The 72,089-nt window shown below is 46.7% G+C and overlaps 1 long non-coding RNA gene across 2 annotated transcripts; it reads left to right on the top strand.

The window, feature by feature from the left end:
• The first annotated feature begins 32,090 nt into the window (after positions 1–32,090).
• LOC132209854 (uncharacterized) lies at positions 32,091–42,027 on the top strand. 2 transcript variants are annotated; one of them, XR_009445997.1, is made up of 4 exons: positions 32,091–32,181; positions 32,274–32,406; positions 40,095–40,146; positions 41,659–42,027. It is a non-coding gene; the product is annotated as an uncharacterized LOC132209854 (long non-coding RNA). The 2 variants fall into 2 exon arrangements; XR_009445996.1 differs by having other exon boundaries at positions 32,171–32,406.
• The last annotated feature ends 30,062 nt before the right edge of the window (positions 42,028–72,089 follow it).

The raw sequence follows: 72,089 nt of genomic DNA, 5'->3' as shown, positions 1-72,089 counted from the left end.
ACAAAGTCCACCCAACCAGAAGATGTTGACTCGACACCCATGTCCCTTCCCGATGAGGGAGCGTCAGCTGGTGACTCAGAATGACTTCCAGCAGGGGACACACTATCCTGGGAAAAATCCAGGCTAGGGAAGAGGTTGGTTTTTACAGGCGCTAGTTCATTGCAGAGAAGCTGCATCAGTCACAGTCCAGTCGGAAAACACATTCCCCAAAAGGGTTGTGATTTTCTAACTCTGGTACTTAGGGAGTGCAGCACAAAGTCCATAGAAACCCCCGCAGTGTGGAAACAGGCCCCTCGGCCCAACGAGTCCACACTGGCCCTCAGAGCATCCCACCCAGACCCATTCCCCCATAACCCAGCTAATCTACACAGCCCTGAACTCCACATGCAATTCAGCACGGTCAATCCACCTAACCTGCACACTTTGGACTGTGGGAGGAAACCCACGCAGACATGGGGAGAAAGTGTAAATTCCACACAGTGAGGTGCCGAGGGGGGATTTGAACCCGGGTCCCCGGTGCTGTGAGGCTGCAGTGCTAAGCACTGAGCCACCTTGCACTGGCAGAGATGCCATCTTTTGGATGAGATATTAAACCGATGCCCTCAATGTAGGGGCTGATATGGTCCTAGCAGTATCATCGCTAAACTATTAATCCATACAAAAATAGAAGTTGCTGGAAAAGCTCAGTGGTTCTGGCAGCGTCTGTGGAGAGAAATCAGAGTAGATGTTTTTGGGTGAATTTTTGATAGTACCTTAGGGCTTAGTTGGCCGGAAGCCTGGCTCAATGCAGGATGAGACCTGGTTCCCGTTCTGGCTAGGTTCAATGTGAAGGCTCGGCCTTCTCAACCTCATCCCTCACCTGAGCTTTGGGGACCCTTGGCCAGCAGTCCCTTAAAGAACTGAACCAAGATAAGGAGGAATTTCTCCAGCCAGAGGCTGGTGTATCTGTGGACCCTATCGCTGCAGAAGGCTGTGGGGACCAAGCCATTCAACATAAGAACATAAGAACTAGGAGCAGGAGGAGGCCATTTGGCCCCTCGAGCCTGCTCCATCATTCAATAAGATCATGGCTGATCTTTTTGAGACTCAGCTCCACTTACCCGCCCACTCACCATAACCCTTAATTCCTGTACTGTTCAAAAATTCATCTAGCTTTGCATTAAAAACATTCAGCAAGGTAGTTTCAACCGCTTCACTGGTTAGGGAATTCGACAGACTCACAACCCTTTGGGTGAAGAAGTTCCTCCTGACCTCACTCCTACATCTGCTTCCCTTTATTTTGAGGCTCTGCCCCCTAGCCCTAGTTTCACCTGCTGGTGGAAACAACCTCCCTGCCTCCACCTTATCTATTCCCTTCATAATCTTGTATGTTTCTATAAGATCTCCCCTCATTCTTCTGAATTCCAGTGAGTATAATCCCAGTCTACTCAGTCTCTCCTCATAGTCCAGCCCTCTCAACTCTGGAATCAACCAACTGAATTTCCTCTGCACCCCCTCCAGTGCTGTATTGTATTTAAAAATGTTTGATGCATTTAAAATGGAGGCTTTTGATTGGTTAAGGGTAACAGGGGAAAAGGCAGGAGAATGATGTTGAGAAACAGGTCAGCTGTGATTTTTAAGAGACATCTGGATGAGTACATGAATAAGAAGGGTTTAGAGAGATATGGACCAAATGCTGGCAAATGGGACCAGGTCAGATTAGGATGCCTGGTTGGCACAGAGGAATTGGACTGAAGGTTCTGAGAGGTGGCACGGTGGCTGAAGCACTGCTGCCTCACAGCGCCAGGGACCTGGGTTTAATCCCATCCTTGGGTGACTACCTGTATGAAGTTTGCATATTCTCCCCGTGCCTGTATGGGTTTCCTCTGGGTATTCCGGCCTCCTCCCACAGTTCACAGATGTGTAGGTTAGGTGGATTGGCCACGCTAAATTATCCATAGTGTCCAGGGATGTGCAGGCCAGATATGTTAGCCATGGAGGGTTACAGGAATCAGGTAGGGGTGGGTCAGGGTAGCATGCTCTTCAGAGACTCGATAGGCTGAACGGCCTGCTTCCGCACTGTAGGGATTCTACATGATCGAATGATGGAGCAGACTCGAACGGCAGAATGACCTAACTCTGCTCCTGTGTCTTTTGGTCTTTGTTGCTGTGTCTTTCTCTCTCTTGTCTGTCAGCAGCTTGTGGTTCTCTGGGATTATGGTAACTTTCACTTTGAAGCATTCAGTAGGCTCGGTGGATGTTCACAGCGAGATCTGGAAATAGAGGAAGGAGTAATGAGGAGGGGGAGGAGATGAAGGAGGGAGAGGGATCTCGATTGGAAGTTGCCTTTAATTGCAGGGATGGCCTAGCGCCGGGCAAGGTTTCAATCTCCGAAAACCTACTCTCAGCAACGGGGCCATGGCAAAACGTGATTTATGTCTCGATATTTCATTCGGCCGCCAACACCACCACCGAATTCTCTGGAGCTGCTTTTCCTCATTACCCTGGGATGGGTTAACAGATTTCAGTGATGAGATGGAGATGTTATTGGCTTCCCCCAGGGGTATGACCCCGCGGAACAGGGAGATCAGACTGATTTCTACACACGACACCAACCAACCACCTCCCCCACCACCACACCCACCCCAGTTTTATTTACACAGCCAGATGCCACTAATCCAAGTGACCTCATAAACCCAGACATGAATGTGCCGACAGCAGTAAAAGATAAACATATATTGTACATTTCAGAGATAAAGTAGGCCCGAAAATCCGCCTCAGCAACAGAAATGAGGCACTTGGGGTTAGCTTCGAGCTTTTCCACACTGACTGCATGTCACTGCCTGTGCATCTGGTCAATTGCTAAAACCCTTTGCATCTTCTTTCTATACAAAGCATGCCTGCCATCGAGCCCACCCATAGCCTCCCCTTGCCACGTGATTAACATCTTGCCGTCTTTTTAGCTATTTGTTCCTGGCATAGTTGAGCACCACAGGCAAGACCAGCATATATTGCCATCCCTGACTGCCCTGTAGAAGGCAGTGGTGAGCTACTGAGACTTGCCTTTACTCACAGACGGCTGTAAACTCTGAAATCGCTTCTCTGCTTTTAAGATGCGTTTGACAATCTAACGCCTAAACCGAACTTTTGGGCACTTGCCCTAATACCCTTGTCTGTGACCCAGATTTTGTTTGAACATCACTAGGAGTTGAGGCACCGTGTTGAGGTTATACAGGACATTTGTGAGGTCTCTTCTGGAGTAACCACGTGCAGTTCTATTAAAGCAAGGATATCATTAAGCTGGAGAGGATTACCAGGACGTTGCTGGGAATGGAGGATTTGAGTTATAAAGTGAGGCTGGGACATTTTTCACTGGAGCGTAGGAGGTTGATGGATGACCTTATAGAGGTTTATAAAATCATGAGAGGCATAGATAAGGCGAATAGCCAAGGACCTTTCTCCTCGGATTCAAAACTAGAGGGCATATTTTTAAGGTGAAAGGAGAAAGATTTAAAAAGGACATGAGGGGGAATTTTTTTTGCACAGAGGGTGGTTCGCGTGTGGAATGACTGCCAGAGGAAGTGGTGGATGCTGGTACTGTTTAACATTTAAAAAGCATTTGGATAAGTAAATGAATAGGAAAGGTTTGAAGGGATATGGGCCAAATGCAAGCAGGTGGGGACTGGATTAGTCTGGGAACCTGGGAGACACGGTCTAGCTGGACAGATGAGCCTGCTTCCATGCTGAATAACTATCATTCTATGGCTTGAAACCTTTGCCATGCTAACGGTGCTTTTTAAATGCAGATAGTTATTACTGTTGCCATCTGCAGACCGGTTAAGGGTACAGCATTAAAACATCTGATTTAGCCCTCTCCATGGAATCTGGCTGGGCTGAGTTTAGCTAAAACCTCTTGTTGCATTGACACAGCAACTAAACTTCGAAAGCACGGACTTGGCTGTAAAATGCTTTGGAAAGCCCTGAGCCGGAGGCAGTGACAAATTTTACATTAAAGTGTTGTATAAATGCAGCTGTTGTTGCATTTGGACCTGAAGTTGGTACATAATGGGTAACACTAAGGGAGTGCTGCACTGTCAGAAGCGCTGACCTTCAGGTGATAGGATGAACCCTGGTTACTCTGGAACATTGCTGTATGCGTGACTGACCTGCATAACAAGATTTTTTTTAACCAAAAATAAACAGGTGTTTTGCCCATCCATTTCTCTATGTGGGATCTTGCTGTGCACACACTGGCTGTCATGTTTCCTGCACGACATTAGTGACTACACATGGATACATCAGCCACAAAGCACTTTGGTCTGTTCAGAGGTTGGGAAGGATGTTTAATATAATTACAATGTTCTCCTTTCCACGTCTTAGTCGATTGCATTTTACAAAATATATTTGCAGATTTCCAAGAGGGATTGGTAACACGGATAGCTGCTGGAATAATAGTCCTTTCCCCTTTGTACAGAGGCTCTGCACCAGAATAGTTCTGGTAAAATGGACCCATTCAGGTTTGTTGGTGGAGGCACTGCTAATGAGAGCACTCAGAAAGCTTGTTTGTTAAATTAGACTTATTTTTACTTTGTGGTGTCGTTAGTGGATAGAGTGAGACATGACAGATCCCAGGTGCCTCCCGGACTCTCTCTGAGGTATCACAAGCTGACAGATGCAATGGACCTGGGATGATCAGTCCAGCCCCAGTCCTCAATGAATCCATTGTGCCAATCTGACAGTCAGTAAAGGTGCAGTCATAGAGACAGGCTGACACAGTGTGTCAAAGCGACCCTGAATGTAATGCTGTCTTCCAGCAACTAAAATAAAATAAATTTTCTTTCTTTTATTCAAATTTGCCTTTCTTTGCAAATCACGCAAGTAGTTCCAGGGATGAGGAATTTCAGTAATGAAGATCGATTGGAGGGAGTTGGGAATATTGTTCTTGGGGAGGAGAATGCTAAGAGGAGACTTGAAGGAAATTTACAACGTTATGAGTGGTTTGAACAAAACAGACAAGGAGAAACTGTTTCCACTCATAAAGGGATTGCAAACAAGAGTAAAAACCAAAAGAACTGAGGATACTGCAAGTCAGAAACAAAAACAAAAATCACTGGAAAAGTTCAACAGGTCTGGTAGCAACTATTCTGTGGAATGGTTGCTGGACCCAAAACGCTAACTCTGATTCCTCTCCACAGATGCCACGAGACCTGCTGAGCTTTTCCAGCAATTCCTGCTGTTGTTACATGTTTGGAGTAATTTGCTGAGGAGATGAAGTGATGTGAGTAACAATGTTTTCTCTTAGTGAGTAGGTAAGGCATGGAATGTGCTGCCTGGAAACTGGAAAGAGGCAGATTCAATTGAGGCAATGAAAAGGGGCATTTGGATGGCTATCTGAATGGAAGTGGTGAACAGGGACATGGGAAAAAGGTAGGGAATTAGTGCTAGATAATGATGTTCACTTGGACAGTGTGCACACAGGGTGAGCCGAATGGCCTGCTTGAGGACTGTAACAATTCAGTGATTCTGCCTTGCAATCAGATAGCACAGCAGAAGGCCATTCAGCCCTACATATCTGTGCTACTCTGGAAGAGCTGACAAGTCACTCCCCTGTTTTTTGCCCACGGTCTTGCAAATGCTTCTTTTAGGACAATTTATCCAGTTCACTTTTAGAGTTTAAGATCCGACCTGCTGCCACCTCAGATCACTGCATTTTACAAAGATCTGTCACTCCCTCTCATGTTCTGTCCATTATCCTACATCATGTCCTCTGGCTACCCAGCACTTCTGTCGATGAGAGATAGTAGGAACTGCAGATGCTGGAGAATCTGAGATAACAAGGTGTGGAGCTGGATGAACACAGCAGGCCAAGCAGCATCAGAGGAGCAGGAAGGCCGACATTTCGGGCCTGGACACGTCTGTCACTGGTACTACTTTCCCCTAATAGTCCTTTGAAATCTCCTCCTTGGTTTTGAGCACCTATAATCAATTGCTCCTTTCCATCTTTTCTGTTCTAAGGATTCCCACTTCTACAGGCTCTCTGCTTTCTATTCATTAAAAATTAGCGTTTGGAACACAGCAGTCACTGCAAAGCTAGTACCCCGGATTCACTGCTCATCCCTAGTTAATGGGGATATATTCAAAAAGATCATTTATCCCAAAAAATGAAATAGGGCTGAGTTTCAGGTGGGATATTAACATTCAGAGCCTCAAATCTGACTAGAATCCAACTTCAAACGATACCCAATAAAAACCGAAAGAACTGCAGATGCTGTAAATCAGGAACAAAAGCAGAAGTTGCTGGAAAAGCTCAGCAGGTCTGGACCCAAAACGTTAACTCTGACTTTTTTTCCTTCACAGATGCTGCCAGACCTGCTGAGCTTTTCCCGCAACTTCTGTTTTTGTTCAAATGATTCTCCTCTGGTTTCAACAGAGGAGCAAGGGGATTGGAGGGTGCGAGGGCACATTGGATATTTAGCAACATAATTATTCTGAAAGCCAAAGAGCTGCAGGAGCAAAACCAAAAATCGCTGGAAAAACTCAGCAGGTCTGGTAGTATCTGCAGAGAGAGAAACAGAGCTACCATATCAGGCCCAGTGATTGGAACACATCAGAAAGGTAACAGGACCTGAAATGTTAACTCTGCTTTCTCTCTCTAGATTAGTTGGGGAAATGATGGCTTAGTAGCATTGCTGTTAGTCTATTTAATGTAAAGACACAGGTAATGGTCAGGGGACACAGGTTCAAATCCTGTCACGGCAGATGGTGGAATTTGAATTCAATTTAGGGGTGGAGGTTTGACAGACCTTAGGTTTAGGGTTAAAGTTCAGCATAACATCATGGGCCAAAGGGCCTGTACTGTTCGACGCTCTATGCTGCCAGATCTGTTGAGCTTTTCCAGCAGTTTTGGCTTTGTTTCTGATTCCCAGCATTTGCAGTTCTGTTGGCTTTTATATTGATGCTACGTTGTTTGTGACGCAGCCAGACTACAGCTGGAGTGTACTGTGTGCAGTTCTGGGCAGAACAGTATAGGAAATGTGATTGCACTGGAGGGGGTGCAGAGGAGATTCACCAGGATGTTGCATGGGCTGGAGCATTTCAGCTGTGAAGAGAGATTGGCCAGGCTTTTCTTTGGAGTAGAGGAAGCTGAAGGTGGCCCTGATTGATGTCTCCGAAGCTCTGAGGAGCATAGATAGGAATAAACATTTGCCTTTGTCCCCTTTGGGTGGCTCAGTGTTTATCTCTGCTGCCTCATTGTGCCAGAGACTCGGGTTCAGTTCCAGCTTTGGGTGACTGACTGTGTGGAGTTTGCACATTCTTACTGTGTCTGTGTGGGTTTCCTTCCAAAAGTTCAGAGATGTGCTGGTTAGGTGGATTGGCTGTGGGAAATGTGGGGTTACGGGGCTAGTGTTGGGGGCTGGGTCTCAGTGGGATGCTCTTCAGAAGGCGGTTGCAGACATAATAGGCTGAATGGCCTCTTTCTGCACTGTGGAGATTCATAGTAGTGGAGGCACACCTTTCAGGTAAGGAGCAGGGGTATTTGAGGAAACGAGATAACAAAGTGTAGAGCTGGATGAACAAAGCATGCCAAGCAGCATCTTAGGAGCACAAAAGCTGACGTTTTGGGCCTCTAGCCTTCATCAGAAAAGGGGGAGGGGGAGAGGGTTCTGAAATAAATAGGGAGAGAGGGGGAGGCGGACCAAAGATGGATAGAGGAGAAGATAGGAGAGGAGACAGACGAGCTAAAGCAGCCGGGATGGAGCCAGTAAAGGTGATTGTAGGTGGGGAGGTAAGGAGGGGATAGGTCAGTCCAGGGAGGATGGACAGGTCAAGGGGGCGGGATGAGGTTAGGAGGTAGGAAATGGAGGTGCGGCTTGAGGTGGGAGGAGGGGATTGGTGGGAGGAAGAACAGGTTAGGGAGGCGGGGATGAGCTGGGCTGGTTTTGGGATGCACTGGGGAGAGGGGAGATTTTGAAGCTTGTGAAATCCACATTGATACCATTGGGCTGCAGGGTTCCCAAGCGGAATATGAGTTGCTGTTCCTGCAACCTTTGGGTGGCATCGTTGTGGCACTGCAGGAGGCCCATGATGGACATGTCGTCTAAGGAATGGGAGGGGGAGTTGAAATGGTTCGCGACTGGGAGGTGCAGTTGTTTGTTGCAAACCGAGCGGAGGTGTTCTGCAAAGCGGTCCCCAAGCTTCCACTTGGTTTCCCCAATGTAGAGGAAGCCACACTGGGTACAGCAGATGCAGTATACCACATTGGCAGATGTGCGGGTGAACATCTGCTTGATGATGAAAGTCATCTTGGGGCCTGGGATGGGGGTGAGGGAGGAGGTGTGGGGGCAAGTGTAGTACTTCCTTCAGTTGCAGGGGAAAGTGCCGGGTGTGGTGGGATTGGAGGGGAGTGTGGAGCGGATAAGGGAGCCATGGAGAGAGTGGTCCCTCTGGAAAGCTGACAAGGGTGGGGGGGGAAAACGTCTTTGGTGGTGGGGTCGGATTGTAGATGGCGGAAGTGTCAGAGGATGATGTGTTTGAGGAAAGGTTTTTTTTCCACGCTGTTCTGGCTATCTGGAACTCACTGCCGAAAAAGAGGGTAGAGGCAGAAGCCTTCAAGATATATAAGAACTAATTTCATGTACACTGAAATGCTATAGCACACAAGGCTATGAGAGAGTGCAAGAAAATGGGAATAGTATAGAGGAATGCTTGATGACCAGAGCAGACCACAATGGGCTGAAAGCCCTCGCTCCTTGCTGTAAAACTGTATGACTTCTTTTTAAGTTAATGCGTTTCTTTTGCATTTATTTTGCTGCAGCTCTGTGTAACACCATTAAACCACTCACACACCACAAAACTGGACATTTATTTTTCATCTTCACTTCAATTTGCTGTTAAATATTCTTTAATAAACAGAGCTGCCTCTTTGACAGCTCAGTCCACCTGTACTCCAGCAATAAAAAGACCCCAAAGGTGTAAAGTGAACACAATGAATCAATTAGTTAATTGATTAAATGAACGAATAGCTGTACAGTTTGATGGATGGGCTAGTTCCTGGGTGACTGGAGTTAGGTTGTTGCATTTGAAATGTTACACAGAAGAAATTTTCATCAATTTGTTCAGATTTGCATCTCAAAAGATCCGAACAAAGAGAACATCTGTACCGACATGGCTAGGCCCCTTCAACCCAGGCCTTCACCTCCCCCCCCCACCACCTCCCCACACTTCCTCAACCCCTAACGTCTCCCCCTTTCTGAGTTCTCTCACGGTTCACATCTGCAGGTCTTTCGGGAAACATTTCTCACTGCCCCTGTTTGATACTCTTGTCTCATCCGAGGTATGAAAATGCAGGATAAAGAAAAAGACAGGAATTCTCAGCCTCACTCCCAAACTGGCTTACAATCCGACAGCTGAGGATGAGGCTATTCAGTCCACTGTGCCTGTGTTGGATCTTTGAAAGAGCTCTCCAATTCATGGCAGTTACCCTGCTTTTTTCACTCTCATTTCTTTTGCATTAATAAAATAGATTTTCATTAAAATTTCTCAGTCTACGGGTATAGCTGGCAAGGCAAACCTACAGAATGAGTTGCTGAGACATTTTCTTAAACTGCCGCAGTCCTTGGAGTGTAGGAGTGGTGTTCGGGATGGGGTCCTTCGATTTCGACCCAGTGGCAATGAGGGGATGGTGGCATTTCCAAGTCAGGAAGGTGTGTGGCCTAGAGGGTAGTGGTGTTTTTTTTACTTATTCACTCATGAGCCATGGGCATGGCTGTCTGGGCCAGCATTTATAACTTGTCCTTGCTGATCTTGAGAAAGTGGTGGTGAGCTGCCTTCTTGAACCATTGCAGTCGATGTGCTGTAGGTAGACCCTGACGTTGCAGGATTTTGACCCAGTGACACTGAAGGAATGGTGATACATTTCGAAATCAGGTTGGTGAGTGGTTTGAAGAGGAATTTGCAGTGTGTGGTGTTCCCATGTATCTGCTGCCCTTGTCCTTCTAGATGGAAGTGGTTGCAGGTTTGGAAGGTGCTGTCTGAGGATCTTTGGTGAATTTCTGCAGTGCATCTTGTAGATAGTACACACTGCTGTTACTGAGTGTCGGTGGTGGAGGGAGTGGGGTGTTTGTGGATGTGGTGCCAATCAAGCGGCTGCTTTGTCCTGGATGGTGTAGAACTTCTTAAATGTTGTTTGTGCTGCACTCACCCAGGCAAATGGGGAGTATTCCATCACATTAGATTCGCCAACTTTAGGTACATTTAAGTCGTCATTGGACAAGCATATGGACGTACATGGAATAGTGTAGGTTAGATGGGCTTGAGATCAGTATGACCGGTCGGCACAACATTGAGGGCCGAAGGGCCTGTACTGTGCTGTAATGTTCTATGTTCTATGTTCTATGTTCTATTCCTGACTTGTGATAATGGGAACTGCAGATGTTGGAGAATCCAAGATAACAAAGTGTGAAGCTGGATGAACACAGCAGGCCAAGCAGCATCTCAGGAGCACAAAAGCTGATGTTTCGGGCCTAGACCCTTCATCAGAGAGGGGGATGGGGTGAGGGTTCTGGAATAAATAGGGAGAGAGGGGGAGGCGGACCGAAGATGGAGAGAAAAGGAGATAGGTGGGGAGGTAGGGAGGGGATAGGTCAGCCCAGGGAAGACGGACAGGTCAAGGAGGCGGGATGAGGTTAGTAGGTAGGAAATGGAGGTGTGGCTTGGGGTGGGAGGAAGGGATGGGTGAGAGGAAGAACAGGTTAGGGAGGCAGAGACAGGCTGGGCTGGTTTTGGGATGCAGTGGGGGGAGGGGAAGAGCTGGGCTGGTTGTGTGGTGCACTGGACTGACCTATCCCCTCCCTACCTCCTCACCTATACTCTCCTCTCCACCTATCTTGTTTTCTCTCCATCTTCGGTCAATAGTAACCCTCAGGATAGTCGGGTATTCAGTGATGGTAGCACCATTGAATGTCAAGTGGCAGAGGTCTCTTATTGGTGATGGAATTGCCTGGAGATTGTGTGGCACAAATGTTACTTGCCACTTGTTAACCTAAGCCTGGATATTGTCCAGGTCTTGCTGCATCTGAACATGGACTGCATCAGTATCTGAGGAGTTGCGAATGGTGCTAAGCATTGTGCAATCATCAGCGAACATCCCCACTTCTGACCTCATGATGGTGGGAAGGTCATTGATGAAGCAGCTGAAGATGTTTGGGCCTACAACTCTACACTGAGGAAATTCTGCAGCAATGTCCTGGAACTGAGATGATTGACCTCCAACAGCCACGACCATCTTCCTATGTGCCAGGTATGACTCTGACCACCAGAGATGCCCATTGATTCCAGTTTTGCTAGGGCTCCTTGATGCCACACTTGGTCGAATGCAGCCTAGATATCAAGGGCCGTCACTCTCACCTCACCTCTGGAATTTGGCTCTTCTGTCCATGTTTGAGCAAAGGCTGTAATGAGGCCAGGAGCTGTGTGGCCCTGGCGGAACCCAAACTGGGCGTCACTGAGCAGGTTACTGCTGAGCAGGTGCTGCTTGACGGCACTGTTAGTGACACCATCCATCACTTTACTGATGATCGAGAGCAGACTGATGGTGCGGGAATTGGCCGGGTTGGGTTTCTCCTGTTTTTTGCGTGCAATTCATACCAGTTCAATGTTCTACATTGTCGGGTAGATACTAGTGTTGTAACAGTATTGGTACAGCTTGACCAGGGGAGTGGAAAGTCCTGGAGCACAAGTCTTCAGCATTTCAGTACATCTCTTCCTGGCATGCCCACTTTGAAGAAGTTCTGTCTTCTCTCCAACAGGGTTTCTGTTCCAATCTTTTCTTGTTATCTTGCTCACTCTCAGTAATTTTGCTGTCGCTCCTGATGTTTGAGAAAGTATTTGCCAATACCTGTTTCCACAGCCACATTTCTCAGTGACTGCCTCCAGCTCAGACTCACCCCATGTGGATTTCAACTCAAATTTCATCCTCTGCGCTTTGATTCCACCCAGAACTATAGGAATCACAGTGATGTTCGATGTTCCACAGACAGATGTTCTCGCTGCTTCCTGACATCCGCACTCATGCATCATCATATGCACACTCACAATCTCTCTCTCCAACAGCACCAATTCATGCTGGCTCAGATCTGCACAGTTCCCCAATTCCACTTCATCCTCCAACTCATTCTGACATAGATAGGATCTTGATTATCAAGGGGATCAAGGGTTACGGGGAGCAAGTGGGAGAATGGGGTTGAGGAACTTATCAGCCATGATTGAATGGCAGAGCAGACTCAATGGGCTGAACGGCCTGGTTCTGCTCCTATATCTTACAGTCTTATGGTCTCAATCAGTTTTCAGAGAGAGTTACTGGACCTGAAACATTAGCTCTGATTTCCCTCCACAGACCTTTTCCAGCAATTTCTGTTTTTGTCTGAAGTACTGTTATCAGAATGTTATCAAGCCCCATAGTTTTTGCGTCATTCAGCGGTTCCTACCATTTCTCAACATCACTCGGAGTGAATCAAATTGGCTGAAGACTGGTGTCTGTGATGCTGGGGAGGACTGGATCATCCACTCGGCCCTTCAGGCTGAAGTTCGAGGTAAATACTTTAACCCTTGTTATTTGCACTGATGTGCTTGGGCCTTCCATCAGTGAGGATGGGGATAACTGTGGAGCCTCCTTCCCCAGTGAGTTGTTCAATTATCCACCACCATAGCCTCCTGGTGTGGCGTAGTAGCCCCTGGTGTGGTGAGGTAGCCTCTTGGTGTGGTGTAGTAGCTCCCTGGTGTGGTGAGGTAGCCCTCTGGTGTGGTGTAGTGGCCCCCCCCCCGGTGTGGTGAGGTAGCCTCTTGGTGTGGTGTAGTAGCCCCCCGGTGTGGTGAGGAAGCCCCCTGGTGTGGTGTAGTGGCCCCCCGGTGTGGTGAGGTAGCCTCACAACCTAGTTTAGTAGCCCCCCTCCAGTGTGGTGAGGTAGCCTCTTGGTGTGGCGTAGTGGCCCCTGGTGTGGTGAGGTAGACTCTTGGTGTGGCGTAGTAGCTCCCTGGTGTGGTGAGGTAGCCCTCTGGTGTGGTGTAGTGGCCCCCCCCGGTGTGGTGAGGTAGCCTCTTGGTGTGGTGTAGTGGCCCCCCGGGTGTGGTGAGGTAGCCTCCTGGTGTGGTGTAGTGGCCCCCCGGTGTGGTGAGGTAGCCTCTCAACCTAGTTTAGTAGCCCCCCTCCGGTGTGGTGAGGTAGCCTCTTGGTGTGGCGTAGTAGCCCCTGGTGTGGTGAGGTAGCCTCTTGGTGTGGTGTAGTAGCTCCCTGGTGTGGTGAGGTAGCCTCTTTGTGTGGCGTAGTAGCCCCTGGTGTGGTGAGGTAGCCTCTTGGTGTGGTGTAGTAGCTCCCTGGTGTGGTGAGGTAGCCCCCTGGTGTGGTGTAGTGGCCCCGCAGTGTGGTGAGGTAGCCTCTCAACCTAGTTTAGTAGCCCCCCCCCCCCAACCCGGTGTGGTGAGGTAGCCTCCTGGCCTAGTGTAGTAGCCCCCCCCGGTGTGGTGAGGTAGCCACTTGTACTAGTGTAGTAGCCCCCTGGTGGGGTGAGGTAGCCTCTTGGCCTAGTGTAGTAGCCCCCCCCACCCTGGTGTGGTGAGGTAGCCTCCTGGCCTAGTGTAGTAGCCCCCTGGTGTGGTGAAGTAGCCTCCTGGACTAGTGTAGTAGTCCCCCGGTGTGGTGAGGTAGCCTCCTGGCCAGGTGTAGTAGCCCCCTGGTGTGGTGAAGTAGCCTCCTGGACTAGTGTAGTAGTCCCCCGGTGTGGTGAGGTAGCCTCCTGGCCTGGTGTAGTAGCCCCCACCGGTGTGGTGAGGTAGCCTCCTGGCCTAGTGTAGTAGCCCCCATACCCCGGTGTGGTGAAGTAGCCTCCTGGCCTAGTGTAGTAGCCCCCCGGTGTGGTGAGGTAGCCTCCTGGCCTAGTGTAGTAGCCCCCCCCCCCCCCGGTGTGGTGAGGTAGCCTCCTGGCCTAGTGTAGTAGCCCCCCCCGGTGTGGTGAGGTAGCCTCCTGGCCTAGTGTAGTCGCACCCTGGTGTGGTGAGGTAGCCCCCTGGGCCTAGTGTAGTAGCCCCCCGGTGTGGTGAGGTAGCCTCCTGGCCTAGTGTAGTAGCCCCCCCAGTGTGGTGAGGTAGCCTCCCGGCCTAGTGTAGTAGCCCCCCGGTGTGGTGAGGTAGCCTCCTGGCCTAGTGTAGTAGCCCCCCCCGGTGTGGTGAGGTAGCCTCCTGGCCTAGTGTAGTCGCACCCTGGTGTGGTGAGGTAGCCCCCTGGGCCTAGTGTAGTAGCCTCCCGGTGTGGTGAGGTAGCCTCCTGGCCTAGTGTAGTAGCCCCCCCAGTGTGGTGAGGTAGCCTCCCGGCCTAGTGTAGTAGCACCCCGGTGTGGTGAGGTAGCCTCCTGGCCTAGTGTAGTAGCCCCCCCCCCCCCCCCCCCCGGTGTGGTGATGTAGCCTCCTGGCCTAGTGTAGTAGCACCCCGGTGTGGTGAGGTAGCCTCCTGGCCTAGTGTAGTAGCCCCCCCCCCCCGGTGTGGTGAGGTAGCCTCCCGGCCTAGTGTAGTAACCCCACCCCGGTGTGGTGAAGTAGCCTCCCGGCCTAGTGTAGTAGCCCCCCCCGGTGTGGTGAGGTAGCCTCCCGGCCTAGTGTAGTAGCCCCCACCCCGGTGTGGTGAAGTAGCCTCCTGGCCTAGTGTAGTAGCCCCCCCCGGTGTGGTGAGGTAGCCTCCTGGCCTAGTGTAGTAGCCCCCCCCCCGGTGTGGTGAGGTAGCCTCCCGGCCTAGTGTAGTACCCTCCCCCACCCCGGTGTGGTGAGGTAGCCTCCTGGCCTAATGTAGTAGCCCCCCCCCCCCTGGTGTGGTGAGGTAGCCTCCTGGCCTGGTGTAGTAGCCCCCCGGTGTGGTGAGGTAGCCTCCTGGCCAAGTGTAGTAGCCCCCCGGTGTGGTGAGGTAGCCTCCTGGCCAAGTGTAGTAGCCCCCCGGTGTGGTGAGGTAGACACTTGCTGTGGTGACCTAGTGGTATTATCGCTGGACTGTTAACCCAGAGACCTAGATAATGCCCTGGGGACCTGGGTTCGAATCCTGCCACAGCAAGTGGTGGAATTTGAACTCAGTAAAGTGTCTGTGATTACGAATCTAATGATAACCATGAATCCTTTGCTGATTGTCGAAAAAACCCATCTGGTTCACTAACGGCCTTTTGGGGAAGGAAATTACCCTCCATACCTGGTCTGGCCTATGTGTGACACCAGACCCGAGGCAACGTGGTTGACTCTTAACTGCCCTCTGGGTAATTGGGGATGGGCAATAAATGCTGCCTAGTCAGCGATGCCCTCATTCTGTTAATGAATAAAAAAAGCCTTTCTTACATCTACTCTGTCAATTCCCTTTAGCATCTTACAGGCCTCAATTTGATCTGTGTTCAAACTTCTAAACTCCATTCCATGTAGTCCCAAACTATTCAACCTCATTTGACACGACATGCCTTCCATCTCTGGAAAGATTATATTGTATTTCTTTTAATAAATATCTTTTTGGGGTTCTCTACAAGGTGGCATGAATCTGTTTAAAGTAGAATTTTTGTACTTTGTATAATTACCAACTTTAAGTAGCAAGTGATTTCTTGTCTTTCTGGATGGGTGTCCATGATTTAAACATCCACAAGGTTTTTCTGCTTGTTACTGATCTGGGTCATTTTTTAATGATAATGCAGAACCATGTTGGCTAGAGACCAGAGGTTCCTCTCCCTTCCCTTAACTCATAGAGTGAGAAAGTCTGTATTTGTGTGTGCACTTCTGTGTGTATAGGTGTGTGTGTGTGTGTGTGCGTGTGTGTGTGTACATATATGTGTGTGTGTGTATGTGTGTATGCGTGTATGTTTGTATGTGAGTGTGTATGTATGCGTGAGTGTGTGTGCGCATGTGTGTGTATGTGTGTGTGTATATATATGTGTATGTGTGTGTGTGTGTGTGTGTGTGTGTGTGCGCGTGCGAGAGTATGTGTGAGTGTATGTGAGTATGTGTGTTTATATGCGTGTATGGGGTGTGTGTGAGAGAGCATGTGTGAGTGTGCGTGCATGTGTTGAGTCTATGTTCATGTTCACATGAAGACTAATACAATGCAGCGGATAGTTTTAGTCACACAGGGATTGGAAGCAGGGGAGTGGGCTGCAAGGACAAGAGGAGTTATGACCATTTCCAGAAACAATTGCCTGTTTAATCTCAGCAAAAGTACATTGAGTTGTTCAACAGTGGCAGATGTTTGGCCCCAATCTTCCTCCCTCCATGAGCTTGAGCCTCAGATTCGAACTCAGCAATTTCATCCATGGCCTCACCTCTCCCAATCCCATAAACCTTCTCAAATTCAAGGCCACCCCAGCCACCAAGAGCCGTCTGCTACTCCATTCATGGCCTCTTTCACATCACTAATTTACATCACACATTCCATTGGCGGTCATGCCTTCAGGTCCCTGACTCTGAAATACCGTCCCTGACTTTCTCCAGCTCCTACTCTGAGATCCTCCTTAAATTCGATCTTTGTGGCCAAATGTTTGATTCCCTGTCCTAGTGCATGGCTTAGTACTGAATTTTGTTTGGTTATGTCTCTGTGAAGTACTTTGTGATACTTTACTACATTAAAGGCACAATATAAATGCACGTTGTTGTTAAGAGGGTGATTTACAAAGCAGGAACATTTGTGTAATTGTAGTAAGTCTGCTCTGAATTTCCTCTGTGGGCTACTTTGCCCCACAGATACCAAGACAGTCATCTGGTTGTTAATATATTTTACATTCTTAAATTGTAGCAGCAAGGGTCATCTCCATCCATTAACCAGGCAATAATTGTGATTGGGAAGATCCTTAAATATTTGTACGAGTTAATTTGCAGTGTAAATCATTTTGTCACTAATAGATTTACTGAATGAGAGGGTTTTATCTCCAGCAGGCTAATTACTCTCTGCATTGTGTGCATGTTGGAAAAGTACAGTTTGGACAGAGATTGTGTGTGTGTTTGTCTGTGTGTGAACGTGTGTGTGTGTGTGTGTGTGTGTGTGTGTGTGTGTGTGTGTGTGTGTGTGTGTGTATGTGTGAGAGTGTGTGCGTGTGTGGGAGAACCTGTCTATGTGTGAGAGTGTGTGTGGTTGTGTGTGTGAGTGTCTGTATGTGTGAACATGTGTATGTGTGTGAGACTGTGTGTGTGAGTGTGAAAGAGTCCATGTGTCTGTCTATATGTGAGTGCATGTGGGAGTGTGTGTGTCTGCATGTATATGTGTATGACAGTGTGTGTGTGAGAGAGTGTATGTGTATATGTATCTGTGTGTCTGTGTGTGAGAAAGTGTCGGAGTCTGGGAGCTTATGTGAGTCTGTCTATATTTGAGAAGTCTGTGTGCATGTGAAAGTGTGTTTGGCTGTCTGTATGAGTGTATGTATGTGTGTATGTGTGTGTGTGTGTGTGTGTGTGTGTGTCTGTGCGCATGCAAGTGTGTGTGTGTGTGTGTGTGTGTGTGTGTGTGTGTGTGTGTGTGTTTGTGTGTGTGCGCGCGCGCACAGACCGGTCTGTATGAGTGTGTGTATGAGAGAGTGTGTGAGGCATGTGGAATGCTTCCCTTTATTGGTCAAGGCATAGATTATAAGAGCAGGGAGGTTATGTTGCAGCTGTACAGAGCTTTTCTGCTCCTGAGATGCTGCTTGGCCTGCTGTGTTCATCCAGCTCCACACCTTGTTATTTCGGATTCTCCGGCATCTACAGATCCTATTATCTCTGATACAATTTATTATCCATCCCTATTTATCCTTATCCAGTGTGTCATTGAGGTTAGGTGAGGCAGTAATGAGGGTGTTAATAAACAACAAATTGCTGCTCGCAAGTGAGAATTTAATCTGGCCAACCAACACTTGATTGGAAAATGGTCATTTTCGACCCTAGCCTTGTGAAGGCCCATGTTGGACATTGCTTTTCCCAAATTTTGCCCGGTGGCCTACATCGTTCAGGGATTGGGAAGATTCTGACCTTACTTGTGGTTTTGATGTGCATCCTTTATTAGGGAACTGTAATATTTATAGTGTGGGAAGAAAGAAAAGGGGGCTCCTGATTAAAGGGGGTGTATTGTTAAGCAGTGTCAGGAAGAACATCACCACAGATTAAGAATTTAATTTTAAACCAAACAAAAGTAGATGAAAACATAGATTAAATTATATCGTCAGTCTGGTAAATCTTTGAGATGAGCTAGCAGGTAGAGTGTAGTTGGTAATATATGCGGGAATATAAATTTAAGCAGCTTGCAATTTAGCGAGTTTTGAGAAGATTTGTAGCTCAGGTTGAGGTTCTGGATGTGAGTTTGCTCGCTGAGCTGGAAGGTCAGTTTGCAGACGTTTCGTCACCATTTTAGGTAACATCATCAGCTTGCAATTTAGTTTCAATGCATTAAGAGATCTCTCCAGTGTGTTTTTTTTAAAACCAGCTTCTCTACCTGTTCCCTTCATAAACGCCAACTCCTACATCTTAACCCTCATTGCCCAGTCACCCATCATCGCTGGCCTTCTGACATTCCAGCAGATTGAATTTAAAATTCTCCTTGTCTACGGGTTCCTTCCCAGCACCGCTCTGCAACCTTCTCTTGAAATAACCACTAATTCTCAAGTTAACTCTCCTGTTAATACCTTGCATAGGTCAAATGCAGGCCAACCAAGACATCTTTTCCTGAGGACAACCTATTCTCTCTCACACATCCTTTCCACCTTCATAAACTTTCTTCAGATAATATCTATTTCATAGAATCCCTAAAGTGCAGAAAGAGGCCATTAGGTCTGTCGAGTCTACACCAGCACTCCAAAGAGCATTTCACTCTATCCCCAAAACCCCACATTTCCCATGTCTAATCCCCCTAGCCTGCACATCCCTGGATGCTGTGGGGTAATTTTATATGGCCAATCCAACTAACCTGCGCATCTTTGGATTGTGGGAGGAAACCAGAGCACCCGGAGGAAACCCACACAGACACGGGGAGAACATGTAAACTCCACACAGACAGTCATCCGAGGCTGGAATTAAACCCAGATCCCTGGGGCTATGAGGTAGCAGTGCTAACCACTGAGCAACCACACCACCCCATTTTCATACACTTAATAGTTGCCCCCTGCCCTCCTCTAACCCTTCCTCTTATACAAGCATCCTGCCTCTCTGCAGTGCCTTGGGCATTTGCTCTGAGTTAAAGAGGTAGGATAAATGCCAATTAACAAAGTGTAGAGCTGAATGAACACAGCAGGCCAAGCAGCATCTTAAGAGCAGATGCTCCTGTGTTCATCCAGCTCCACATTTTGTTATCTCGGATTCTCCAGCATCTGCAGTTCCTATTATCTGGTATAAATGCCAATTGTTGGTTTTGGGTTGAACCTTCAGATCCATTACTTCTTTTTTCTCCCAATTCACTATCAGGGTTTGCTGAAAGCACCTATATTTACTGACCATTCCTAATTGCCCTTTGAGAAGCTGGAGGTGAGCTGCCTTCATTAGCTGCAACAATCTATGTGTTGTAGGGGTACCGGCAATGCCACGAGGGAAGGAGTTCCAGGATTTTGACCCAGTGACATGCCAAGTCAGTGTGGTGAGTGGGCTGTAGCAAAAATGATGAGGTGTATCTGTTGACAGCAGAGCAGACAGCAGAGGTCTAGTGGTAACATCCCTATCTCTGGGCCAGGATGCTGGTTCCGGTGGTGTGTAACAACATCCCTGAACGGGTTGATTAGACATCATCAGGGCAGCAGAGGCCACGGACTTGGGTATCTCTGTTGAATGAGATGCCGTCGATCATCTTTTCGATAGTACACACTGCTGCCACTGAGTGTCAGTGGTGAATGGAGAGAATGTTTAAAGTGCTGGAGTGGGGGAAGGGAGCAGTGATAAACAATGCCCTCTGATATTCTGTCGATTCTTGGAAGATTTTATTCATTTGATTAACTCTGCATTAATTATAATAGTTTAAATGTTATTGGCATTTCTGACGACAGGTATGACAAATGTAGTTTAATGGAATCCATGTTTCTGATGATGGAGTCATTTATTATGAGGCATTAACGTTTGGATATTCTGAGCCGGAGGATCTTGCTTGTTGCTGTTATCATTTGGCATTTTATAATTCAGCTAATTGTAGCCCACAAGGTGTGGTGTACAGTGACAGTCAATATTGCAGCATTGCAAGCGTACTCTGTGTTATTAATTTAATGCGCGTGGGCCTCCAACCTCAGCTTCATTGCAGCCCATCAGAGTTCGGATGAATCTGGATTCTGTTGACCTTGTAAGTGATTGGAGGGCAGGTTTATTCACTGGAATCGGATAGTCATTGGAATTGTAGCACAGATAACGGCTGTCGGACTCCACTCTCTGCGTTGATGACAACTTCACACCAGAGCTGGCTATTCCCATTTGAATATGCCCTTCCATCTCTTTACTTCAAGTGTAATTGATTCAGCATCAATGACTTGTGTGATCCATTCCAGAATGCTAGTTTGGAAATAAATTGTTCTAACCACTACCAAGCTGTAGGCAGGAGCAGGCTAGGACTATACTCATTGGAATTTAATAGACTGGGGGCGGGGGAATCTTCATAGAATCCCCACAGTGAGGAAGCAGGCCATTCATCCCACTGAGTCCACACCAACCCTCCAAAGACCATCCCAGACCCACCCCCCTATCCTACCCCTGTAAAACCCACTCCCCATGGCTAACCCACCCATTCCTGGAAACTATGGGCAATTCAGCATGGCAAATTTACCCTAACTTGCACAACTTTGGACTGTGGGAGGAAACCGGAGCACCCAGAGGAATCACACACAGACACGGGGAGGGTGTGCAAACTCCACACAGACAGCCACGCAAAGGCAGAACCAAACCCGGGTCCCTAGCGCTGTGAGACAGCAGAGCCAACCACTGAGCCACAGTGCTGGCCTTACAGTAACATCTAAAATTATGAAGGGAATGGATAAGATAGAAGCTGGGAGGTTGTTCCCATTGGTGGGTGAAACTAGAATGAGGGGGGACAGCCTCAAAATAAGGGCGAGCAGATTTAGGCCTGAGTTCTTCACCCAAAGGGTTGTGAATCTGTGCAATTCCCTGCCCCAGTGAAGCGGTTGAGTTTGCCTCGTTGAATGTTTTTAAAGCAAAGGTAGATTTTTGAACAGCAAAGGAATTTAGGGTTACCATGAGGGGGTGGGTAAGTGGAGCTGAGCCCATGAAAAGAGACCAGCAAAATGGCAGCTAAGTAAGACACTCCAGCCAGAATTCCTCCATTGTGCCCGCTCTTTCATTTCCTGTCTTTTTTCTCTTTACCTGCAGTTTCTTTTTCAAACTTTTAACTTAAAACGTAGCTGAATGGGAAAGGAGGAAACGATTCCAGACTGAACACCATCCCAGGCGAGTCTTAGAGGTGAGTCCCACAACAGACCAGTGCGGGGGAACTGAGTCCCAGTGCGGGGAGAGTGAGTCCTGGTGCGGAGGGAGTGAGTTCGGGGGGAGTGAGACTCAGGGTGGGGGGAGTGAGTCCGGGGGAGGAGGCTGGTGAGGGCGGTATGAATCCTGGTGTGGGGGGGAGGGAGAGTGGTGAGTCCTGGGGTGGGGCTGGTGCAGGTGGAGTGGGTCCTGGGGTGGTGGGAGTGAGTCCTGGGGCAGGGGATGTAAGTCCCAGGGTGGGGGCAAGAGCGGATGGGGTGAGTCCCGGGGTGGGGGCCCGTGAGGGTGGATTGAGTCCTGGGGTGGGGGCTGGTGTGGGGGGGAGTGGGTCCTGGGGCAGGAGGAATGATTCCTTAGGCAGAGGCTACAGTTAGTACTGTTTCACTGCTGAGCGATTGGGGTGTGGTTGACTGGATAAAAAGTTGAAGAAATTAAACAGCGAGAGTTCTGGGTGTGAAAATCAAATGGCTTTAACTGCAATCTGTTCACTATCATATTCCTGTTTTTGAGAGGTTGCTGTCCTTTATTTGAGTGCCATATGAAAGGATAACTTAACCCATCATTCCCTCTTTATACTAGATAAGACCCAGGTTTATTTGTTTAAATGATTTTTCCTGCAAGTGGGGAGATGTACACATTAAAGATGGTGCACAACTGAGAGTTTACCATACAAACTATGGCTTGTATTATTTTGACTGATACCAAGGTTCCAATCAACCATTTCTACAGGTAAGGATTACACATGTACACACCCACATCTCTATCCAACAGTGTTCACATACTCAACATTGCAGGTTCATACATACACTTGTACAGCACAAAAATAGATCCTTCGGTCCAATCTGTCCATGCCAACTAGATATCCTAAATTAATCTAGTCCCATTTGGCAGCATTTGGCCCATATCCCTCTAAACCCTTCCTATTCATATACCCATCCAGATGTCTTTTAAATGTTGTAATTGTACCAGCCTCCACCACTTCCTCTGGCAGCTCGTTCCATACACACACCACACTCTGCGTGAAAAAGTTGCCCCCCAGGTCCCTTTTAAGTCTTACCCCTCTCACCTTAAACCTATGCCCCTCTAGTTTTGGTCTCCCCTGCCCTGGGGAAAAGACCTTAACTGTTCACTCTATCTATGCCCCCATGATTTCATAAACCTTTACATCTGATGCTTCAGGGAAAATAGCCCCTGTCTCTTCAACCTCTCCCTGTAGCTCAAACTCTCTAACCCTGGAAACATCCTTGTATTGGAAATCTTTTCAAGTTTAACAACATCTTTCCTGTAGCAGGGAGACCAGAATTGTAGGTAGTGTTCTAAAAGTTCTACAGCCTCAACATGACCTCCCAACTCCGATGCTTACAAATGACTTTATTGTCCAATCACTTTCAAACTAATACACATCACAATATTATCCAATCATATCATGACATATTCACATCTTCTAACTCTATGTACATCTAAATGTAGGTATGTACGTACAATTTGTCAGAACGTTTGTACTGTCCTTTCTTCCCATTTTACTGTGCTTCCCATGATGGTGTCGTGGTGCCGTTGCTGGGTTAGCAATACAGCAACCCAGGCTAATGTCTGGAGGAGACAACAAAGTGTGGAGCTGGATGAATACAGCAGGCCAAGCAGCATCTCAGGAGCAAAGTTGCTGCTTGGCCTGCTGTGTTCATTCAGCTCCACACTTTATTATCTCGGATTCTCCAGCATCTGCAGTTCCCATTATCTCTAATGCCTGGATGGTATGAGTTCAAATTCCACCGTTGAACGTGGCAAGGAATTTGAACTCAGTTTCCAGATTTGTTAATTGAGTTTGAAGAAAGCTGTGATAGGGAGAACGAAATAAAGTCATACAGCATGGAAACAGACCCTTAGGCCGAACCAGTCCATGTCGTATGTAATCCCAGACTAAACTAGTCCCATCTGCCTGTTCCTGGTCCACATCCCTCTAAATCTTTCACAATCATGTACTGATCCAAATGTCTTTTAAATGTTATAATTGTACTCACATCCACCACTTCCTCAGGAAGCTCATTCCACACGCGAACCACCCTCTGTGTAAAAACAATGCCCCTGATGTGTCTTTTAAATCTCTCTCCTCTCACCTTGAAAATGTAACCCCTGGCCTTGAACTCCTCCATTCTAGGGAAAAGATACCGATCATTATCCATATCGAACCCTACATGATTTTATAAACTTCTTTAAGGTCACCTCTCAACCTCTTATGCTCCAGTGGAAAAGGTCCCAGCCTATTCGGCCTCTCTTCATAACGCAAACTTTCCATACCTGGCAGCTTCCTGGCATATCTCTTCTGAACTCTTTCCTACTCAATAATATCCTTTCTATACCCGGGCATCCAGAACTGTACACAATATTCCAGAAGAGGCGTCACCAATGTCCTGTACAACCTCAACATGACTTCCCAACCCCTTTACTCAAAGGGCTGAGCAATGTTGGAGGGTACAGATGAAAGTCACCTCCAGCCTATATCAAATTCCCTGCGAGAGTTCAATACAAATGAATTTCTTTACATCAAAACATATCCCCACATTCCACTGGACTTTTGACAATCTTTGATTATCCATTTGGTTTACTAAAGTCCTCTAGGGAAGGAAACTGCCATCCTTACCTAGTCTGGCCTACATGTGACTCCAGACCCACAGCAATGTGGTTGACTCTTAACTGCTCTCTGGGCAATTAAGGATGGGCATTAAATGCAATGCTAGCACACATGAAAGAATTTTTAAAAAGAAGTATTGTAACAGAATCAAAAGCACTTCACTAGCTCCAAACCAGTCTGAGGTCACAAAGTTGCCAACTAGGTATGAGTTCTTTCTTTACGTAATTTGTGAGATCTACAACCTTCCCCATTGCTCTGTGTAAAGATTCTACACCAATCTCGTGTTCTCTCCTGTTCCTGCTCTCTTGTGATAGTTCAAAAGCTGGTTGCTAATCTAAAAGCTATAAACTTATCAACTCCTTTGTAAGACTTTCCGATAAGTTTATGGCACTAATTACCATAGAGAGGATATTTGTTTCAACTTATTGGGTTTTCCTTCTATAGTTAAAATGCTCAGGAATATAATCCATCTATCATCTTCATTATAGTCTAATCTTCATTACACGCTACGGTTGGAAAGGTAATGAACACCAGCAATTAAAAGCAAACAAGCTGATAAGGTCTTTAAATTACAGCATAAGCTTCCATAGAACTGTAATTACTTGACAATCTGGTGATACAGTAGGTTGTCAAAGCAAGTTGTATAAACATAGCAACCACAGGGCAAAGGTCCAGTTGAGTGTGGGGGTATGTTTCGACTGAAAGAAAAGACGCTATTCATTTTGATTGAATTTCTTATCAGTCCTGGCAGAGAGTTTGATGTAGGCTGGAGGTAGCTTTCATCTGCAGCCTCCAATATTTTGTTCTCTCCATCACAGTTTGCTTTGTCTTTCATACAGACTACAATTGTTCCCCTGAACTTTCCTCCACTTCTGTCTCAAACTCTCTTATTATTTGTTCATGGTATGTGGCCCTTGCCATCAAAGACCAGGATTTGTTGCCCATTGCTGGCAAACATGGCTAAGGAAAATCCCAAAGCCTTTTATTCATATATAAAGAGCAAGAGGATAACTAAAGAAAGGATTGGCCCACTTAAGGACAAAGAAGGAAAGCTATGCGCTGAGTCAGAGAAAATGGGTGACATTCTTAACGAGTACTTTGCATCGGTATTCACCAAGGAGAGGGACATGACGGATGTTGAGGTTAGGGATAGATGTTTGCTTAGTCTAGGTCAAGTTGACATAAGGAAGGAGGAAGTGTTAGGTATCCTAAAAGTCATTAAGGTGGACAAGTCCCCAGGTCTGGATGGGATCTATCCCATGTTACTGAGGAAAGCGAGAGAGGAAATAGCTGGAGCCCTAACAGATATCTTTGCAGTGTCCTTAGACACAGGTGAGGTCCCAGAGGACTGGAGACTTGCTAATGTTGTCCCCTTGTTTAAGAAGGAGAGCAATGATATTCCAGGTAATTATCGACCGGTGAGCCTGATGTCAGGGGTAGGGAAGCTACTGGAGAAGATACTGAGGGATAGGATCTATTCCCATTTGGAAGAAAATGGGCTTATCAGTGATAGACAACATGGTTTTGTACAGGGAAGGTCATGTCTTACCAACTTAATAGAATTCTTTGAGGACGTGACAAAGTTGACTGATGAGGGAAAGGCTGTAGATGTCATATAGATGGACTTCAGTGAGGCGTTTGATAAGGTTCCCCATGGCAGGCTGATGGAGAAAGTGAAGTCACATGGGGTCCAGGGTGTGCTAGCTAGATGGATAAAAAACTGGCTGGGCAACAGGAGATAGAGGGCAGTAGTAGAAGGGAGTTTCTCAAATTGGAGACCTGTGACCAGTGGTGTTCCACAGGGATCTGTGCTGGGACCACTGTTGTTTGTGATATATGTAAATGATCTGGAGGAAGGTGTAGGTGGTCTGATCAGCAAGTTTGCTGATGACACTAAGATTGGTGGAGTAGCTGAGAGTGAAGGGGACTGTCAGAAATTACAGCAGAATATAGATAGACTGGAGAGTTGGGCAGATAAATGGCAGATGGAGTTCAATCCGGGCAAATGCGAGGTGATGCATTTTGGAAGATCAAATTCAAGGGTGAACTATACAGTAAATGGAAAAGTCCTAGGGAAAATTGATAAACAGAGAGATTTGGGTGTTCAGGTCCATTGTTCCCTGAAGGTGACAACGCAGGTCAGTAGGGTGGTCAAGAAGGCATATGGCATGCTTTCCTTCATTGGGCGGGGTATTGAGTGCAAGAGTTGGCAGGTCATGTTGCAGTTGTATAGGACTTTGGTTCAGCCACATTTGATGTAGTGTGTACAGTTCTGGTTGCCACATTACCAAAACGATGTGGATGCTTTGGAGGGGGTGCAGAGGAGGTTCACCAGGGTGTTGCCTGGTATGGAGGGTGCTAGCTATGAAGAGAGGTTGAATAGATTAGGATTATTTTCATTAGAAAGACAGAGATTGAGTGAGAGACAGAGACTGACTGAGGTCTACAAAATCATGAGGGGTATAGAGAGGGTGGATAGCAAGAAGCTTTTTCCCAGAGTGGGGGACTCAATTACTAGGGGTCATGAGTTCAAAGTGAGAGGAGGAAAGTTTAAGGGAGATATGCGTGGAAAGTTCTTTACACAGAGGGTGGTGGGCACCTGGAACGCGTTGCCAGCGGAGGTGGTAGACACAGACACGTTAGCGTCTTTTAAGATATATTTGGACAGGTACATGGATGGGCAGGGAGCAAATGGACACAGACCGTTAGAAAATAGATGACAGGCTAGACAGAGGATTTTGATCGGCGCACGCTTGGAGGGCCGACGGGCCTGTTCCTGTGATGTAGGTTTCTTTGTTTCTTTGTTTGTTTTGTCCCTAATTGCCCTTTATCTAAGCCACTTTCTTGGCCATTTCCAAGAATGGTTCAGAGTCATCCCATTGTTGTGGGTCTGGATCTCAAGTAGACCTGACCAGGTAAGAATGGCACATTTCCTTGTTGGTTTTGATGACAATTGATTAAAGTTATTGATTAATCAGTCACCGGATGTGGGCATCACTGCCTAAACTGATATTTATTGCCCATTCTTAATTGCCCATGAGAAGGTGAGAGTGAGCTGCCTTCTTGAATCGCTGCTGTGCATGTGGTTTAGATACAGCCACAGTGGCATTAGGAAGGAGTCTCTAGGATTTTGACCCAGCAACACCGAAAAACCGGTGATATATTTCCAAGCCAGGACGATGTGGTGTTTGGAGGGGAGCTTGCCAGTTGTGGCATTCCTATGTATCTGCTGCCCTTGTCCTTGTAAATGGTAAACATTGTGGCATTGGAAGGTGCTGTCTAAGGAGACTCAGTAACACAATCTATCTTGTAGATAGCACACACTGTTGCTATTGTGTATAGATGGTGTACAGAATGAGTTTGGGTGTGAGATAGAAATCATTAGATTTCTTGCAGCTAAAGATATCAAGGTATGTGGGGAGAGAGCAGGAGTATGGCACTCTGATAGAGGATGAACCATGGTCATGTTGAATGGGTATAGTAGAGTGATTGGGCCAAATGGCCAACTGCTGCTCCTATTCTCTACAGTTTTAAGGGATGCCAAATTAGGCTGTGTCCTGGATGGTGTCGAGCTTCTTGAGTGTTGTTGGGCCTGCCCCCATCCTGGCAAGTGGGGAGTATTCCATCACACTCCTGACTTGTGCCTTGTAGATGGTCAATGGGCTTTGGGGAGTCAGGAGGTGACTCCCTTGCTACAGAATTCCCAGCCTCTGACCTGCTCTTTAGTCACTGTTTAAATAGCTGGTCCAGTTCAGTTGGTTGATGTTTCTGGTTGATGGTATCCCCTAAGATGTTGATAGTGGGGATTTCAGTGATAGTAATGCCATTAAATGTCAAGGGACATTGGTTAGATTGTCTCTTACTGGAGGTAATTATTGCCTGGCACTTTTGTGCACAAATGTTATTCGCTACCTGTCAGCCCAAGCTTACATATTATCCAGGTCTTGCTGCATTTGAACACGGACTGCTTCTGTATCTGTATCTGGGGAATTGCGAATGGTGCTGAACATTTTACAATCATCGGCAAACATCCCCACTTCTGACCTTATGATGGAGGGAATGTCATTCGTGAAGCTGCTGAAGACGGTTGGGCCTAAGACACTACCCTGAGGAACTCCTGCAGAGATGTCCTGGAGCTGAGATGACTGACCTCCAACAACCATAACCATCTCCCTATATGTTAGGTATGACTCCAATTAGTGGAGAGTTTTCTCCCTGATTCCCATTGACTCTTGTTTTGCTCGGGCCATCTACAAGGACAGTCACATGTATTAGTTCAGCTCTTTTCTCAGCTTCTGAACCAAGGCTGCAATGAGGTTTATAGCATCATTGCTGACTCGAGCTTTAAATTCCAGATAATTTTAATTAGCTGAATTGAAAATTCACCTCCTGCCCTGGTGGGATTTGAACTCATGTAGAATGTTGGATAACTAAACTAGTGACATTACTACCACACCTAAACATTATGTTTTCTTATCAACCTGTTCAGATGTATCATGACACACCTCTGGAGCAGAGGTGTTGAACCTGGGCCTCCTGGCCTAGAGGTAAGGACACTACGATTAAGCACAAGAGCCTTTCTGCCCAAAAAGTACCAATTCCCATAAAATTCTATCAATGTTGATTCCACCTTTTCCCGAAAGTTGTGCGTTCAAACAGAGCCATGGTAAATTGGAGGAGTAGGCCATTTAGCCCATCAAGCTAGCTCCACCATTCAGTATGACCGTGGTTCTGTCACACACTATGGGTATGTGGGCACACAATCCAAGCTGATGTTCCCGATGCAATACTGAGGGTGTGCTACACTGCTGGGGGTGTGGTGCTGCCTTCCTGTTAAACGAGAGGTGGACCTCTTTGGTGGAGAGAAACTATCCCATGGCAGTGTAACAAAGAGGGGGAGAATCCATCCAGTGATCTGGTCAATACTTACCCCTCAATTAATGTCAGTGAAACAGATAATTCTGTCAGCGTCACAGTACTGTTTATGGAGCTTGCTCTGCACAGTACTAGCTACCATGTCGCCTTCAGAACAACCTAGACACATGATAGTGGCAAACAGAACTGAACACAGGGAAGGAAGAGCTGATGAGAGATAGTAGGAACTGCAGATGCTGGAGAATCTGAGATAACAAGGTGTGGAGCTGGATGAACGCAGCAGGCCAAGCAGCATAAGAGGAGCAGGGAAGGCTGTCGTTTCGGGCCTAGGCCCTTCATCAGAAAAAGGGTCTGATGAAGGGTCTAGGCCCGAAATGTCAGCCTTCCCTGCTCCTCTTATGCTGCTTGGCAGGATGAGCGAATGATTTGTTGCAAAAAAGATAGGGTGAAACTAGATGCACTTAATGGCACAATTCTAAAGGGTGTGCAGAGAGAGAGAGAGAGAGAGAGGGAGAGAGAGAGAGAGCAACCTGAGAGGTGGTGGCATGTGGTACAGGATATATAAGGAGAGTAGTTAGTAAAGCATATAGGAACTTCGGCTTCATAAATAGAGGAATCTGGTACAGAAAGCAGGGAAGTTACGCTGAACCTTTATAGAACTCTGGTTAGGCCCCATCTGGATGTTTGCATTTAGTTTTGGTCCCCACACTTAAGGATAAATGAGAGGGTGCGGGAGGGATTGACCAGAATGTCAACCCTCTGTTTTGAGGAAGGGTCACCGGACCCGAAACGTTAAATCTGATTTTTAATTCACAGTTGCTACCAGACCTGCTGAGCTTTTCTAGCAACTTCTTGGGCCCTAGCTATGCCTGCCTCTTTGTAGGTTATGTGGAACAGTCCCTCTTCCGCACCTACACTAGCCCTAAATCCCACCTCTTCCTCCGTTACATTGATGACTGTATCGGCACCGCCTTGTGCTCTCAGGAGAAACTCGAACAGTTCATCCACTTCACCAACACCTTCCACCCCAACCTCAGGTTCACCTGGACCATCTCCAACATATCCCTCAGCTTGCTGGACCTCTCTGTTTCCATCTCAGGCAACCACCTAGAAACCGATGTCCATTTCCAGCCCAACTACACCCACAGCTACCTAGAATACACCTCCTCCCACCTGCCTTCCTGCAAAAATTCCAACCCCATTCCCAATTCCTTCACCTCTGCCGCATCTGCGCCCAGGATGAGGCATTCCATTCCCGCACATCCCAGATGTCCACGTTCTTCAAGGACCGCAACTTTCCCCCCGCAGTGGTCGAGAACGCCCTCAACTGCGTCTCCTGCATTTCCCACAACTCATCCCTCACACCCATCTCTGCAATAACCTCCCAAATGAAAATCCCCCTCGTCCTCACATACCACCCCACCAACCTCCGGATACAATGCATCATCCTCCGACATTTCCGCCATCTACAATCCAACCTCACCACTAAAGACATTTTTCCATCCGCACCCTTGTCTGCTTTCTGGAGAGACCGCTCTCTCCGTGACTCCCTTGTCTGCTCCACACTCCCCTCCAACCCCACCACACCCAGCACTTTCCCCTGCAATTGCAGGAACGGCTATACCTGCCCCCACACCTCCTCCCTCACCCCCATTCCAGGCCCCAAGATGACTTTCCACATTAAGCAGATGTTCACCTGCACATCCACCAATGTGGTATACTGCATCCGCTGTACCCGGTGTGGCTTCCTCTACATTGAGGAAACCAAGCGGAGACTTGGGGACTCTTTGCAGCACACCAAGCTTGGTTCGCAATAAACAACTGCACCTCCCAGTCGCGAACCATTTTAACTCCCCTTCCCATTCCTTAGACGACCTGTCCATCATGGGCCTCCTGCAGTGCCATACTGATGCCACCTGAAGGTTGCAGGAACAGCAATGTATATTCTGCTTGGGAACCCTGCAGCCCAATGGTATCAACGTGAATTTCACAAGCTTCAAAATCTCCCCTCCCCTCCCTCCTCCCTCACCTGTTCTTCCTCTCACCTATCCCCTCCTGCCACCTCAAGCTGCACCTCCATTTCCTACCTCCTAACTTCATCCCACCCCCTTGACCTGTCTGTCCTCCCTGGACTGACCTATCCCCTCCCTGCCTCCCCACCTATACTCACCTCTACTGGCTCCATCCCCGCTCCTTTAACTCGTCTGTCTCCTCTCCACCTGTCTTCTCCTCTATCCACCTCCCCGTCTCTCCCTATTTATTTCAGAACTGTTTCCCCATCCCCCTTTTCTGATGAAGGGTCTAGGCCTGAAACGTCAGCTTTCCTGCTCCTAAGATGCTGCTTGGCCTGCTGTGTTCATCCAGCTCCACACTTCGTTATCTCTGTTTTTGTTCCTGATTTACAGAATTGGCAGTTCTTTCGGTTTTTATTTGGCAGAAGCAGGCCACCTGGCCCTTTCATCCTGCTATGCCATTCAATAAGATCATGACTGATATTTTCATGGCCTCAGCTCCAATTATCTGCCCGCCCACCATAACCCTTCATTCCTTTACTGTTCAGAAATCTATCTGTCCTTGCCTTAAAAATGTTCAACGAGGTGGCCTCAACTGCTCCACTGGGCAGAGAATTAAGGGCAATGGGAAAGGGCAGGAAAGTGAAGTTCAGAATTATCGGATCAGCCAAGTTCTCAGATGGAGCAGACTTGATGGGCTGAATGGTCACCTTATGGTCCTACATCTTGTAGTGGGTCTCATGCCACATTCTGGCAAGTTCGAGGGCCATTCCTTCTAATCCTCCAGGCGATGTTACTGACCTCTGAGAGAGCCACCAGGGAGAATCACTTGGACCTAACATGCTCTTTCCTTGGCATGTGCAGCGCTGTCAGGCAGTGGTTTTCCACCTTATAAGTAAGTCGCTGGAGAGACAGCTATCTCTCACACCTCGGAAGAAGACGAGTTGCATTTTTATGATTTCGCTTGTGAGTCATGCAGTGAAGATAGAAATCAGTAAACAGCAAATAAACTTTATGAATTCCATATCGATTCTTAACTGAGCCACCAGCATAACACAGAAATTATATGTGTGCAAATGGTGCTGTAATCTGTGTCCACCCACACGGTAAATACTGGATGAGCCCAATATCTCATTCATTGTTGTAGATCTGAATATACCAGCACAGTTTATACTGATTGGTGCAGTGATCATCAAACGTGGCAGGAACTGGGTGGGAGGCCTTTCAAGGCAAAACGGCAGCAGAGTAAGAACCTCTGACTTCAGGTTGTCTGCTCCGACAGTTTTCACACTTTCTTTTTCTTTTTTACATCTTTTTCTCTCTCCTGAATCCCAAAGGCGAATCCTGGACCAACAAAAGGCACTGGACATGAGTCCTGGAGCAGCACAGGTAGTGAGTCCCGGATCAGTGCACGGGCAGTGAGTCCCGGAGCAGCGTGCGAGCAGTGAGTCCTGGAGCAGTGTGGGGACGGTGAGTCCTGGAGAAGTGTGGGGGCAGTGAGTCCTGGAGCAGTGTGGGGGCAGTGAGTCCTGGAGCAGTGTGTGCGCAGTGAATCGCGGAGCAGTGTGTGGGCAGTGAGTCCTGGACCAGTGTGTCGGCAGTGAATCGCAGAGCAGCGTGCGCGCAGTGAGTCCTGGAGCAGCACGGGTAGTGAGTCCTGGAGCAGCGCACGGGTAGTGAGTCCCAGAACAGTGCACAGGCAGTGAGTCCCGGAGCAGTGCACAGGCAGTGAGTCCTGGAGCAGCGCAGGTAGTGAGTCCTGGAGCAGCGCATGTGCAGTGAGTCCTGGAGTAGCGCACGGGTAGTGAGTCCCAGAGCAGCGCACGGGCAGTGAGTCCTGGAGCAGTATGGGGGGTAATGAGTCCCGAAGCATCATATGGGCAGTGAGTCCTGGAGCAATGCACAGGCAGTGAGTTTCGGAGCAGTGCACGGGCAGTGAGTCCCAGAGCAGTGCACGGGCAGTGAGTCCCAGAGCAGCGCACGGGCAGTGAGTCCCAGAGCAGTGCACAGGCAGTGAGTCCCAGAGCAACCTGCGGGCAGTGAGTCCCGGAGCAGTGTGTGGGCAGTGAGTCCCGGAGCAGCATGCAGGCCATGATTCCCAGAGCAGCGAGCAGGCAGTGAGTCCCAGAACAGCATGCGAGCAGTAAGTCCTGGAGCAGCGTGCCGGCAGTGAGTCCCGGAGCAGTGTGTGGGCAGTGAGTCCCAGAGCAGCATGCGGACAGGGAGTCCTAGAGCAGCATGCAGGCAGTGAGTCCCGGAGCAGTGTGTGGGCAGTGAGTCCTGGAGCAGCATGCAGGCCATGATTCCCAGAGCAGTGAGCAGGCAGTGAGTCCCAGAGCAGCATGCGAGCAGTAAGTCCTGGAGCAGCGTGTGGGCAGTGAATCCACGAGCAGCATGCGAGCAGTGAGTCCCGTAGCAGCATGTGGCCAGTGAGTCCCAGAGCAGCGTGTGGGCAGTGAATCCCAGAGCAGTGTGTGGGCAGTGAGTCCCGGAACAGCATGCGAGCAGTAAGTCCTGGAGCAGCATGTGGGTAATGAGTCCCGGAACAGCATGCGAGCAGTGAGTCCTGGAGCAGCGTGCGGGCAGTGAGTCCCGGAACAGCATACGAGCAGTGAGTCCCAGAACAGCATGCGAGCAGTGAGTCCCAGAGCAGCGTGTGGGCAATGAGTCCCGGAACAGCATGCGAGCAGTGAGTCCTGGAGCAGCATGTGGCCAGTGAGTCCCAGAGCAGTGTGTGGGCAGTGAGTCCTGGAACAGCATGCAAGCAGTGAGTCCCAGAGCAGCGTGTGGGCAATGAGTCCCGGAACAGCATGCGAGCAGTGAGTCCTGGAGCAGCGTGTGGGCAGTGAGTCCCAGAGCAGCATATGGGCAATGAGTCCCAGAGCAGCGAGCAGGCAGTGAGTCCTGGAGCAGCATGCAAGCTGTAAGTTCTGGAGCAACGTGTGGGGAGTGAATCCATGAGCAGCATGCGAGCAGTGAGCTCATGAGCAACGTGTGGGCAGTGAGTCCCAGAGCAGCGTGTGGGCAGTGAGTCTCAGAGCAGCGTTTGAGCAGTGAGTACTGGAGTAGCGTGCGGGCAATGAATCCTGGAGCAGTGTGTGAGCAGTAAGTACCAGAGCAGTGTGCGGACACTGAGTCCTGGAGCAACGTGCGGGCAGTGACTCCCAGAGCAGCGTAAGGGTAGTGAGTCCTGGAGCAGTGTGTGGGCAGTGAGACCATGAGCAGCATGTGGGCAGTGAGTACCAGAGCAGAATGCGGGGCACTGAGTCCTGGAGCAGCAAGCGGGCAGTGAATCCATGAACAGTGTGTGGGCAGTGAGACCATGAGCAGCGTGTGGGCAGTGAATCCTGGAGCAACATGCGGGCACTGAGTACTGAAGCAGCACATGAGCAGTGAGTCCCAGACCAGTGCACGGGCTGTGTCTTCTGAGCAGCGCGGGGGCTGTGAGTCCCAGAGTAGAACTCCAGATGTGAATCCCAGAGCAGTGCGAGCAGTAAATCACGGAACAGTGCGCAGGCCAAGAGTCCGGATGCCTGGAGCAACACTTAGGCAGAGTTTCCTGGAATAGCAGTGAGTCCCACATCAGTGAGTCCCAGAGCAGTGTGTGGACAGAGAGTCTCGCATCAGCCAGTGGGCAGTGAGTCCCAGATCAGCGTGTGGGCAGTGAGTCCCGGAGCAGTGTGTGGGCAGTGAGTCTCGAATCAGCCAGTAGGCAGTGAATCCCAGATCAGCGAGTGCACAGTGAGTCTCACATCAGGGTGTGGGCAGTGAGTCTCGGATCAGCGTGTGGGCAATGAGTAACATGTGGGCATTGAATCCTGGAGCAACATGCGGGTACTGAGTACTGGAGCAGTGTGCAGGCAGTGAGTCCATGTACAGCATGCAGGCAGTGAGACCATGAGCAGCATGTGGGCAGTGAATCCTGGAGCAACATGTGGGCATTGTATTCTGGAGCAACGTGCGGGTACTGAGTACTGGAGCAGCTTGCGGGCAGTGGCTCCCAGAGCAGTGTGCGGGCATTGAGTCCTGGAGCAGCATGTGGACAGTGAGTCTCGCATCAGCCAGTAGGCAGTGAGTCCCAGATCAGCGAGTGGACAGTGAGTCTCACATCAGCGAGTAGGCAGTGAGTCCCGTATCAGCGAGTGGACAGTGAATCCCAGATCAGCGTGTGGGCAGTGTGTCTCGAATCAGCGTGTGGGCAGTGAGTCTCACATCAGTGAGTGGGCAGTGAATCCCGCATCAGCGTGTGGGCAGTGAGTCCATGAGCAGTGTGGGCAGTGAGTCTCACATCAGCAAGTGGGCAGTGAGTCCCACATCAGCATGTGGGTGCTGAGTCCTGGAGCAGTGCGTGGTCAGTGAATCCGTGAGCAGTGTGGGCAGTGAATCCCGCATCAGCGTGTGAGCAGTGAATCCATGAGCAGTGTGGGCAGTGAATCCCGCATCAGCATGTGGGCAGTGAATCCCGCATCAGCGTGTGGGTGGTGACTCCATGAGCAGTGTGGGCAGTGAATCCCGCATCAGCGTGTGGGCAGTGAATCCCGCATCAGCGTGTGGGCGGTGACTCCATGAGCAGTGTGGGCAGTGAATCCCGCATCAGCGTGTGGGCAGTGAATCCCGCATCAGCGTGTGGGTGGTGACTCCATGAGCAGTGTGGGCAGTGAATCCCGCATCAGCGTGTGGGCAGTGAATCCCGCATCAGCGTGTGGGCAGTGACTCCCGCAGTGGTGTGCGGCCATTGAACCCTGGATCAGTGCGGGCAGTCAGCCCTGGAGCAACACGTGGGCAATAAGTGATGGTGGCTTATATCATTTTGTGTCAGGTGGGAGACCAGGGTTCATACCCTGATGGGGAGTTCACTTGTGGAGAGGAATGTCTCCCCTCAGGGGTTACTGAATCTGATGGCCCCATATGCAGGAAGTGTGTTCATTGCCTGCTACTGCGTAAATACATTTTGGCTCTAGTGTTACAGGTGAATTCACTGTGGAGCTTCTATCAGGCTGAGAATGGCACATTCTGAGAGATGGTCTCACTGCATGTCAAGAATAAAAGGTTAGGGTCTGGCTCAGTGGTCAGCACTGCCACCTCACAGTGCCAGGGGCGCGGGTTCAATTCCAGCCTTGGGAGACTATCTGCGCGGAGTTTGCATACTCTCCCTGTGTCTGTGTGGGTTTCTTCCAGGAGCGCTGGTTGTCTCCCACAGCCCAAAGATGTGTAAGTTAGGATGGATTGGTCGTGTGAAATTGCCCATGATGTGTAGGTTAGGTGGGCTAGCCATGGAAATGCAGGGTTACAGAGATAGGCTGGGCGATTGGGACTGAGTGGGATGTTCCTCGGAGGGCCAGCCTGGAGCTGATGGGCTGAATGGCCTGCTTCCACACTGTAAGGATTCTGTAATCCAATGTTTAACAGGCAGAGAAACGATGGAGTTTCCTGTGGTCAATCGAACTTCTAACAGCGAGTTTTTATTCATTCGATATCACTGGCTAAGTTAGTGGCCATTGCCCCTCCCTAATAATATTCTCGGAGGGCAGTTTAACATTAACCACATTGCTGTGGGTGGGAGTCACATTTAGACCTGACCAGGTAAGGGCGACAGATTTGTTTCCCAAAGCATGTGAAGCAGACAAGTTTTTTTCTGACAATTGATATTGGTTTTGTGGTCATCATTTAAGCTCTTAATTCCAGATATTTGGTGACTTGTGATGGCAGGATCTGAACCTGGGTCTCCAGAACATTACCTGGGCATCTGGGTTAATGGTCTAGACACCATTGGAGGAGATGTGCAGGGGAAGCAGTGGGAACCAACTTCAGGGCATCATGCTCAAGATGGGAGGAAGATGAATGGTGGGGCTACAGTGGCAGGGGACACAATTGTAAGGAGAACACACAGGCATTTCTTCTGCCCCAGCAGAGACTTCAGGATATAAACCGAAAGAACTGTGGATGCTGTAAATCAGGAACAAAAGCAAAGTTGCTGGAAAAGCTCAGCAGATCTGGCAGGAGAAAACTGTTAACGTTTCAGGTCCAGTGAATGAGTTCTGAGGAAGGGCCAAGTGACCTGAAACATTAACTCCGTTTTCTCCTTTACAGATGCTGCCAGACCTGCTGAGCTTTTCCAGCGTAATAAAATGTGAGGCTGGATGAACACAGCAGGCCAAGCAGCATCTCAGGAGCACAAAAGCTGACGTTTCGGGCCTGGACCCTTCATCAGAGAGATGAAGGGTCCAGGCCCGAAACGTCAGCTTTTGTGCTCCTGAGATGCTGCTTGGCCTGCTGTGTTCATCCAGCCTCACATTTTATTATCTTGGAATCTCCAGCATCTGCAGTTCCCATTATCTCTGAGCTTTTCCAGCGACTTTGTTTTTGTTAGAGACTTCAAGATGTTGTGTTGTTATTCTTAGTGGCAGGGTCAGAGATGTTATTTCGGCCACTCTTGGGATACTGCATTCAGTTCTGGTGTCCCTGCTATGGGAAAGATGTTAAACTTGAAAGGGTGCAGAAAAGATTTACAAAGATGTTGCTGGGGTTGGAGAGAGCTATAGAGAGTGGCTGAAAAGGCTGGGGCTATTTTCTCTGGAGTGTCAGAGGCTGAGGGGTTATCTTATAGAGGTTTTGTAAAATCTTGAGGGGCATTTATAGAGTTAATAGCGAAGCCTTTTCTCCACGTTAGTGAAGTCCAAAACTAGAGGGCATAAGTTTAAAGTGAGAGGTGAAAGTTCTAAAAGGTACCTAAGAAACAAGTTATTCACACAGAGGATGACATGTACCCAGAACGAGCAGCCAGAGAAATAGTTTTCCCCTCTTTATTCACTCATGGGATGAGGGCATCGCTAGCTAGGCCAGCATTTATTGCCCATCCCTAATTGCCCAGAAGGTAATTAAGAGTCAACAACATTGCTGTGGGTCTGGAGTCACATGTAGGTCAGACCAGCTAAGGATAGCAGTTTCCTGCCCTAAAGGACATTAGTGAACCAGATGGGTTTTGTCCACCTCACCCCACCAACAATTCATAGTCATCTTTAGATTCTTAATTCCAGATATTTTATTGAATTCAAATTCCACCATCTACCAATGCAAGATTTGAACTTGGGTCCCCAGAACATTCTCCAGGTCTCTAGATTAACCGTTCAGCAATAATACCACTAGGCCATCACCTCCCTTTAGAGTGATGGACTCTACTCCAATTATAAGATTTAAAAGGCATCTGGATGGGTGTATGAATAGGAAATGTTTAGAGTGCTATAGGTCAAATTCTGACAAATGGGACTAGATTGGTTTGGGAAGCCTGGTCGGCATGGACATGTTGGACTGAAGCATGTGTTTCTGTGCTTTATGTCTCTATGACTCTTTGACTCCATGTGACTGAAAGACTGCAGGGCATTCTGAAGGTTGGGGGGGCGGTGCAAACAGACAGATATTGTGATACATATTGGCACCAACAACATAGGAAAAGTGATGGGATCATTGAGTCATAGAGCCATACCATGCAGAAACAGACCCTTCAGCCCTTCCCATCCAGGCAGATCAGGTTTTCCAACTAGTCCCATTTGCCTGCATTTGGCCTATATTTCTCTTGTTCCTATTCATGTACCTGTCCAAATGAGCTTTAAATATTGTAACTGTACCTGCATCTGCCACTTCCTCTTGTGTCTCTCTCTTAAATACACTCAATGACTTGGCCTCCACAGCCCTCTGTAGCAATGAGAGTCACCACCATCTGGCTGAAGAAATTCTTCCTCCCCTCAATTCTAAGGGTTGGCCCCTTCATTCTGAGGCAGTACCTTTGGGTCCTAGTCTCTCCTACAAGTGGAAACACCCTCACTGCATCCACTCTATCCTGGCCTCCTACTGGGGCCTGGAATACCCTGTCAGGGAAGATAGTAGAATCAGATACAATTGCAATGTTTAAGAGACATTTAGACAAACACATGAACAGGCAGGGAATGTAGAGATACGAAACATGTGCAGGCAGATGGGATTAGTGTAGAATCGCATCATGGCCAACACAGACATGATGGGCCGAACAGCCTGTTTCTGTGCTGTATGGTTCTATGTTCTGTTCTCTAAATTTCGATGAGAACCGCCTCATCCTTCCAAACTTCATCGCATACAGATTGGGAATCCTCAACTGCTCCTCGTATGACAATCCCTTCATCCCCAGGATCATTCTTGTGGACCTCCTCTGGACCCCCACCAAGGCCAGAACATCCTTCCTTAGATAAAGGGCCCAAAACTGCTCACAATATTCCAGATGTGGTCTTTGCAAGGAGTCTTTGTGAGTGAAGCAGATGATTTGAGGGCGTTGATTAACACAAGAGGATTTTCTCTTGTTGGTATCACGGAACCATGGTTCAGGAAGGAACCTGTCGTGGTAGCTCAATATTCCAGAATTTCTAGGCCACATATGTGGGCTCTGTGAGAGAGGAGGTGGTGTTACAATATTGATCAAGAAGTCAATTACTGCAATAAGAAAGGATATTATCTTAAAAGGTTCCTCAAATGAGACCATGTGAGTAGAACCTAGGAGTAAAATAGGGATAAACATGTTGTGGGAGTGTATTGCAGACCCCCAAACAGTCAGGGAGAAATGGAAAGACACACGTGTAGGTAAGTCTCAGAGATGTGTAAAAACAATAGGGTATCAATAGTAGGAGATTTCAACTTTCCCAATACGAACTGGGATAGACAAAGTGTGAAAGGCCTAGAGGGATCAGGATTCTTCAAATGTATTTTTAAGTCAGCAGATAGAAAGACCCACAAGAGAGGGGGCTGGGTCTAATGTTAGGGAGTGAATCTGGGCAAGTGGTAGATGTGGCAGTGGGGGAGCATTTTAATGATAGTGCCCATTCCCCACTTTGGGAAAAGGGCAGGAAAATGGTGGTGATGAATGTCGGATCAGCCATGTTGCTATTGAATGACGGAGCAGGCTCAGTGGGCCAGACGGCCTACTCCTGCTCCTATTCCTTTTGTTCTTATGTAAGTGGTGGTAAATTGAATTGGGATAGTTTGGTGGTTATTTAATTTCTCCTTTCTAAATTTTTGGAAGGTCTGTTATTCTGAACTTTTTTTATTTTTCTAATTTATTACTGTGGTTTTGTACTTTTGAAGGCCTGTAATGCTGGATGTTTTATTTCTTTCATTTTCTTCTTTTTCCTCAGAATTCGTACTCAAGAATCTGTACGTACACATCTTTGTACCTAAGATAGTGCCGTAAGTGGTGACTTTACACTGTACTTACGTGAATAACTGTGACAATAGAGCTAATTCAAATTCGTTATGCCTGGTGGGAATGTGATGAGCCAAATGATCTTTTTCTTTGCCGCAGATCTCTATTAGTCTATGAATATTTTGACAATGAGAAAATGTTGGATTAGCCATGATCCTATTAAATATTTTGACAATGAGAAAAAATATTTCACATACAAGCAGATTTTAAACCACTAATCTTCCAGTCAAGGAGCTGAACTGCAAGAGACAATTCATATGATACAGAATTGCTTCAGGATTGCACAAAAAAACTCAGACAAGAACAAGTGAATACATGTCTTCACCCTGTAGTTCCAGTTGCAGATCATGGTTGAGAACAGTGAGGATATCGTAGTTTAAGAGCATTTGCCAATTACTTTACATCCAGCACCAATGGATAGTGGAGGGTCATACAATTATAGAATTTTACAGCATGTACACCGACCCTTCAGTACAACTCACCCATTCCTACTGCTTGCCCTGCATTAATCTAGTCCCATTTGCCAGCATTTGGCCCATATCCCTCTATACCCTCCTATTCATATCCCAAAACAGATGCATTTTAAATGTTGCAATTGTAGCAGCCCACACCACTTCCTCTGGCAGCTCGTTCCATACACACACTACTCTCTGCGTGAAAATGTTGTCCCTTAGGGCAACTTGTAAACATTTCCTCTCTCACCTTAAATTTATGCCGTCTAGTTTAGGATTCCCCTACCCTATGAAAATGACCTTGGCTAATCACCCTATCCATAAACTTCACCCCTCAGCCTCCAACTTCCTGATTCATCTCTCTCAGGTCTGGTCACAATCAAAAGAGGGTCTCGTGTTGGGAAGAAAACAGCAGAAGTGGATGATAGGAGCAGCAAATTAATCTAACTCAAAAAGCTCATCAGACGTTTTCAAATTTCTAAGGTATTAAAACAAACAAAGAAAAACCTGATAGACCAATACAAAGCATTTAAAACATTTGGTGTTAGAAGTTGCTATTCTAGAATTGGAGTTTGAAAAAAAAACAGATAAACAGAAGCAATGTCTAATTTTATTGCACCATAGCATCTTTGGAAGAAAATAAGATTGTTCCAGAGAATGCTGAAATATGGAAAATAAAAACTGAACAAGCTAATAACAGCTCCTGTCATCAGCATATATACACCTTTTCCAAGCTACTATCAGTTCTGAAGAAGGATCACTGGATCCAAAACAAAACTCTGCTTTCTCTCCAAAGATTCTGCCAGATCTGCTGAGTTTCTCCAGCACTTTTTGTTTTGTTTCACCTCTTAAGTGTCCAGATTTCTATGTTTTTTTTAATTAAACTAATGATGCTTGTGTGCACATAGAGGTTCACAGTTTACAGCAAATGTATTTGGAGTGAAACCCACTTCCCACGTAGGTGCGATGGTCAAGAAGGCACAACAATGCCTCTTCTTCCTCAGACTCAGGCATGTCCATAACGCTCCTCGCTAACTTCTACAGATGCGCCACTGAAAGCATACTGTCCCGATGCATAATGGCCTGGTACGGCAACTGCTCTGCCCAGGACCGTAAGAAGCTACAGAAGTGGTGTGCACAGGCCAGACCATCATGGAAGCCAACCTCCCATCCATGGGCTCCATTTACACGTCTTGCTGCTGTGGAAAGGCTGCCAACATCATCAAAGACCCTTCGCACCCCGGTAATGACCTCCTACAGCCTCTTCCATCAGGCAGAAGATACAGAAGCCTGAACACATGCACCAGCACATTCAGGAACAACTTCTTCCTGGCTATTATCAGACTATTGAATGGGCTCTAGCCTCAAATAACGTAACCTGCAATGTAACCTGTATGCCTCTGAGTCTTTTTGATCTGTATGTCTTTTGCTTGCAGTGATCTGCCTGTACTGATTGTAAACAATGCTTTTCACTGTATTTTGGTACGCATGACAATAAATCAATCAACACTAACATCAACACCAAGAAAGCCCAGGAAACTAAGATATACTTTCAATAACATGCACATCGTTATATGCTGACATATAGGATACAAATCAACCTTTCTTGGAGTAATAGATGGCTCATCTGAACTGTGATACATTCTACAGGTTAGCAATCATCTTATTTTCAAACTTGACACTGGGTCAAGACTTACATTATTGGCTGAAAAGTATCCCTTTTTGAAGAGAATGGAAATACAACAGTCTGTTAGAGAACTGCATGGAGCAGATAAAATGCAACTCAAAATCAAAGCAATGTCAGGTACTTCTTTAAAATGCAGAGACTTTATATAGTGTGGAACGTAGAAACCAACAACCATCACTTCTGGACAGAAATATGTGCTTCAGTCTTAAATTCTGCAGCGTGTTGAAGAATCTTAACAAAGCCTGAAGCCCCAAAAACAGTTAAATGAAAATAGAACACAACCGATTAATGAGAGTAAAATACCACAGATAAAACAGGAAATGCAGATGCTGGAAATCTGATGGAAAAACAGCAATTTTCCAATTTCTCCAATGATCTGTTTTGTTTCAAAATTTACAGATGCAGGCAACCTGAAATAAATGCAGAAAGTGCTGGAGAAACTCAGCAGGTGTGGCAGCACCTGAGAGAAACATTTCAAATTCAATCTGAGTCTTCTTTAGAACTGAACTTTAGTTCCGAAAAAAAGTCATTGGACTCAAAATGTTAACTTTGTTCTTCTCCCTGCACATGCTGCTAGACCTGTTGAGATTCTCCAGTTCTCTCTGTCTTTAACTGCAAATTATCAGTGATTGCTTTAATTTTAATCAACAAGAGGAAAACAGCAGAGGACCCAAGGGCACAGTCTCAGACCGAAGGGATGACTCTTTAGAAATAAGATGAAGAAGAATTTTTTTTGCAAGACGGTGGAGAATCTGTAGAACTTTTTGCTGCAGAAGGCTGTGGAGACCAGATCATTGAGTATATTTAAGACAGAGATAGATTGGTTCTTGATTAGTAATGTGATCAACGGTTACGGGAAGAAGGCAGGAGAATGGCATTGAGAAACATATCAGCCATGTTCGAATTGTGGAGCAAGTTTGATGGGCTGAATGGCCTAGTTATCCTCCTACATCTTATGGCTTTATGGTTTCAGAAGATTGCTTGCTGAATCAAAGAAAAAAGATGCATTACTTGAGACTAATTACAGCATGCCCAACAATCCTTCACAACTGAGAGATGAGAAGATGCTAATTTCCCAGGTTCAGAGGAATTACTCAATTGTTTTCCAAATGTACATAAATCTCCAAAATCTGATCATCTGATATCTTCATCACTATAACCACCAGGAGTTAGTAGTAGACTCCTGTAGGCTATTCAACTGTTCAGATGAAGCAGTTAACAAAAACAGCTCAGTCAACTGAGGGGAAACAATGGCCTAGGGGTATTATCACTAGACTGTTAACCCAGAGGATCCAGATAGTGTTCTGGGGACCTGGGTTCAAATCCTGCCATGGCAGATGGTGGAGTTTGTGTTTAATGATGGCCTAATTCCATTGCTGATTGTCAGGAAAAACCTATTTGGTTTACCAATGTCCTTTAGGGAAGGGAACTGCCATGCTAAATAACATGCCTGTGTTCACGAATGTGTAGATTAGGTCGGTTATAGGGGGATGGGTCAGGATGGAATGCTGTGAGGGTCGGTGTGGACTTGATGGGCTGAAGGGCCTGTTTCCACACTGTAGGGATTCTATGATCTATGAAGATGGAATAGTTAGTAACAGACAGCATGGTTTTGTACGGGGTATGTCATGTCTCACCAACCTGACTGAAATTTTTGAAGAGATAACAAAGATAATTGATGAGGGAAGTGCTGTGGATGTAGTTCATATGGACTTGAATAAGGCGTTCGATAAAGTCCCACATGGCAGATTGATACAAAAAATAAAATCACGTGGGTTTCAGGGTGGGCTGGCTGAATGGATACAAAACTGGCTTGGTCATAGAAGACAGAGGGCAGTGGTAGAAAGGTGTTTTTCAGAATGGAGACTGATAATTACTAGTGTTCCACAGTCTTAGGTCCTCTGTTGTTTGTAGTTTATATAAATGATCTGGAGGAAAATGTGGGAGGTCTGATTAGTACGTTTTGAGGATCACATGAATATGGGTGGAGTTGTTGATAGTGGTGACAATTGTGAAAGGATACAACAAGATGTAGATAGATTGGCACAGAAATGAAACATGGAGTTTAAACCGAACGAATGCGAAGTGAGGAGGATCAAATTTAGGTGTAAATTATACTGTAAATGGCAGAACCGTTAGGAACATTAACATACAGATGGGTCTGGGTGTGCAGGTCCACAGTACCCCAAAAATGACAGGTGGCCAAGGTGATTAAGAAGGCATATGGCATGCTTGCCTTAATCAGCTGGGACAAGCACAAGAGATGGCAAACCATTTTAGAGCAATATAAAACCCTTGGTAGGCTGCATTTGGAGTACTGTGTGCAGTTTTGGTCACCACACCACCAGAAGGACGTGGAGTTTTGGATAGGGTGCAGAGAGGGTTCACCAGGATGTTGCCCGGTCTCAAGGGCATTTGGCTATGAGGAAAGTTTAAAAAGACTAGAATTGTTTTCACTAGAAAGACGGCAGCTGAGAGGAGACCTGATTGAAGTCTACAAAATTATGAAAGGCATAGATGGGATGGATAGTTGGAGAGGCTTTTCCCTGGGGTTGAAGTTTCAATTGCAATGGGGCACAGGTTCAAGGTCAGAGAGTGAAAGTCTAAGAGGGATGTGCGATGAAAGTTTTTCATGCAGAGAGTGATAGGAGCCTGGAATGCACTGCCAGAGCTGGTGGTGGAAGCAGGCACATTGACGACATTAAAGAGATGGTTAAACGAATTAGGAGGGAATATGGATGGAAGATGGGCAGAAGGTTTGTTTTTCAGCTTAGTCAAGGCATGATGATCAGCACAGTCTTGGAGGGCTGAAGGACCAGTTCCTGAGCGATACATCTCTTTGTTCTTTTGAAAAGGCTGAGGGAGAGATGAGTTAATACCTGAAAAGTTAATGATTGATGATCACTCCACCACCAGCGCTCCATCTACAAGATGCACCGCAGAAATTAAGGCTTCTTATACAGCACCTTCCAAACCCACAACCACCTCCATCTAGAAGAACAAGAGCAACAGATGCATGGGAACACCACAACCTTCAAGTTCCCCTCCAAACTACTCACCATCCTGACTTGGAAATATATTGCCATTCCTTCCCTGTTGCTGAGTCAAAATCCTGGAATTGCCTCCCTAATGGCATTCTGGGTCAACGCACACAGACCACAGTGGTTGAGGAAGGCAACTCACCATCACCTTCTCAAGGGGCAACTAGGGATGGGTGATAAATGCTGGGCCCAGCCGGTGATACCCACTTTCCCACATGTGAATAAAAGGAAACTGAAGCTCCGAGGTAAATGTTTGCATCACATCTTGGCAGGGTGGTTAAAAAGGCATTTAGCGCACTTGCCTTCATGGCTCAGTCCTTTGAGTATAGGAGTTCAAACATTATGTTGAGGTTGTACAGGACATTGGTGAGGCTTTTTCTGGTGTCCTGTAATTGGAAGGATATTATCAAGCTGGAGAGGGTTCAGAAGAGATTTATCAGGATGTTGCCGGGTACGGAACGGTTGAGTTATGAGGCCGGTTGGATAGACTGGGATTTTTTCACTGGACCTTAGGATGTTGAGAATGACCTGACAGGAGTTTATGAAATAATGAGAGATACAGGTAGAGTTGTTGCTAATTGTCTTTTCCCTGAGATGGGGAATTTCAAGACTAGGGGCACATTTTTAAGGTGAGAGGAGAGAGATTTCAAAAAGACATAAGAGGCAAATTTTTTACACACAGAGTGGTTCGCATGTGGAATGAACTTCCTGAAGAAGTGGTGGATGTGGGTACAATTACATCATTTAAAAGACATTTGGATGGATATATGAACAGGAAAGGTTTGGAGGGAAATGGGCCAGGAGCAAGCAGGCTGCACTAGTTTAATTTGGGATTATGTTCGGCATGGACTGGTTCGACCAAAGGGTCTCTTTCTGTGCTACATGACTGTATGACTCTCTCAGCTCCACCCAGTTGCAATTTAGTGACTGCTCTTAGTTTGGCAGAATATAACGAAAGTCACAGTACAGCATTCCTCTTAAATTGAGCCTGAAGTCTCACCAGGGATTATTGTGTATCTTAGATGAGCCATAACTAGCAACTAAGTGATATGTAATGAACATATTCTGTTTATTTAAATTTGAGCCATATTTTGCCAAAGATTTTACGTGGACTTCCTTCCTTGCATCTTAGACCAATACCAAGTCAGAAAGATTGGTGATGCTGCATCTACCCAAGGCATCCCAGTTGACTCATGTGGACATGACAATTCAGGAGCTGGAATACGGTGTGGAAGTAGACTATTTGGCTCATTAAGGCTACACCACTGCCTTGAGGAACACCCACCCAGACCCACCCCACCCCTGTGACCCTGTATTTCCCATAGCTTACAACATCTTTAGGCAGTATGGTCAGTTTAGAATGGCCAATCCACCCTAACCTGCACATTTTCAGACTGTGGGTGGAAATGGTGCACTCTGAGGGAATCTGCTCAGGAAACAGGGAGAACGTGGAAACCCCAGACAGACAGTCACACAAGGGTAGAATTGATCCCTGGTCCCTGGTGCTATGAGGCAGCAGAGCTATCTGTCGAGCCAGTCTACCACCCCACAGTAAACACCTCACAGGACTATTGCAAAGAACAGAATGTGTGTTTAATTAGCTTAGACAGGGAGACAGTGGTATGGTGATAATGTCATTGAAATAGTAATCCAGAGGCCCAGACCAGTGCTGTAGGGCAGTCTGGTTTGAATCCCACTACAGCTGCTGTTAGAATTGAATTTTGTTGAATTGAGAAATCTGGAATATAAAGCTATTAGTGGGCATGCCAATTATTGTTCATTGTTGTTGCAAAGAACCCATCTATTTCAATATTGTTTATTCAGGAAGGAATCTGCTGCCCTGACCTGACCTGGCCTATATGTGACTTCAGATCCACAGCTTAACTAGCCTCTGAAATGGCCCAACAACTCACTCAGTTCAAGGGGAAGTTAGGGACGGTTGGACAATCAATCCTGGTCTTGCCAGCATGGAAGAATAAAAAAAAACTGCAATACTTACTCTTTGCCAGAGATCATTAAATCCAGGTATGAGACTGCTGTTTGTGAGAGTTTTCTATTCTCATATTTTGCTTTCTGCATCCTAAAAGTATTGCATTGGCTGGAAAGTGCTGACGTTGTGTAGGGAGCTGCATAAACGCAAACCTGCCTTTTTAACACTATAAGACCATCGATACGGGAGTAGAATTAGGTCATTAGCCCATCAAGTCTAATCCACCATTCAATGGTGGCTGAAATGTTTCTCAACCCCACTCCCCTGCCTTTTCCTTGTAACCCTTGATATCCTTTCTAATCAGCAATCAATCTATATCTCCCTTAAATACACTCAATGACTTGGCCTTCCCAGTTATGAGTCATAGTTGCACAGCAGAGAAACAGACCCTTCGGTCCAACTCGTCAATGCTGACCAGATATCCTAAATTAATCTAATCCCATTTTCCAGCATTTGGCATATAGCCCTCTCAGCCCTCCCTATTCATTTTCACATCCAGATGCCTTTTAAATGCTGTAATTGTACCAGCCTCCACCACCTCCTCTGGCAGCTCATTCCATACACGCACCACCCATTGCGAGAGAAAAGTTGACCCTTAGGTCCTTTTTGAATCCTGTCCCCCTTTTCTTAAACCTATGCCCCTCTAGTTTTCAACTCCCTACCAGAAGAGAAAGATTCTGGCTATTCACTCTTTCCATGTCCCTCATGATTTTACAAATCTTGATAAGGTCACCCCTCAACCTCTGACACTCCAGGGAAAATAGCCCCAGCCTATTCAGCCTCTCACTATAGCTCAAACCCTCCAGTCCTGATAACACCCTTGTGAATCTTTTTTGAATGCTTTCAAGTTTCACAACGTCCTTCCTCTAGCAGAGAGACCAGAAGTGAATGCAGTATTCCAAAAGTAGCTTAACTTATCTCCCCTACACCTGCAACATGATCTCTTAACTCCGATACTCAGTGCAATGACTAATAAAGGCCAGTGTACCAAACACCTTCTTCACTATCCTATCTACCTGCAACTCCACTTTCAAGGAACTTTGAGCCTGCACCTCAAGGTCTCTTTGTTCAGCAACACTCCCAGGACCTTACCATTAAATGTATAAGTCCCGCCCTGATTTGCCTTTCCAAAATGTAGCAACTCACACTTATCTAAATTATACTCTATCTGCCACTCCTCGGTCCATTGACCCATCTGATCAAGTTCCTGTTGTACGCAGAGGTAACCTTCTTCACCACTATATCACCAATTTTGGTGTCATCTGCAAACTTACTAACCATAGTTCCGATGTTTACATAAAAATCATTTATTTAAATGACAAAAAGCAGTGGATCCAGCACTGATCTTTGTAGCACACAGCTGGCCACAGGATTGCGGTCTGAAAAATCACCCTCCACCCTGAGCTTTGTGTCCTTTGGGCCAGTTTTGCATCCAAATGGCTAGTTCTCCCTGTATTCTATGTGTTCTAATCTTGCTAACTAGTGTTCCATGAGGAACCTTGTCAAATGCCTTCCTGAAGTCTTTCTAGTCAATGTATACTGCTCTGCCTTTAACAATTTTCTGTTACTTCTTCAAAAAATACAATCAAACTGGCGATAAATGATTTAAACCGTGTGGACCACTCCTAATCTGTCCTTGCCTTTATAACTGCATGTAATTCCTATCCCTCAGAATCCGTGCCAGTAACTTACCCACCACTGATGTTAGGCTCAGTTCCCTGCTTTTCTTTACCATCTCTCTTAAATAATGGCACAGCAAAGCCACTCTCCATTCTACTGGCACTTCATCTGTGGCCATCAATGACAAAAGTGTTTCAGCAAGGGGCCCAGCAATCACTTCTTTAGCTTCCCACAAAGCTCTGCGATAAACCCGATCAAGTCCCAGAGATTTATTCACCCACTTTTAATGATCAGGCCCCAATCCACAGATTGACCATGTTGTGGCTGAAGAAATTCCTCCTCATCTCGGTTCTAAATGGCTGTCCCTTCACTCTGAGGCTGTGCCCTCGGGTCCTCGTCTCTCCTCCTGGTAGAAACAACTTCTCCACACCCACCATATTCAGGCCTCTCAATATCCTGTAAGTTTCAAGCAGGTCCGTCCTCATCCTTCTAAACTCCATCAAGTACAGACATAGAGTCCTCAACCGCTTCTCATAGGACAAGCCCTTTATCCCCAGGATTATTCTTGTAAGCCATCTCTGCGCCCACAATCTCAACACCAGCACATCATTCCTTGGGTATTGGGCCTAAAACTGCTCACAAAAACCCAAGTATGGTCCAAGGAAAGGCGTCTACATTGCTGCTTTTTCATTCTATGGCTCTTGAAATGAATGTTAACGTTGTATTTGCCTTCTTAACTGCTAACTGAACTTCCGTATTAACCTTAAGAGAATCTAGAACTAAGACCTCCCATAACAAGGTGTAGAGCTGGATGAACACAGCAGGTCTAGGTCCAAAACGTCAGCTTTCCTGCTCCTCTGATGCTGCATGGCCTGCTGTGTTCATCCAGCTCTACACCTTGTAATCTCAGATTCTCCAGCATCTGTAGTTCCTATTATCATTAAGACCTCCCAAGCCCATTTGTGCTTCTGATATCTGAAGCCCTTCCCCATTTAGAGCACAGCCTATGCCTGTATTGTTTTTGGCTGCTTACTATTTTTTGGAACATGCTTCCACACTTGGGTTGGCATGTGGCAAGCTATGATAGAATAAGAGCTGGTACGTGGAATTTTGATTCATCGGCGTGAAAGCGCTCGAGGAGGAACATGTAAGATATGGCATTTGCACTTGCTAATTTAAAGTGTGTAATAATTACACGCTGTTTGCTTTTGAACTGTAAATTCTGTTGATGTTATGTTCATATCCTTTTCACTGTATACCTTTCTTTTATTGGTTCTACCTGTTCTCTAGTTGATACATTATCTAAATAAACAGCCTAAAAAGAGCAAATAAATGGCCTCAGAGGAGTTATCGGTAATTAGCAGAGATGTAAACCATCACCTGACTGAAAATAGTTTTGGACTACCCTACCCTGGGGAAAAGACCATGGTTATTCACCTTATCTATGCCCCTCATGATTTTACAAACCTCTATAAGGTCACCCCTCAGCCTCCTACACTCCAGAGAAAGAAATCTCAACCTATCCATCCTCTCCTTATAACTCATTGCTGTGATGACGTATTCAGACTGTATCACATTGCACGAGAGGTCAGAGATTGTATGCCTCCCCTAAAGGCATGGACTGCAGCGATTCAGGAAGGCAGCTCCCCACCACCTTCTCCAGAGCAATGAGGGACAATTGAAAAATCCACGCCTAGCCAGCAACTCTCACATCCTTCAAACAAACTTGAAAAATGGGAAAAGGAACCCGATAGAACACAAGGAATCAAAGAGAAATTTAAGGAATGAGAGGGAAGACAAGACGCTAGAGATAAGGCATGGAAACAGAGCAGAGAAATGATGAGATCGTTGAATCCCTATGGTGTGGAAGCAGGCCATTCTGCCCATTGAATCCACACTGAACCTCTGAAGACCATTTCACCCAGACCCACGTTCTTCCTATAACCCTGCACTTCCCATGGAAAGTCCACTTAGCATGCACGCTATGGGTGATTTAACATGGCCAATCCACTCAACCTGCACGTCTTTGGACTGTGGGAGGAAACCAATGCACCGAGAGGGGACCCAGACAGACATAGAGAGAATATACAAACTCCACACAGACAGTTCCCATGGGAAGAATCAAACTCAGGCTCCTGGTGCTCTGCGGCAATGGTACTAACTACTGAGCCACCGTGGCACAATAGGGGAGGTGATGGCCCAGTGGTATTATCGCTGGACAGTTAATTCAGAGTCCCCGTTAAAGTTCTGGGGACCCAGGTTCACAACCCGCCATAGCAGTTGGTGGAATTAAGAATCTACTGGTGACTGCAAATCCATTGTCACTTGTCAGGAAAAACCCACCTGGTTCACTATTGTCCTTCAGGGAAGGAAACTGCCATCCTTACCTGGTCTTGCCTACATGTGACTCCAGACCCACAGCAATGTGGTTGACTCTGAACTGCCCTCTGGGCAATTAGGGATGGGCAATAAATGCTGGACTGGCCAGCGAGGTCCTCATCCCAAGACCCAAGTTAGTGCCTGTATGTCTGTACCTGCCCCAGAATGAGAATGGAACAAGCAGTGGACCCAGAGTCATTACTGGAACCAGTTGGGAATATGAGGTGTTATAGAGGGTGTTACACAGGTAAACAGAGCCTGGAGCGACTGTGTTCAAGCTCAATTCAGAGAACTTTAAAACCTAAACGAGTCTGATCTATGAAAACAAATCGGTGAAGCTATCTCCGAGAATGTTTGACCAGGCATTTATGACACCAAAGGCTTGATTGTACTCTAGCTCATGTACAACATGTACACAAACATCTTAGAATAAACAGTGGAAATAGTACGGAATGAACACACCAATGTATACAAAGAAACTGTTGTTAGCCAATGGGTCAACTCCCTTTACTGGTGAATAAGAAAATCATTATCTGCAATATTTATTAGATTATGTTTTCATTGACTTTATAGATTGCCCTGTTAAAGTTTGGATTGTACAACAGGTTTGAAATGACAGCCCTCACCCAGTCAAGAGAATGAACAAACTGCACAAACACCTCTTTCTTCTTTTGAGCCAAACCCTAAAACCTTCCTCTTTTTTGTTCAGGTATGTCTTTGTGTTGATCAGTGTAAATGCCTTGTATTGCACCTGCGAAGTATCCTGAGGCATGTTTCTATATAAAAGGTGTTATGAGATGACAATTGGATAATTTCTGGTTGCCACGCTGCAGGAAGGATGTAGAGGCTTTGGAATGGGTGCAGGGGAGATTTACCAAGATGCTGAGATAACACAGTGTGGAGCTGGAGGAAAACAGCAGGCCAGGCAGCATCTGACAAGCAGGAAAGTTGATGTTTTGGGTCGGGACCCTTCTTCAGATGCTGCCTGGATTAGATGGTATGAGCTGTACGGAGAGGCTGGGCAAGTTCATGTTGTTTCCGCTGGAACTGCGGACGCTGAGGGAGAACCTGATAGAAGTTTATACAATTATGAGATGCATAGATTGAGTTGACAGTCAGAATCATTTACCTCAAGTTGAAATGCCCAATACTAAAGGGCGTGCATTTGAGGCGAGAGGGGAAAAGTTCAAAGAAGATGTGAGGGGCAAATGTTTTTACAGAGTGGCAGGAGCCTGGAACATGCTGCCAGGGGTAGTGGCGGAGGCAGATGCTATAGGGGCATTTAAGGGGCTTTTAGATAAATCCATAAATATGCAAGGAATGGGGGGATGTGGACCAAGGGGAGGCAGAAAGAATTAGTTTAATTTAGCATCATGTTTGGCGCAACATTATGGGCCGAAAGGCCCATTCCTGTGCTGTACTGTTTTAAATTCTACGGGTTGCTGCTGTGTTTGTCACACGTTGCTTTCTGAAATACCGAGCAGTGGATCATGTCTAATGAGTGTAGTCTACTCTTGTTAATTCAAAGTTTCTTAAATAACACATGAAGATTTTATGCACAGAAAGAGGCTATTCATATCATCAGGTTATCAGGCTCTTATCTTAAATAATTCATAATTTACGACATGATAGCAATCAGGTACAAATTACATTGATATAATAGATTAGATTTTAGTCTGCAATTCACTCCTAGGCGTGCATCATTCTATTTAAAATCCACCTGAACTGTTTGATGATATTCCAGCCAGTAACTCACTCCCAGATACAACACTGGCTGAGTGACACGGAACAGATCAGTGCTCAAAGGCCGGAGGAAGAGTTGTCGTGGAGTTCCCCAGGGATTAGTCTTGTGACCCTTGCTCTTCCTGAGATATATCAAAGAAATGGACCTTGGTGTGCACCGTACAATTTCAAAGTTTACAGATGATGCTAAACTCAGAAGAGTCGTACACTGTGAGGAGGACAATGTCAAACTTGAAAAGGATGCTCACAAAGTTGGTGGATGGAGTGATTGGGTACAGATTAGGTTCAATGCAGGGAAGTATGAAATGATGCACTTTGGTCAGAAGAACATTGAAAGTGAATATAAAATGAGAATACAATTTTAAACAGAGCACAGGGCAGTGGGAGCTGGGTGTTTATATGCACACATCACTGGAGATGGCAAGGTTTAGGATGCACAGGATGGGGAAGGAAACTGCAGGCGCTGGGCACAATTGAAATGTGGAGCTTGCTACTGCGTGTCCTTGATAAGTATGTACCTGTCAGGCAGGGAGGAAGTGGTCGAGCGAAGGAACCATGGTTTACTAAAGAAGTTGAATCTCTTGTCAAGAGGAAGAAGGAGGCTTGTGTAAAGATGAGGCGTGAAGCTCAGTTAGGGTGCTTGAGAGTTACAAGTTACCCAGGAAGGACCTAAAGAGAGAGCTAAGAAGAGCCAGGAGGGGACATGAGAAGTCTTTGGCAGGTAGGATCAAGGAAAACCCTAAAGCCTTCTATCGGTATGTCAGGAATAAAAGAATGACTAGAGTAAGATTAGGGCCAGTCAAGGACAGTAGTGGGAAGTTGTGCGTGGAGTCCGAAGAGATAGGAGAGGCGCTAAATGAATATTTTTTTCTCAGCATTCACACAGGAAAAAGACAGTGTTGTCGAGGGAGAATACTGAGATACAGGCTATTAGACTAGACGGGATTGAGATTCACAAGGAGGAGGAGTTAGCAATTCTGGAAGCTGTGAAAATAGATAAGTCCCCTGGGCCGGATGGGCTGTACCCTAGGATTCTCTGGGAAGCTAGAAAGGAGATTGCAGAGTTTTTGGCTTTGATCTTTATGTCATCATTATCTTCAGGAGTAGTGCCAGAAGACTGGAGGATAGCAAATGTTGTCCCCTTGATCAAGAAGGGGAGGAGGGACAATCTTGGTAGTTATAGACCAGTGAACCTTAGTTCAGTTGTGGGTAAAGTGTTGGAAAGGATTATAAGAGATAGGATTTATAATCATCTAGAAAGGAATAATCTGATTAGGGATAGTCAACACAGTTTTGTGAAGGGTAGGCTGTGCCTCAAAAACCTTATTGAGTTCTTTGAGAAGGCAACCAAACAGGTGGACAAGGGTAAAACAGTTGATGTGGTGCATATGGGTTTCAGTAAGGCGTTTGATAAGGTTCCCCACTGTAGGCCATTGCAGAAAATACGGAGGCATGGGTTTGAGGGTGATTTAGCGATTTGGATCAAAAATTGGCTAGCCGTAAGAAGACAGAGGGTGGTGGTTGATGGCAAAAGTTCATACTGGAGTTCAGTTACTAGTGGTATCCTGCAAGGATCTGTTTTGGGGCCACTGTTGTTTGTTATTTTTATAAATGACCTGGATGAGGGCGTAGAAGGATGGGTTAGTAAATTTGCAGATGACACTAAAGTCGGTAGAGTCGTGGATAGTGTGGAAGGATGTTGCAGGTTACAGAGGGACATAGATAAGCTGCAGAGATAGGCTGAGAGGTGGCAAATGGAGTTTAATGTGGAAAAGTGTGAGGTGATTCACTTTGGAAGGAGTAACAGGAATACAGAGTACTGCGCTAATGGTAAGATTCTTGGTAGTGTGGATGAGCAGAGAGATCTCAGTGTCCATGTACATAGATCCCTGGAAGTTGCCACCCAGGTTGATAGGGTTGTTAAGAAGGTGTACGGTGTGTCAGGTTTTATTGGTATGGAGGGATTGAGTTTTGGAACCATGAGGTCATGTTGCAGCTGTACAAAACTCTGGTGTGGCCACACTTGGAGTATTGCGTACAGTTCTGGTCGCCACATTATAGGAAGGATATGGAAGCACTGGAAAGGGTGCAGAGGAGATTTCCCAGAATGTTGCCTGGTTTGGAGGGAAGGCCTTATGAGGAAAGGCCGAGGGACTTGAGGGGCTGTTTTCGTTAGAGAGAAGAAGGTTAAGAGGTGACCTAATACAGACATACAAGATGCTCAGAGGATTAGATAGAGTGGACAGTAAGAGCCTTTTTCCTCAATTGGTGATGGCTAGCACGTGAGGACATAGCTTAAAATTGAGGCATGATAGTTATTGGAGAGATGGCAGAGGTAAGTTCTTTACAGAATGTAGTACGGGCATGGAATGCTCTGCCTGCAACAATAGCAGACTCGCCAAGTTTAAGGGCATTTAAATGGTGATTGGATAAATGTATGGATAGTAATGGAATAGTGTAGGTTAGATGGGCTTCAGTTTGGTTTCACAGGTCGGCGCAATATTGAGGGCTGAAGGGCCTGTACTGTGCTGTAGAGTTCTGTGTTCTGTGACAGAGGGGGAGTGCTGTTTATACAGCACACTGTGTTCTCAGCTTTATTAACAGGGACATAGAGTACAAAAGCAAACAGTTGATGTTGAACTTGTTCAAGGCACTTATTAGACCTCAGCTGGAATATTATGTACAGATGTGGGAGCCACATTACAGGAAAGATGTGAACACATTGGACGGAGTGCAGAAGTGGTTCTTAAGAATGGTTCCAGGAATGAGAAGCTTTAGTGATGAGGATAGATTGAAGAAGTTGAGTGATTCAAATGATTTTATTTTCACTTGTATCTTACAGTAAGAATACAGTAAAATACAATGAAAAGCTTTCATTTGTCACCACGATTCAGTGCCATTTTGAATAGTTTAAGAATAAGGAAGAGAACAGATATAATTTAAAGTGAGCCCATCAGCCCTGAGCCAGCTTATCACCATCAGTGAAGCCAATGCTGCTCTTGCTCTACCACTGCCTTGCAGCCAGGCCCAACCAACGTTGGCGTCACCAATCCCCAGGCGCCATCCTGTACCACTGGGCCAATTCTCATCCACCATTGCCTTGCCACTGCCTGTGCTGGGCCAATCAATATCAGAGTTACGTCTCTCGACACTGGGCCCACCTCACTATTGCCGGAATACCCTTCCACCACTGTTTTGCCTCTGCCAATGCCAGTGCCAGATCTAATTAACGGCCGAGTGTCCAAATGTCAGGCGCCGTCTCTTGCTGGGCCTCTTGCCGGCGTCACCTTCGCTGATATAGCAGGCACCAATTCCACTGCCAGGTCCTGTGCTCGCCTCAGGAAAGTAAGTAAGGTTTCACCCAAAGTCTGCACTGGGCCCACTCGAGGTCTGTGTTCTGGGCCCACTCGAGGGAATGTGTTCTGGGCCCACTCGAGGTCCATACACTGGGCCACTCAAGGTCAGTGCTCTGGGCCCACTTGAGGTACATGCACTGGGCCCACTCAAGGTCTGTGTTCTGGGCCCACTCAAGGGATGGATTCTGGGCCCACTCGAGATCCATGCACTGGGCCCTCTCAAGGTCCATGCACTGGGCCTGCTCTAGGTCCTTTTTCTGGGCCAACTCGAGGTCCGTGCGCTGGGCCCAATCAAGGTCTGTGCTCTGAGCCCATTTGAGGGATGTGTTCTGGGCCCACTCGAGGGATGGGTTCTGGGCCTACTCAAGGCCCATGCGCTGGCCCAACCCGAGGTCCATGCGCTGGGCCACCTTGGGATATATGCGTTGGGCTCACTCATTGTCCATGTGCTGGACCCACTCGAAGTCCATGTAGGGTTTGCTCCAAAGCAATTTATTGCTGTTATTTTCTTACACTAACAGGAACAGAGTTTTAAATTCTCAGACCAAAATGTCCAATTTTATTTTCAGACTACAGTTAAAGCTGCTATTTCGCTTTCAGTCTGGATCAGATCCCAATGTGGCCCCAATCTCTGATTTGACAACACGCTTGCAGCATTCCCTGAAGTTCTTGCAGAGCCTAAAGGAGCTTGTGTTCTGGGTCTGGTAGCTGTGAACCATGGAGGAGAGCAGCTGGTGCACATTCCTTCCCCCACCTCAGGATGACCCCCCCAACTTCACTTCTGGAGCTGAAGAACTGCAGGAGAAACCCGCAGACTGCTCTCACCAGAGGAATGAAGTCTGAGAGGAGATCTGATGGAGGGTTTTCAAAATCATGAGTGGGGCTGGGCAGAGTAGGTAGGAGATACTGTCGTTGCTGGTAAAAGAGAAATGCACAAAAAGGCTTAGGTTTAAACCATGTTCCCTTACCAACGGCGGTATTGACTTCAAATTCCAGAAGTTGCTGTTGTGCATTCTAGTTCTCTCTCTCTCTGGCTCTCTGCACCTCTCAGACATTCTCTCTCCCCCTCTGGTTCTCTGTGATCCAGCTCTCTCCTCTACCTCTGGCTATCTGCCTGCGTTGTGCTGTCTGTGGCTCTGAAATATCTGCCTGTTCTCTTTTACAATCCTCACAGCCCTTGTATTTTAATTGTTATCTGTCTGGCTGCTTGCAGTTTCTCTTTACAACATCGATCAGAATGTTTGAGTGGCACCTTGTGCTCAAGGTGAGGGATGTGAACAGTTTCACAGCATGTGGTGTCACAGTGAACACCCTCAAGGGGTTGTAGTTTGGCAAAGAGTGAAGCTTTCTGCAAAATGATACAATGATGTGCTTCAATCACTGAAGGTTCTGTTCAGTATAGTGAAGTGATATTTCCAGATCCAGCTCCAACCTTCATCATGACCTCTCTGCTTGTTGGCTTGTCAATTCAGCATCAATCTGAATTGAATTATAGGCAACTTTGTCTGCAATTTCTTACCAGTGCTGTCTTAAGTCAGCTGCCAGCTGACTTAATGTTGAACCATTCATCCAAGAGGAAAAAGCGAATCCTTAATTAATCTAGGATGCTTTTTGAGCGCAGGCAGGCCTGAAATGACAGGCAACTGATTCAACCCATCAGCTCAGTGCCAGCCAGTCACAATTGAGATTCATTTCTGAACCAGGCTTCTCATTCCAAATGTCGAAACTGAGAGAGAGGGAGAAAGAGTTTTTAGCTCTTATTTCTCATGGGATGTGGGTGTCACTGGCTAAGCCAGCATTCATTGCCCTTTCCTAATTATCCCTCAGAAAGACTTGGATTTATATCACACTTCGCATGCCGTTAGAAGGTCCCAAGCACTTTGGAGAGAGTGAAGGGTTTTTCAAGTAATAACAGAAAATGCTGGTTGGGCATCTTTTTTTTACCTGTTCATGGGATATGGAAATCGCTGACAGCATTTATTGCCTGTCCTTAATTTCCTCCAGCCTCCCCTTCATCTTAAGATCAGAAGTGGGGATGTTTGTCAATGATTGCACATTGTCAGCACCATTCACGACTCCTCAGACACTGAAGCCGTCCGTGTCCCAATGCAACAAGGCCTGGACAATAATCCAGGCACTGCTTCTGTGTCAAAATCCTGGAATTCCCTCCTTAAATAACGTGGACTGCGGAAGTTCAAAAAGGCAATTCACCACCACCTTCTCCAGGGCAACTAGAGAAGAGGCACTAAATGCTGGCCAGCCAGCGATGGCCATGGGTCATGAGTGAATAAAATAAAAGGTTTGTGAGCCACTGGTAGAGAGAGTGTTAGCATTTCTGATCAATGCTCTTTCAATAGACAATAGGTGCTGGAGTAGGCCATTCAGCCCTTCGAGCCAGCACCACCATTCATTAAGATCATGGCTGATCATCCACAATCAGTATCCTGTTCCTGCCTTCTCCCCATAACCCTTGATTCCACTATCTTTAAGAGCTCTATCCATCTCTTTCTTGAAAGTATCCAGAGACTTGGCCACTACTGCCTTCTGGGGCACAGCATTCCATATATCCACCACTCTCTGGGTGAAGAAGTTTTTCCTCAACTCTGTTCTAAATGGCCTACTCCTTATTTTTAAACTGTGTCCTCTGGTTCCAGGCTTACCCATCGGCGGAAACATGCTTCCTGCCTCCAGAATGTCCAGTCCATTAATGATCTTATATGTCTCAATCAGATTCCCTCTCATCCTTCTAAACTCAAGTGTATACAAGCCCAGTTGCTCCAATCTTTCAGCATATGATAGTCCCGCCATTCCGGGAATTGACCTGGTGAACCTACGCTGCACTCCCTCAATAGCAAGAATGTCCTTCCTCAAATTTGGAGACCAAAACTGTACACAATACTCCAGGTGCGGTCTCACCAGGGCCCTGTACATCTGCAGAAGGACCTCTTTCATCAGCTCCAGTTCGATGTTGACTCTAACAATTTCAGATCATTGCTGTTGCTCCCATTTTTCGACAGTGATTCTTGGTAACGACCCTGTTCTCACCGTTCACATCTCCTTGAGATGCACCTTCAAATTGTCACTTTCCATTCTCCTTTGATTGCCTTGTGCAATCAATCCTTTGGTTATTAAACCTGTTCTATTTCCTGTCCCAGGATAGAGCTTCGTTGCAACATAGAAACATAGAAAAGGTAGGAGTAGGCCATTTAGACCTTCCAGAATCCTCAGCCATTCAATATGGCTGATCGTCTGACTCAGTCCCTATTCCCGCTTTCACCCCAAACCCTTTGATCCCTTTAGCCCTAAGGATTATATCTAACTCCTTCTTGAAAACATTCATTCTTTTGATATCACCTATTCTCTGTGGTAGAGTATTTCACAGGGTCTGGATGAAGAAATTTAGTCCATAAGACATAGGAGTGGAAGTAAGGCCATTCGGCCCATCGAGCCCACTCTGCCATTTAATCATGGCTGATGGGCATTTCGACTCCACTTACCCGCACTCTCCCTGTAGCCCTTGATTCCTTGCGAGATCAAGAATTTATCAATCGCTGCCTTGAAGACGTTTAACAAATTTCTCCCCATTTCAGTCCTGAATGGCTTACCCTATATCTGTAGACTGTGACACCTGTTTCTGGGCTCCGTGGTCATCAGGAACAATCTTTCTGTGTTTCCCCTGTCTAGTCCTGTTAGAATTTTAAATGCTTCTATGAGATTCCCCCTCATTCTTCTAAACTCCTGCGAATATAGCCCTAGCTGGTCCAGTCTCTCCTCATATGTCACTCCTGACATCCCAGCAATCAGCCTGGGAAAACTGGTTACAATCCCTCCATAGCCAGACCACCCTTCCTTATCTCCTCCACCTCTCCCTCTGTGCTTTCTTCAAAACATGAATCATTTCTATCTCAGGGGGTTCCCACACTTTGGGCCGTCACCCCTTGTGGGATCAGATTTTCAAGCTAGCAAGTTGCACGACAAAGCTTCTTTGTTCATTCGTAGGATGAGGGTGTCACTAGCTCGTTCAGTATTTATCGTCCTCCCCTGATTGCCCAGAGAGCAATTCGGAGTCAACCACATCACTGACCACAGTAGCTACGCAGGAAGTTCTGGGACCAGCTGTTAAGCCCCATGACATGTGGCCAATTAGTTTTTCTAACTCACAATTGGCTGAGATGAAAAAGAAGTAAATGAACATTGCACAGGCAGCTAGAATGTCTGCTATTTGTGAGCTACTGTGCGTTACTTGCACAGAGCCAACCTCAGGCATATCTCCTATACCTTCCTCCAGTCACCTTAAAATAATGCCCCCTCGTAATAGTCATTTCTACCCTGTGAAAAAGACTCTGACTATCCACTCTAACTATGCCTGTCATGATCTTGTACACCTCTATCAAGTCACCTCTCATCCTTCTTCGCTCCAATGAGAAAAGCCCTAGCTACCTCGACTATCACAGTTTCTTTATGATAAGCAGGATGCTGAAGTCTCAGTCACCATTTACCAGACAGGTTGATCTAAAGGCAGCACAGTGGTTCAGTGGTCAGCACTGCAGCCTCACAGCGCCAGGGACCTGGGTTCGATTCCACCCTCAGGTGCCTGTCTGTGTGGAGTTTGCACATTCTCCCCGTGTCTGCGTGGGTTTCCTCTGGGTGCTCCGGTTTCCTCCCACAACCCAAAGTTGTGCAGGTTAGGTGGATTGGCCTACGCTAAATTACCTGTACTATCCAAGGATGTGCAGGCTAGGTCGGTTAGCAATGAGAAATGCACAGTTACAGAGAGGAAGTGGGTCAGGGTGGGATGCTTTTCAGAGGATCAATGTGGACTTGATGGGCTGAATGGACAGCTCCCATACTGTGGGGATTTGATGATTCTAGACAATAGGAAGCAATTGATTGCGCACATCGGATCACACAGTGGGTGCTCACTTGTGAGATTGCCACATTGGACGACAGACAGTGGCATGTAGGTAATGAGGTATAGGAGCAGAATTGGGCCATTTGGACAATCAGGTCAGCTCTGCTGTTCACTCTTGGCTGGCATGTTTCTTAACTCCATTATAACCCCTGCTCCCCTTACTAAGCAAGATCTTATCTGTATCTACCTTAAATACACCCTGTGACTTAGCCTCCATAGCCTTGAGCCACTGGATTAGTCATTCTGCATCCAGTGTATGCGTTCAAATCCCACTATGGCAGGCAGTGAAATTTGAATTTAAAAAAAATCTAGAATCAAAAGCTTACCATACTCCATGGTAACTATTGTTGATTATTGTAAAAACCCATCATGTTCACTCATACCCTTTAAGAAACGACATCTCCTGCTATTACCGCGTTTGCCTTGCACGCGTCTCCAGGATCAATGGCAATGGTTGGCTCTTAGCTGCCTTCTGAAATGGTGGAGCAAGCTACTCATTTCAAGGGGCAATTAGGGACAGGCAATAAATGTTGGCCTGGCACTGAGTCCCTTATACTCTGAGTGAATAATTTAATAAAAAGCACTCCTTTTTCACTTCATGCCTATATTATTGCCTAAAACAGAGAAGCTGAAGGGACAATTCAACAAAAACCTGAAAAATGCTGTAAATCAGGAATAAAAACAAAGTTGCTGGAAAAGCTCAGCTGTTCTGGCCATGCTAAATGCCCATAGTGTCCAGGGATGTACAAGCTACATGGATTAGCCATAGGAATTGCAGAGTTACAGGGGTAGGGTAAAGGAGTGGGGTCATGTAGGGAGGAAGACCTCAGAGAGACGGGAGGTGTGCCATCCAAAATCTTGTTGGGGGTTTTGGAGGGTGCAGGCAAAGGCTTTTGTATTCATGTTTCAAATTTATATATCTCAAGGGCACCCTATAAAAGCAACACAATGCAGACTGCTGGTCTGCATATAACAATGATGGCACGGTGGCTCAGAGGTTAGCACTGCTGCCTCATTGCACCAGGGACCCAGGTTTGATTCCGCCCTCGGTCAACTGTCTGTGTGGAGTTTGCAAATTCTCCCCGTGTCTGTGTGGGTTTCCCCTGGGTGCTTCGCTTTCATCCCAGAGTCCAAAGATGTGCAGGCTAGGTGGATTGGCTGTGCTAAATTGCCCATGATGTGTAGGCTAGGTGGATTAGCCATGGGAAATGCAGGGGCAGGGGCTGGGGGTATGGTGCTGGAGGGGTTGTGGGATATCCTTTAGAGAGTCATTTCTCAAGTGGCCTAATGGTAAACCACAAAAACACTAACAGTTGGTGTAGAAACTTAACTGGTTCACTCAGGTTTTTCAGAAAAGGAAACCCACCATCCTTACCTGATCTGGCTGACATGCGATTCCAGACTCCACAACAATGTTGTGGACTGAATGGACTGATTCCACACTGTAGGGATTCTTATACATTACAACCATGGCTTCATTACAATAGTCATCATATTACAATAGTAAGCTCAGACTGGGGTCCACTCTATCCATCAACTGGGAAACCAGCTGGGCCCACTGCATGCAAAAGCTTCCATATTCTTACATGGGAGAGGCCTAGTGGTATTATCACTGGAATGTTAATTCAAGGACCCAGATAACGTTCTGGGGACCTGGGTTCAAACCCTGCTAAGGCAGATGGTGGAATTAAATTCAATAAAAATCTGGAATTAAGAATGTAGCGATGACCATGAGTCGATTGTCAATAAAAGCCATCTGGATCATGAATAAAAACAAAGTTGCTGGAAAAGTGCAGCAGATCTGGCAGAATATGTGAAGGAGAAAACAGAGTTAACATTTTGGGTCCAGCGACCCTTCCTCAGAACAATCATGAATACCCTTTCGCAAAGCAATCCTTACCTGGTCTGGCCTACATGTGACTCCAGACCCACAGCAATGTAGTTGACTCTTAACTGCCCTCTGGGCAATAAATGCTGGCCTAGCCAGTGACGGCCTCATCCTGTGAATGAGGAGAAGAAGAAATTCCCTGCTACTTATACCCAGTTATGTCAGTGGAATATTGGAGGCCTTAAAGTGGGCATTAATTGCCCACTGCAATCACAATTTGCCCACTACTAGACCCAGTGCTAACTGGTAAATATACAGTAGGGCTGGGGATGGGAGCTGGAGTAAGTGATGGATAGGTCTTTATTGGATTTAACAAGTGCCCCATACCAGCCTTCAAACCCATTGGTGAGACATAGAATCCAGCCCTGAGTTTTACAACATATGAGCTATGAACAAAAGAAGGTTGCATCTCAAGCTGTTGTGAATGCACAATCACTGCTCATAATAATTCCCATCTGCCAATTAAAGAAAGAAGGTTATGGGGAAGAAATTTCATGCTTGAATCATGCTTTTTTATTAGGATATGTCTGGGATAAAAATAGCAGGTTCGCTAATCTTTTTCCTCTCACTCTGTGTGATCATTCAAGCAGCAATTCAATCACACACAATTATAATCATGGGGAACGCTTAACCAAGGCATCCATTTCACACAGAAAGTGATTGGATTTCTAAAAGGTGTTGGTCTATGAAGGAGGCGTTTGACAACGTGTGGACTGTTCTCTATGTACTGGGCAATATTCTCATATACTGGAGCAAAATCGAAATTAAAGTGTGTTGAATATTGGAGAAAAGACTGGCTTTTATATCATTGTGGCATTTCAAGGCACCTCACATTTAGTAAGTGCAGACTGCTGGTCTACATTACAACATTGACTACATTACAACCATGAATTTGTTGCAATAGTGACTCATTACAGCCATGACTCCATTGCAGTACTGACCACATTACAACCAGGGCTTTATTCCATAGTGACCACATTAAAATAGTCACTACATTACAACAAGGAATGAATTATAAAAGTGGCCAGTTACAACAGTGACTACATCAGGATTCTGTTGCAATACTTGACCACATTACAACAAAGTTTTCATTCCATAGAGACCACATTATAGCTGTGACTTAATTACAATAGTAAACACATGATAACAGTGGCCACATCACAACAGTGGCTTAATTGCAATAATAACCACATTACATCGATGGCCAATTATAACTGTAACTTTATTGCAACAGTCATGACTATATTAAGATACTGCTTACATTATTACAATGGCTACATTACGACTGTGATACACTGTTATAGAGATTACATTATAATAGTGACCATATTAAAACCATGAGAGCAGAAGACAGTACTGTGGTAAGGTCATGGACTAGTAATTCAGAATCTCAAACTAATGTTCATGAATTTGACTCCCAACACGGCCGATGGTGGAAGTTGAATTTTTTTAAAGATCCAGAATTGAAAAGCTGGCCTAATGGTAAACCACATAAACACTATCAGTTGGTGTAGAAACTTAACTGGTTCACTCAGGTTTTTCAGAAAAGGAAACCCACCATCCTTACCTGATCTGGCTGACATGTGATTCCAGACTCCACAACAATGTTGTTGACTCTAACTGCCCCCTGGGCAATTAGGGATGGGCAATAACTGCTGACTTAGTCACTCTTACCCATGTACCATGAAAAGAATTTTGAGAAATGACCTTGTCATTGCAGTTTGTGGGAGCTTGCTGTGCTCAAATTCTCTGCAGTCCTACAGTATTACAAAAGGGCATCTACTGACTGTAAAACACTCAAAATTACTGAAATGTAAACACTTCCTTCCGAGAAGTTGAAGTTGGTCCTGTGATTTGTGTCAGAAACATTAATGATAGCGGGAGGCCATTTAGCCCATGAAGTCTGTTCCACCTCCCGTTCAGTTCAAGACACAGGATCTCAAATTTCAGTGATAATGGGAACTGCAGATGCTGTAGAATCCAAGATAACAAAGTGTGGAGCTGGATGAACACAGCAGGCCAAGCAGCATCTTAGGAGCACAAATTTCCTAACCTCCTGATCCGTTGATTCCTTCATCCAATAAAAACCCATCATCCGAGTCTTGGAAGCTACCAAAGCTTACATTTGTGGAGACAAGAGCACCCAATTTCCATGGCCTGTGTTGCTGAAGCTCAGCAATGGTCATGTCAGTGCTAATGTGACTGGACTAGTAATCCTTGTCATTATGTTCCTTGATCACCAACTTCAATCACACCACAACTTGCAAAATTTGATTTCACTTAATAAAATCCTGGATACCAAGTAGGTCTAAATAATGTCCCTGGGCTAGTGATCTCAAGACTTCTAGCTCTGAGGGTTAATTCCCACCATGGGTAATGCATGAAATTTACACAGTGCCCCTTAAGGGGCTGTAACGCAGAATTTGTTTTGAAAAAATTTTTTTAAAATTGCTTTTTGTCAATTATGTAAATGATTTGGATGTGATTAGAGGAGAAGTGGTCGGTGAGGTTGCAGATCACAGCACGGTGGCTCAGTGGTTAGCACTGCTGCCTCACAGTGCCAGGGACCTGAGTTTGATTCTACCCTTGGGCGACTGTCCGTGTGGAGTTTGCACATTCTCCCTGTGTCTGCGTGGGTTTCCTCCGGGTGCTCTGGTTTCCTCCCACAATCTAAAGATGTGCAGGCTAGGTGGATTGGTCATGTTAAATTCCCTATAGGGTTCAGGGATGTGTAGATTAGGGGGATAGGTCAGTATGGAATGCTCTTTGTGTCAGAGCAGACTTGTTGGGCTAAAGGTAATAAAATGTGAGGCTGGATGAACACAGCAGGCCAAGCAGCATCTCAGGAGCACAAAAGCTGACGTTTCGGGCCTAGACCCTTCATCAGAGAGGGGGCTGGGGAGAGGGAACTGGAATAAATAGGGAGGGAGGGGGAGGCGGACCGAAGATGGAGAGTAAAGAAGATAGGTGGAGAGAGTATAGGTGGGGAGGTAGGGAGGGGATAGGTCAGTCCAGGGAAGATGGACAGGTCAAGGAGGTGGGATGAGGTTAGTAGGTAGATGGGGGTGCGGCTTGGGGTGGGAGGAAGGGATGGGTGAGAGGAAGAACCGGTTAGGGAGGCAGAGACAGGTTGGACTGGTTTTGGGATGCAGTGGGTTGGGGGGAAGAGCTGGGCTGGTTGTGTGGTGCAGTGGGGGGAGGGGACGAACTGGGCTTGTTTAGGGATGCAGTAGGGGAAAGGGAGATTTTGAAACTGGTGAAGTCCACATTGATACCATTAGGCTGCAGGGTTCCCAGGCGGAATATGAGTTGCTGTTCCTGCAACCTTCGGGTGGCATCATTGTGGCACTGCAGGAGGCCCATGATGGACATGTCATCTAGAGAATGGGAGGGGGAGTGGAAATGGTTTGTGACTGGGAGGTGCAGTTGTTTGTTGCGAACTGAGCAGAGGTGTTCTGCAAAGCGGTCTCCAAGCCTCCGCTTGGTTTCCCCAATGTAGAGGAAGCCACACTGCGTACAGTGGATGCGGTATACAACATTGGCAGATGTGCAGGTGAACCTCTGCTTAATGTAGAATGTCATCTTGGGGCCTGGGATAGGGGTGAGGGAGGAGGTGTGGGGGCAAGTGTAGCATTTCCTGTGGTAGCAGGGGAAGGTGCCAGGTGTGGTGGGGTTGGAGGGCAGTGTGGAGCGAACAAGGGAGTCACGGAGAGAGTGGTCTCTCCGGAAAGCAGACAGGGGTGGGGATGGAAAAATATCTTGGGTGGTGGGGTCGGATTGTAAATGGCGAAAGTGTCGGAGGATGATGCGTTGTATCCGGAGGTTGGTAGGGTGGTGTGTGAGAACGAGGGGTATCCTCTTAGGGCTGTTGTGGCGGGGGCGGGGTGTGAGGGATGTGTTGCGGGAAATACGGGTGACGCAGTCAAGGGCGTTCTCGATCACTGTGTGGGGAAAGTTGCGGTCCTAGAAGAACTTGGACATCTGGGATGTGCGGGAGTGGAATGTCTTATCGTGGGAGCAGATGCGGCGGAGGCGGAGGAATTGGGAATAGGGAATGGAATTTTACTCCCGCACATCCCAGATGTCCAAGTTCTTCTAGGACCGCAACTTTCCCCCCACAGTGATCGAGAACGCCCTTGACCGCGTCTCCCGGATTTCCCGCAAAACATCCCTCACACCCCGCCCCCGCCACAACCGCCCTAAGAGGATCCCCCTCGTTCTCACACACCACCCTACCAACCTCCGGATACAACGCATCATCCTCCGACACTTCCGCCATTTACAATCCGTCCCCACCACCCAAGACATTTTTCCATCCCCACCCCTGTCTGCTTTCCGGAGAGACCACTCTCTCCGTGACTCCCTTGTTCACTCCACACTGCCCTCCAACCCCACCACACCCGGCACCTTCCCCTGCAACAGCAGGAAATGCTACACTTGCCCCCACACCTCCTCCCTCACCCCTATCCCAGGCCCCAAGATGACATTCCACATTAAGCAGAGGTTCACCTGCACATCTGCCAATGTGGTATACTGCATCCACTGTACCCGGTGCGGCTTCCTCTACATTGGGGAAACCAAGCGGAGGCTTGGAGACCGCTTTGCAGAACACCTCTGCTCAGTTCGCAACAAACAACTGCACCTCCCAGTCGCAAACCATTTCCACTCCCCCTCCCATTCTCTAGATGACATGTCCATCATGGGCCTCCTGCAGTGCCACAATGATGCCACCCGAAGGTTGCAGGAACAGCAACTCATATTCCGCCTGGGAACCCTGCAGCCTAATGGTATCAATGTGGACTTCACCAGTTTCAAAATCTTCCCTTCCCCTACTGCATCCCTAAACCAGCCCAGTTCGTCCCCTCCCCCCACTGCACCACACAACCAGCCCAGCTCTTCCCCCCCACCCACTGCATCCCAAAACCAGTCCAACCTGTCTCTGCCTCCCTAACTGGTTCTTCCTCTCACCCATCCCTTCCTCCCACCCCAAGCCGCACCCCCATCTACCTACTAACCTCATCCCACCTCCTTGACCTGTCCATCTTCCCTGGACTGACCTATCCCCTCCCTACCTCCCCACCTATACTCTCTCCACCTATCTTCTTTACTCTCCATCTTCGGTCCGCCTCCCCCTCTCTCCCTATTTAATCCAGTTCCCTCTCCCCATCCCCCTCTCTGATGAAGGGTCTAGGCCCGAAACGTCAGCTTTTGTGCTCCTGAGATGCTGCTTGGCCTGCTGTGTTCATCCAGCCTCACATTTTATTATCTTGGAATTCTCCAGCATCTGCAGTTCCCATTATCTTTGTTGGGCTAAAGGCCCTGTTTCCACGCAGTAGGGATTCTATGATGACACTAAAATTGGAGGCGTACTGGACAGTGGAGAAGGTTATCTCAGAGTGCAACAGGATGTTGAGGAGGGGCAGATGGAGTTTAATTTAGATAAGTGTGAGGATTTGCATTTTGGTAAGGCAAATCAGGGCAGGACTTGTACACCAAATGGTAGGCTCTGGGGGAATGTTGCTGAGCACAGAGAACTTGGAGTGCAAGTTCATAGTTCCTTGAAAGTGGAGTTGCAGGTAGACAGGATAGTGAAGAAGGCGTTTGATATGCTTTATTAGTCAGTGCATTGAATAAAGGAGTAGCGAGGTCATGTTGCGACTGTACAGGTTATTGGTTGGGCCAATTTTGGAATACTGTATTCAGTTCTGGTTTCCCTGCTATAGGAAGAATGTTGTTAAACTTGAAAAGGTGCAAAAAGGATTTACAAGGATGTTGCCAGGGTTGGAGGGTTTGAGCTACAGGGAGAAGCTGAATAGGCTGGAGCTTTTTTCCCTGCAGAATTGGAGGCTGAGGGGTGACCTTAAAGAAGTTTATAAAATCATGAAGGATATGGATAGGGTGAATAGTCAAGGTTAATTTTTTCCAGGATGGTGGAGTCTAAGACTAGAGGGGCATAGGGTTAAGGTGAGAGTGGAAAGATTTAAAAGGGAGCTGAGGGGCAACTTTTTCACACAGAGGATGGTGCGTGTATGGAAATGAGCTGCCAGTGGAAGTGGTGGAGGCTGGTACAATTACAACATTTAAAAGGCTCTGGATGGGTACATGGATAGGAAGGATAGAGAAGGATATGGGCCAAGAGCCGGCAAAGGGAGTGGATTATTTCAGATTATCCGGCCAGCATGGATGCGTCAAAACGAAGGGTCTGTTTCCATGCTGTACAACTCCATCCACTCTAAGTTCCTCATACCATACAATCCTAGCCCCATCTCGAGAAGCCCTGAGGAAGACATCCTTGTTTGCTGAGCAGGGTCAATCTAGCAGCAGGAGAATTGGTCCCAAAAGACTGAAATTCCCTGTGATTGTGGCACTCATGCTCTTTGGGAAAAGAAGACTGCCACTTTGTGGGAAAGCAGGAAGAAGTTATTCAGCCCCAAAATCCCTCGCCCTGCCACCATTCATTTCAATCATGGCTGATCTTCTGACAGTCTACAAACAGCGATGCAGTTGACTCTGACCTGCCGTCTGAAGTGGCCTAACGAGCAGCTCAGCGATTGGGGAAGGGGAACAAATGCTGGAATTGCTAGCTATGTGTACATCCCCATGAAAGGATAATGTAAAAAATAATCCTCCCTGACTTCCCCGCTGAACAGACCGATTCCATGTTTAAGATCGTGATTCCCCTCAATCCCCTTCATTCTCCCAACAGTGGGAGTGGTCTCTGTGTTTGTGAAGCCCAACTAGATGGTACCAGTGAGTAATTGGCATTGATCCTTTGTCCTCCTCGCCCTTGCTTTGTGCCCGCACACAACTGGTGAAGATTTGTTTTTTTTTAATGCCTGCCTTGTGAGTTTCAGGGGCATGACTGGGTGAAAATTCACTGACAAACCTGGGTTCTCAGCGATAAGTTTCCCAAATGGTCAGGAACTCAACAAAGCAGAATGAATGAGTTGATGAGTAGTCCACTTAAGTGCACATGGCTGACAAATTAATAATAAAATTGTGTTGTGTGCGTTATTTTTTCAAATTGAATTTACTACACTCACTGGTTAGGGTCATTTCAGGGATAGGCACTCTCCATCAGCAATCTGACTGTGCTTTGCCAATTTCACCTTGTAAATATCACTGTGCATTGTTTCCAGGGCTAAAGGTGATATTCATCATGGGGCGCAATTATAACAGTATTATAGAGTCTACTTTATGAATGGACACCTGCTGCACAGTTCCTGTTTAACACGTCCGATTAATGAACTGTCTTATTCATTATTGTAGATTAGTGGTCCTTGCCACTTTACCGCACTCTTGGTGTTAAGTGCAGTAGATGGATGAAGTGTGTGTGTGAGTGTGTGTGTGTGTGTGAGAGTGTGTGTGTGTGTGAGTGTGTGTGTGAGTGTGTGTGTGAGTGTGTGTGTGTGTGTGTGTGTGTGTGAGTGTGTGTGTGTGAGTGTGTGTGTGTGTGCGTGTCAGTGTATTTGTGTGTGTGAGTTTGTGTGTATCTTGTATGTGTGTGTGTTTCTGTGTGCGTGTGTGTGTGTGTGTGTGTGTGTGTGTATGAGAGAGAGAGTGCGGGGACATGTGTGTGTTTGTGTGCATGTGTATCTGTGAGTGTGTTTGTGTGTGTGTGAGTGTGAGATTGTGTATATGTGTGTGTGTGTATGCTGAAGGTATACGTGTGTGCTTACCCTTGTGCACGTGTGTGAGTGTGCGCTTAGGCAGGTGCACGCGCCTGTGTGCTGAAGATGTATGTGAATACATTCCTGTCACACTTCACTGGTGAAAATCAAGCTACAGACGTTGTCACTGAAATTAAAAACAAAGTCATTCAAGTACATGTGTCCCCAGTTTACCAGCCGGCTAGACCCAGGCTAACAGGAAACATGGCCCATAGCTCTTGCCGTGAACTCTTGACATAACAGTCTACTGGTTAAAACTCCCTTCTATAATGACCCTACTCACATGTATAGACAGACAAAAAAAAATTGGTGTTGTAGATGGAGGGAAGTAAGGTCTCAGGAAGCAGTTCAATGGCCCCAGTCTACAGGTCTGCTCATATGATCTTTTGTTTGCCAGGATTTCCAGTTCTTCAGTCTCTCTTCTCTAGGTCCTTTCCAGTTCTTCGCAGGAAGCACAAAAACTGCAGAATCTCCTCTTTACTTGTAGAAGGTCAAGGTTTATAGCAACTAGTCAGGAAAAGAAATTTCTTCAGGCTTTAGATATTTTACTGGGGGAGAACGACATATCATCTGCACTTTGCAGCAGTCTAAAGACTTCTGCCAGTATCGTTCACATGCACAGACTCTTCAAGATGTAGCTCTGGCAAGGCGACATCTGCAGCCAAAATGGGACTTGTGGCCTGGCCGTAGCCTGGCCTGGCAGCAGAGCCAGGGACTCTTGGAGACAGGCTGAGTGTAGATTCAGTGGCTTCAGTGAAATGGGCCCAGTGGTGAAGAGACATCACTAAAGTGGGTGGGTTTGGCGCAGGCAGTGGCAATGTGATGGAGGTCTCTCTCTTGAGGATAGATGCTGGCGTGGACAGGGTTGGACAGACTGATATTCTGAATGTTTTATGTCTTTAATTTTTCTAATTTATTCCTCTGGCCTGTAATGCTGGACTATTTATTTCTTTGCTTTCCCAGTTTCTTTTTGTTTCCCATGAATTTGATGTTAAGTATCTGTACCCAGGTACCTTTGTACCTAACGGATGCTGTAATGTGGTGACTGTAAATTTTTCACTGTACCCATTTGAGGATGTGACGATAAAGCTAATTCATTCTATTCACATGCTGCTTAGCTTCCCAGGAGCCAAACAGAGTTGTTGTCAGGCTAATGGCCTTTGGCATCCACAACTGGTCACAAACTCCA

The sequence above is a fragment of the Stegostoma tigrinum genome, chromosome 7, assembly GCF_030684315.1.
Source record: "Stegostoma tigrinum isolate sSteTig4 chromosome 7, sSteTig4.hap1, whole genome shotgun sequence".
In the NCBI taxonomy this organism is placed as follows: domain Eukaryota; kingdom Metazoa; phylum Chordata; class Chondrichthyes; order Orectolobiformes; family Stegostomatidae; genus Stegostoma; species Stegostoma tigrinum.
This window is presented reverse-complemented; position numbering and strand designations above follow the sequence as displayed.